Source organism: Xenopus laevis, chromosome 8S, assembly GCF_017654675.1.
Source record: "Xenopus laevis strain J_2021 chromosome 8S, Xenopus_laevis_v10.1, whole genome shotgun sequence".
Lineage (NCBI taxonomy): Eukaryota > Metazoa > Chordata > Amphibia > Anura > Pipidae > Xenopus > Xenopus laevis.
In genome coordinates, this window is record NC_054386.1 from 41,318,231 (window position 1) to 41,379,178 (window position 60,948).

A 60,948-nucleotide genomic window follows, 5' to 3' on the forward strand; every position below is an offset into this window, starting at 1 on the left:
GCTCAGAATTACAGAATGGCCATCTCCCATAGGGGCAGATTCACTAAGCGCCGAATTTGCGCTAGTGTCCGCTTCGCTCACATCGCAGGACTTCGCCAGGCATAGATTCGCCAGGACAACGCTAATTCACTAAAATCCAAAGTTTGTCCAGGGCGCCGAATGCTGGCGAAGTTGCACTAGTGTTACTGAGGCAATCAAATCGAAATTGCGCTAACATTGGCTAATTTGCATACGGCGGGAAGGTTAAATTGAATGGACGTATATGTTGCAGCAAATACATTACACTACACCAGGGAGGAAGGCAGAAATACAGCAAATACATTACACTACCCCAGAAAAAAATTTACGATCTTTTGCAGCCTATCACCCTGAAAAATGAAAAGTCGCCAGCGTTTTTTGGGACTTAGAAAAATTTGCAACTATTTTTTGAAGAACTCCTATCTATTGCACTTCCCCTGGTCTGAGGTGGCGAAGGCAAGTCGGGCGCAAGAGGTAATGTTCAGTAAAATCTGCATCTTAGTGAATTTGCGTAGTTACGTTCCTTCGCCAGAGTGCATGTTCGCCAGGCATAAGGGAGCGAATTACCACTTGAGTCTATCTCCTTTGCTAGCGAAGTTACGCTTGTTTGTAAATTGGCGAAGTAACGGAATTATGTCACGCTGGCGAATTTTCGCTAACGTTAGTCACTTCGCCCTTTAGTAAATCTGCCCCATAGACTCCATTCTAAACAAATAATTAAAATTTTTATACAAAATTTCCTTTTTCTCAGTAGTAATAAAACTGTATCTTGTGTTTGTTCCTAACAAAGATATAATGAATTATTTTTATAGGCAAACTACCGTATTAGGTTTTATTAATGTTTAAATAATTTTTAGAAAATTATGGGGATCCAAATTATGGAAAAATCCCTTACCTGGAAAACCCCAGTTCTTGGCATTTTGGATAACAGATCCCACTGGACAATATTTTCTACTTCATATTCAACCCCAAGAACAGTAAAAGATTGGGGGGGGGTGAGTTTGGGAACATCAATTTGCCATATCATCAACAATGCTTTTGAAGATAGTGAGGCTCATTTAGCAACTCTGGGAAACTTTGTCGCAGAGTAGTAACCTATAGTAGTCAGAGATGTGCTTTCATTGTTTACTCTGCATTAAAATGATCAAATGCTAATGGCTAACTGTTTGCTATGGGTTACTGCACATATGAAAATGTAACAACAATTTCCAATAATACTTAGGGATAATATAGTCCTTAGAGTAACTCTCTCCTGCCGTTCCCCTTCAGTCTCTCAGCTGCGTAGAAGAATATTACATAAAAAAACAACAATGTTTTATGGACCAGCGCCTAAAGCAAACGGAGAGAATAAAAACAAACAAAAAAGGATCATATTGTGTAGTATTTTTGATTTCCTCTGAGACACCTGGGCCCAAATTCACTAAAGGACGAAGCGCCTAACGCTAGCGTGAATTCGCTAGAGTAGCGCATTTTCGTTAATTTGCCAATTGAATTTGCGTAGCGGTGGCGAAAATACGCCTGGCGAAGTGCGGCAAAGCAGACACTGGCACAACTACGAATGATAGTGAATTTGCCCCCGAGAGGAGGATATTGACCATCATACCACCTGGGGCGAAGGGGACGCTGGCGCAACTATGAATGATAGTGAATTTGTCCCCGATGGGCAAATTCACTTTCATTCATAGTTGCGCCAGCGTCCGCTTCGCCGCACTTCGCCAGGCGTATTTTCGCCAGCGCTACACAAATTCACTAAAATCCGAAGTTGCGCTCAGTGGAAGCATAAGGTTGCAAAGTTGCGCTAGCGTTAATTCGCCAAGCAAAGCGAAGTTGCGCTAGCGATGCTTAATTTGCATACGGCGCCAAATTGAAGTTACAATGGAGGTATATGAAGCTTCACTACACAAGCCTGGGAAACCTTCTTTACTTTTTTGGAAGCAATCCCTATCTACTCTATTGCACTTTGCCTGGTCTGAGGTGGCGAAGGAAGTCTGACGTAAAAGGTAGCGTTAATAAAAATGCGCACGTAAGTGAATTTGCGTAGTTACGTCCGTTGCCCAAATTCATCAGGCGTAAGGGTGCGAAGTAACACTAGCGAATTTACGCCAGCGTCCGTCAGTGAATCGGCGAATTGACGAAAATGCGCTACGCTAGCGAATTCACGCTAGCGTTAGGTGCTTCGTCCTTTAGTGAATTTTGGCCCTGATGTTTGGGAAGGTGAAATAGATTTCTATGCGTATTTCCCTCTAAAATACTCTTTTCTCCAGTGTCTTATAAAATTAGCTTCTACGTGCTTCCCCAAAGGGCACCTTCACCAACTTTGGCTAAAATGCCTACTTACAAGAAGTCAGTAGATTTATCACATATACCACCTGGGGAAATTCTTCGCTTTCCCCAGGTGGTATGATGGTCATTATCCTCCCCAAATCGATATTCAGGCTCCAACACAGGGGTATAAACAGATCATAGTGTAATAACGTTTTATTAGAAAGATTAAAAAAATTTAAAATTTGCCCTTACATGTTACATGAGTTAAAAGTCATGTGTAAGCATTAAGTCTTTTTTGCAGGTTCCGCGATGTTTCAGAGGGGAAAAGAAGTTTGCCGGCGTCTCCTTTCCCTCGTGTCGTTTCTGCCTGCCGCTTATGTCACTTCCGCCTTACGCGTTTCACCAATAGGCTTCTTCAGAGGCACTTGTGAAAATGTACCGATTGGAAGTAAATAATTCCCAATTTATGGTAGCATGGTATGGTATGTAGCATTTTGTTCAAATTCTCTAAAAACAAATTACTCCTTGCTCAAGTTACTCTGAAGTTAGACCTTTCAGAACTAACTGAACAGAAAACGAGTTTTGTTAGGAGGAATAAGAAACAGCTTGCATGCCACTTACAATCCATTGTAAGGTTATTTCAGTATCAAATTTGCTTTGTGATAGAGCTCCGTGGCAGCAGGGAGCATATACAAGAGGCTTTTACTGTTATGTTTACTTTAAACACCCTCATGGCTTTCACTAAAACAGCAAAGGTTATATAAAAAAAGACAATATCTTGTCTTTCAACAGATTCCAGTAATGGAAACTCATTATGTATTCTCATATATATATATTTTTTTTTAATTTATGTATTTTTATTTTCAAATGAAAAGTTGACATCATACACGTGTGCAAACCGGGAACACCCCGGGACACAGTTATCATTGGCATAGATAGTACTGATGCATACATAAGGTAAACAAGAAAACATATCCAACAAATTGTCAACCAAAAAGGGGAAGGGAATAAAAATAAAAGGAAAAAAAAAAAACAAAAAAAAACAAGGGGGAACATGAATGCAAGTTAGGCACATTATAGCAAAAGAGCTGTGGGTTAGGATCGTTTAGCTCAACCGCACACCCAGCAATAGTTCGACTAGGTTAACAACCCTTGAGAAATTTGTCGGTAGGAGAGCCAGAGGGACCAGGTTTTGTTAAAGGCCTTGGATTGGCCGGACTCGATGCTTGTAAGCCGTTCCATTATCAGCAAATTGTCGAGCCGCTTTTTTACCTCACGTATGTCCAAGGTGTTGGTTTTCCAGGCTTTCGCTATTGTCTGCTTAGCTGCAGAAAAGATATATGTGATCATGTGCCTGGAGTATTTAGTGCCACCAGGGACATGCTTGTTTAGCAGGGCTTCAGCCGGGTTTTTAGGGAGAGTGAGTCCCGTGACACTAGTAATAAGAGTATAGACCCGAATCCAAAATCGGACTGCCACAGGGCAGTTCCACCACGTGTGAAGGAAAGAGCCGGACTGGTTACAAGCTCTGAAGCAAAGAGTGGAGGAAGCAGGATACCATCTGGCAACCTTCTCTGGAACCAGGTACCATTGGTGCAGCACTTTCTGGGAGGTCTCCTGTATGAGAACGTTGACAGAGCACTTAATGGTATTTGTAAAAATGTCAGACCAAGTATCTTCATCCAGACATTGCCTGAGATCCCTCTCCCAATATTGGACGAACTTCAATGACTTGATAGGGGTGATATGGATCAGATGACCATATATGTATGACCACGCTCCTTTGGTGGAGACGAGATGCAGGCAAAGACTTTCAAAAGCAGTCGGAGGGGGGAAAGTAGTACCCCCTTTGTGAGATTTTATAAAGTGCACGATCTGCTGGTATCTTAACCATTCCCCCTGGGGAGCCTTGTATTGTTCCTGAAGCTGGGAAAACGATAGTATCTTGTTAGAGCGTGTGAGGGAGTAGATAGTCGACAGAAGAGACTGTTCCCACCAGGCGAAAGCCTTAGATGACTTACCGGGGGGGGAAGTCAACATTGTTGAGGAAAGAGGTAGCCGGTTTATGAGGAGAGAATAGGCCAAAGGTGTCTTTTGTGCGGGCCCACACTGTCAGAGAATGCGCCACTATAGGGTTATTCGGGGCTTTAGTAGGAAAATTTGTAATCCACAGTATATTCCGTAGAGAAACGACCTGGAGAGAATGTTGTTCAATGTGAACCCACAACGGGGCATCGTAAGGCTGATGCCAGTAGACTATTTGAGACAATTGAGCAGCAAAAAAGTAACATTTCAAGTTCGGGATACCAAGGCCCCCTTTGTAACGACTGCGGCAAGCTGTAGAGAAGTTCAATCTGGCCCTCCTACCGTTCCAAACAAACCTAGTAAAAGCCTTCTGTAGAGTGTCCAGCAAACCCCTTGGAGGGTAGGTAGGTAGAGTGCGGAAAACATATAACAAAAGTGGAAGAGCAGACATTTTCAAGGCCGTAACCCTCCCCAACCAGGACAAGTTGAGTTTACCCCAGGATGTTATCATGGCTAAGACTTTATGACCAAGTTTAGTATAATTGTCTGAGGCCAGAGTAGAATAATGGGAAGATATCAGTGTCCCTAAATATTTAATGGTTTTCGGCCTCCAGTGGAAGTCAAAGTTTATCTCCAGAAGCTTCCTGTGATGTTCTGGAAGGCTGATGTTCAGTGCCTCCGACTTAGAGGAGTTCACCACTAGGCCGGACAGTTTAGCATATGTGGAAAGCGTGTCATACAGAAAAGGTAGGGAAGTCATGGGCTTGGTCAGGGTCAAAATAATATCATCGGCATATAGGGCACATTTATATTCTGTCTCCCCCACTGACACCCCCGAAATTTTGTTATTAGCTCTAATGGCTTGTGCCAGCGGCTCGATCGCTAAGGCGAACAGCAGGGGAGACAGGGGACATCCCTGTCTAGTACCTCTCAGTATAGGGAACTCCGTGGAACTGAAACCCATGTAATTGACTCTTGCTCTAGGACGGCAGTAAAGCGCCGAGATGACTTGTGAAAAGGACGGAGGGAAATTAAAAGTTTTGAGGACTTCAAAAAGGAAAGGCCACGATATAGTATCGAACGCTTTCTCCAGATCTAGGGAGAGGAGCATAGATGGTATATTTTTCGATTTGGCAATATGAACTAAATTAAGGATCCTACGGATGTTATCCGTAACCTGTCTCCTAGGGATAAATCCGGATTGATCTTTATGAATGAGGCTCTCAATGACGGTGTTCAGTCTAGTGGACATAATTTTAGCTAGTAATTTAACGTCAACATTAAGGACAGAGATCGGGCGGAAATTTTTACAACAAGTGGTATCCCTATCTGGTTTGGGTATAACCGCTATCTGCGCTAGCAAATCCTCCTGGCAAAACCCACTCTTGCCTTGCATAATGTCGTTAAACATTGTAGTTAGCCAAGGGATCAGTTTCAAGGCAAAGGTTTTAAAGTATTTTCCGGAGAACCCGTCAGGGCCAGGGGACTTCCTAGTCTTGATTTGCTTTATAGCTGTCTGCACTTCCTCTGATGTAATTGAGGCAGACAGAACTTCAATCTGTTGTGGGGTAAGGGAAGTTAACTTCAAATTTTGGAGGAAATGTGTCAGAGTAGATGGGTCAGGATCAGGACGGTTGCTATATAGAGTCTGGTAAAAAGAAGCAAACTCTAAAGCAATACGTTCCGGGTTAGCCGTCAACGAGCCATCTTTCAATTTGAGTTGGTTAAGGCGGATTTAAAAGATTTATTAGCAAGTCTTCTAGCTAACATAGTGTCCGCTTTATTGGCCCTGCGAAAGAACTTCTGCTTGGTCCATTGTAATTTAGCAATTTCTGACTCAGTCAGAAGTAAGTTAATTTCCGTCCTCAGCTTGTCTATGTCTTTCCTTAACCTGGAATTATGGGGGTCATGGATATATTGAGTTTCCAACTTTTGCAATGTTACCATAAGTTTTTGTAAGTTCGCATTTTTAGCTTTCCTGACCCGTGACCGGAGCTGTATCAGAATACCCCGCAAATAAGCCTTATGGGCTGTCCACAGTATCGGGCTGCTAACTTCAGGGGAGTTATTGATGGAAAAGTATGAGTCTATCTCCGACTCTATTTGGTCTCTATGTTGGGGAGAGGATAATAAAGTATCATCCAAGCGCCATCTATTACTGGATGGTTTATCCGTAATACTGGCAAGTTCCAGGGTTACAATGGAGTGGTCCGACCAAGAGCAAGAGCGTATGGTAGAGCGAAGGATAGAAGGGGTCAGCTGCCTGCTTAGTAAAATCATATCAATCCTTGAGTGCGAATTGTGGGGGGGGGAGAAAAATGAAAAATCCTTCTTAAAGGGGTAATGTTCCCTCCATGCATCCACAAAGCCATATTGGCCTAGCAGAGAAGCAAAATAGTGGGGGCCTCTCTTAGGGGAAGAGGAGGGAGCACTAAATTGTCTGTCAACATTAGGATTAACCACCTCATTGAAATCCCCTGCGAGAATAATGGGACCTCTACCCTCCTCCTCCAGGATCGAAAAAAAATCTGAATAGTAATTGCGCTGAGAATCATTAGGGCCATACACCGTTGCCAGGGTAACCAGGTTATCTTGGATTTGGCCGACCAATATTAAGTATCTGCCTTCGGGGTCAGATTTGGAGTATGTAAGGTGAAAGTTCAGGTTTTTATGTAAGAAAATGGCAACGCCCCTGTGTTTCTTATCGGTGCTAGCCATGTAGGAACGATTATAGACATGGTGAAAATATTTGGGAGTAGATGTGATGGAGAAATGAGTCTCCTGGAGGAAGAGGATATCAGCTCCCATCTTACAATATTGCCTAAATGCCATTGATCTTTTCATGTGGGAATTGAGGCCCTTAACATTGTGAGTTATACAGTGCAGCCCCATGGTGGGGTAATGATTGAGCTAAAGACATTGTGCCATACACCTAACCAAAAAGCATTCAGTATACATAACCTGCATTCAAAAAACAAAATATTACACATAACAAGACTGGAAAAACAAAAAAAGCAACTCGAAAAAACTGACCCCACAATAGGGGGAACGTTTGTAGAAAACACGTCGGGAGGTCTCAGGGTATGACCTCAGTAAGGGGGGGAAAAAACTCCCCAGGGGACTCATCTGTAACAACAAGGACAAAAATAAGGTGCCCAAACCCGTCACTTTGTTTTACCGTTCTGGTTCCGGTGCCACAGTGGGGAGAGAGCCCTCTCCTTCGGGCTGCCAGAAGGTGTTGGCGTAGGTGAAGCTGAGGCCGAAGGTGAGTGAAGCTTCAAGCGGGTTAGGAGTTCCATGCCGTCTGAAGGGGACACCGTAGAATATTGACGGTGCTGGTGGGTAAAAATCAGCTTAAACGGGTAGCCCCACTTGTAGCGGATCTGATGAGCCGTCAAGATGGATGTGATCGGTTTCATAAGCTTCCGTTTCAGAATCGTGGAGGTTGCGAGATCCGCATAAATGGAAAATTTGAAGGATTTGTATTCCAGCATGGCGGAGGCCCTGGAGGCGCTCATAATAGCCTCTTTGGAAGTGAAGTAATGAAGCCTCGCTATGACGTCCTTCGGTGGAGCTCCTTCCTTTCTCGGACCGAGGGCTCGGTGCACCCTGTCGAGCAGCAATGCAGAGGGCGGAACATCAGGCACAAGGGACTGGAGGAGAAGCGGGATCTCTTCCTGAAGGTTCGTGAGCGAATCTGGTAGGCCGCGGATTCTCACGTTGTTCCGCCGCGAACGATTTTCGCTATCCTCCAGGCGGTCTTGCAGTTCCGAGAGCTGTTGTTGTAAGCGAGTAATCAAGGAGTCATGCGACTTGGCTTTGCTCACCAGATCGTCGACTTTGTCCTCGACCGCGGCAGTGCGCTGGCCTAACTCACGGAGTTCCTGAGTCACGTGGTCCGTGATCTTTGTCGCCACTGCGTCCAGCACAGAGTGTAATAGCTGCTTGAAACGGGCGATTAGCTGTTTATCCCCGGAGTATTGCGTCTGGGTCTCCGGATCGGAGTCCAGTTTATCCGAGTCCGGGTCTCGTCGCGGGGTTGAGGCCGGGGAGGAAGGCGCACTGTCCGCCATATTGGAACGACGACATAGCTCTGGTTTGCGGGCCGGTGTCATCGTTTGCCGCAGCGGCGGCAGATTTTTCTTGGGCTTGCTGCTTTTAGACATGGTCAGGGCTTCAGCCAGCCAAAGGGTAGGTAAAAAGTCCAATAATAATGCTCACTGATAGCTATGAGAGTCCCCTGGGTGCGGAGAGCCGATGGAACACGTCTGGTTAGGTCCGCTGCATGGCCACGCCCCCCATTCTCATATATATTTACTTAGGTCACTCTCTATGGTCTAGGTTATACAAAATATCCCTTGCATTATGTTCCCAGGTCTTTAAAGGTTTTCAGTTTACTATCAAGAGGGTTATATTTTATGAATTAATCCCAGTCAACAACACTGTTGAAAACATGATGGAAAAAGACAAACAATACAGCAAATAGATGCAAACCAATGTCATGCCAATGGGGCTCTGCTTACTAGACCTCAACGCATATCTAATGTTTTTCTATGTCCATTACCGCATTAAATCATTTTGTACTTGGCACTATAAAAACAAAGTTAGAACAGCTCAGAACATGTCTTTGTAGCAATGTTGCATTAAAGGGGTGGTTCACCTTTCTGTTAATGTTTAGTATGTTATAGAATGGCCCATTCTAAGCAACTTTTCAATTGGTTGTCATTACTTCTTTTTTTTTATAATGTTTTAATGATTTGTCTTTTTCTTCTGACTCTTTCCAGCTTTCAAATGGGGGTCACTGACCCCATATAAAAACAAATGCTCTGTAAGGCTACAAATATAATATTATTGCTACTCTTTATTACTGTCTTTCTATTTAAGAAATCTCCTAATATATTCCAGACTATCGGTTGCTAGGACAATTTGTACCCTAGCAACCAGATTGCTGAAAAGGCAAACTGGAGAGCTGCTGGATGAAAAACTAAAAACTACAAATAATAAAATACTAAAACCAAATGTAAATTGTCTCAGAATATTACTCCCTACATCATACGAAAAGTTCCTTTGAAGGTGAACAACCCCATGAAGCAGGGACTCAATGATGATCCCATGTAAATACTTGCAAGTTAGAACCTACTGTATTGTGAAAAGGAGGTGGCATGGCCAATTTGGTAGGAATAGGCTTCATCAGTTTGATTAAAGGGCCTTCGTTTGCTTAGAGCTGTTACAGTCAGATTCTTACCTGGACAAACAAATGGAATGTTCATTTGTAGCAGAGAAGGATCAATGTGAAGCTTGTGTGACTTCCAGCTATATATAATACCCTGTTCTATTACACTGCAAGATCTGACCACTTCTATTTGCTCGTCACTGAGGACTTTCCTCCAAACATTCAAGTCAGTGATCTTGCCACTGAAAGTTCCAACAAATGAATCCTGGTCTTGACCAATAATAAACAATCCTCCCTCAATAATATCCTGAGTGGTGGGGATTGTGCTAGAGGCAGCTTTTTTTTCCCATCTGCATAAAATGCTCAAGTGCCGCTGAGTTTTTGCCATGTGGCACAGACATGATGCCACCGCTCATTACTGAAGAACAAGGTTGAATATGGTGTGTGATGCCCATGCACTATGATAGCAAACTGAACAAATCCTTTCTCATTAGTGATACAGCGCAGCTGGAATTCATTGAAGAAGTCTGGAACAGCATAGGAGAATATGGTGGCAAAATCTTTATACGACTTTTCCCACTGAATAAAAGTACATACTTTGATTTCTGGCAGGGGTGAAAAATCAACCAGCAGCTTTGCATATTTAACATCTGTCCTGTTTTCAAACACCAGGGAGGTAAGTGGTCGGGTCCCTGAAATAAAGGAAATACATATTTAGTTGCCTTTAAGTGCTGAAAATAAGAGTACTCTGCTGATATGTCACTGCTGGATTGTGGAGTGATGAAGCACCATCTCTGAACTGTGCATTGCTCAACTCGGTACACAAAATTACAGGTGGTGTTATGATTAAATGCCCATTTTTAAAAGGACATAATATCTCTTTGTGTGTGAATCTCTCTTGAATAACAGTGTTGCTGTAAATTTGTAGAAAACCAAAAACATTTATCAAACTCACGTGGTTCAGTCAGCCCTTCTTGCTTCAGCCAAATAGGGAAGTTAATCTGTTTTGATTGCAGAAGTTTTGTGAGGATCTTTTGGCTGTCTTTTGACACAGAGGGCAAAGAAGCAAATTTATACTCGCATAACTTCTCAGCCTGCCACAGGTCAAGGGGTTGACGGATGTACTCATACACACCCTGAGAGGTTTCAATAAAAGTAGCAGTGGAGTCTGACCCTGAAACTACATCAAATTATTAAGAATCAGACACTATAGTTCTTAATTATCAACACTAAGATAAAAAAAAGACCTTTCACTTATACAGATATGGGACCCGTTATCCGGAAACCCGTTATCCAGAAAGCTCTGAATTACGGAAAGGTCATCTCCCATAGACTCCATTTTATCCAAATAATGCAGATTTTTAAAAATTATTTCCCTTTTCTGTGTAATAATAAACCAGTACCTTGTACTTTAATCCTTTGGAAGCAGAACCAGCCTATTGGAGTTATTTCATGTTTACATGATTTTCTAGTAGACTTAAGGTATAAAGAGCCCAATTACAGGAAGATCCGTTATCCAGAAAACCCCAGGTCCAGAGTATTCTGGATAAGAGGTCCCAACCTGCATTTTAGATCTGGAAGGTGTGTACTTCATTCATGTTTTTATTTTTGACTTCATCAATCATATCTGTTTTTGTTTTTATTCTGCTTAGCAAAAATACACGTAGGGGCACATTTACTTTGCTCAAGTGAAGGAATAGAATAAAAAAAACTTCGAATTTCGAATGTTTTTTTTGGTACTTCGACCATCGAATTGGCTATTTCAACCTTGGACTGCGACTTCGAATCGAATGATTCGAACTAAAAATCGTTCGAATATTTGACCATTCGATAGTCGAAGTACCTTCTCTTTAAAAAAAACTTCAACCCCCTACTTCGCTACCTAAAACCTACCGATCCTCAATGTTAGCCTATGGGGAAGGTCCCCATAGGCTTTCTAAGGTTTTTGTGGTCGTAGAAAAAATGTTTGATCGATTGATTTAAAATCCTTTGAATCGTTTGAATCGAAGGATTTAATAGTTCGTTCGATAGACCTAATTGCGGTAAATCCTTTTCGACTTCGATATTCGAAGTCGAAGGATTTACATTCGGCAGTCGAATATCGAGGGTTAATTAACCCTCGATATTTGACCATATGTAAATCTGCCCCGTACTGTAACAACATGATTAACCCATTTTTACCTAATAAGATCAGCAAGACCCCAGTCTAGAGGAACATGGCAGAATTAGGGCTTTATATAGCTTGGAAGCAGGATATTTCTCCACCAGCCAGATGGTTTGTCCAACTGGAATTGTGGAAAATTAAGATAATCAGTGAGAATAGCAACTTGTATACATGGTGCTTTTAACAGAGAAGCCTCTCAAAATAAGAAATCAAAGAACTGAGCTGCCAACATAGCCCCTAGCACTCAAATCTTGCACACAGAATTATATGGATCCATTGTGCCTAACAACAATGTGTAGCAGCTTTAGCAGAATTAACTACCTTGATGCATCTGATTTAACCCCAGTGCTGACCAGCAGCTATACCAGCCACACATCTGAGAGGAAGCACAACAATGAATTACTAACATTAACAGTTTGCCATGTGAGAAAAAACAAAATTTCCCTACAATGTTTATGTAGCTGCATCTAAATAATGATTTTATAGCTGGAGGCCCTTGAGCTGAATAAAGCCAAAGAATCCATATACTACATTTGCCATCATTTGAATATGATTGAAAACCTGAACATCAGTAAAATGTAGAATTAGCCAGCAACATAGAAAAGGATGGGCAGAACTGCTCTAAAAGAATTGGGCAGCAACATCTACAGTCTGCACAACTCCATATACATCAGCACATGGAAGGCAAGTGGGTATGTTTTTCATAGGAAATTTATATAAAGGGCCAAGTTCGGTCTGCAGTGTTGCTGTTAATGCCATAAAGATGCAAAGATTTTTATTAAATCAAAGCTATGTGGTGATGTTCCAGTATTTCATGTTTTTATATTAGTGTTGGCAAACGGCAGTTTTGATAGATTTCAGTATATTTAATGGGGAAATTATGCAAATTATCATCATCTTAAGGGCTCTTACACACGGCCGTTCCAACCTGCGCTCCCCTGCGTTCCGTTTTTTGGCGTTCAGCCGCAGGGGAGCGCAGGAATAGACGCAAGTAATGATTTGAAATGGGGCTGTACTCACGAAGGCGCGTGTAGGCGCCGAACGCAGGAAAAATGCAGCATGTTGCGTCTGAACCTGCGTTCGGCGCCTACACGCGCCTTCGTGAGTACAGCCCCATTTCAAATCATTACTTGCGTCTATTCCTGCGCTCCACTGCGGCTGAACGCCAAAAAACGGAACGCAGGGGAGCGCAGGTTGGAACGGCCGTGTGTAAGAGCCCTAATGAAAAAGTTTCAGCACTTTTAGTTATTTGTAAATACAACTGTTATTGAAAGCAGCATTTTCTTAACGCCTGGTTGTTACTCTTTAAACAATGTTGAAAAAATCTGAGTTCCCCCAAGAATAATCTGAGTTCCCCCCAGAATAACTCAAAAACCATGTATATTGCAAAGTTGCTTAGAATTATGTTTTCTGTATTTTTTGGGGTTGACATTCTCTTTAACTAGATTCTATACATTCAGAGTTTGTGATGTCATATCTATGTATATTTTGTAGATTAGTACACTAGACTGGCAGCAACAAAGTGTGTAAAACATACAACTTACCAACGTTATGTAAAATAAGCAGCTTGCTTTGGATGAATAGCAGAATGAGTCCATTTTGTCAAAGTATTTTAAAACAAAATGAAAATATGTCAGAAGTTACTGTCCATAAAAATGTAGAATAGGAGTGAAATGTGGGCTTTGATCATTTTGTTTGAAGCTGTCCGTTTACCAGCAGACCACATCCTTTGAAAAGGATCAGCTGATGGTTTTCTCTATAACAACATATCAACACGCAAAGTGAAACTCTAAAATTATGAATAGTCCAAATTGATCGAAAGCTGTAAAATAAGATCAATGCAGCTCCCATCAACTTCTATAGTACCTCAGAAAATTTTACTTGTGAAGTTTGGTATTATTAAATTAAACTTTTTAGAAATACAGGTATGGGATCTGTAATCCAGAATGTTTGAGACCTGGGGTTTTCCAGTTAATGGATCTTTCTGTTATTTGGATCTTCATACCTTAAGTCTACTAAAAAATCATGTAAACATTAAATAAACCAAATTGGTTGGATTTGCTTTAAATAAGGGTAAGATAATTATTATTATCTTAGTTTGGATCAAGTGCCAGGTACTGTTTTATTATTACAGAGAAACGGCCATTCCGTAATTCAGTAATTCAGAGCTTTCTGGATACTGGGTGGAAAACCACCATTTTTTTGAGATTCATGGAAAAAATAGCAATTGTTAGAAAATGGGATCATTATCCTAGTGTTGTGTGAACCATGTAAACGTAAAAAATAAATAACCTTCAAACAGTAACCCAATCTTGATTTAAAAGTTGTGTTCTAGGTTTATGGGATCAATTATTAGCTATTTAAAGTTTTGCTTCCTATAAATTAAGAGTGGCAAGACTATAGAGATGAAGGGTCAACATTTAGTGAAATTATAAGGCATTGCCACTTCAAACATTTCATTGCCATTAATAATATAAATTAATTGGATTAAACTGAGAGAACACAGGCAATTTTGTACTTAACCAAACAACACTATTAAAGAAAGACATTTCTTTAATAGAATGGATGGAATATAATGTTGTTGTCATTGCTGGGATGCTGGATTTTACTGCTATCAATGAATACTTACTGTATATACAGTTAGGTCCGTACATTTTTGGACAGAGACAACTTTTTTTCTAATTTTGGTTCTGTACATTACCACCATAAATTTTAAAGAAACAACTCAGATGCAGTTGAACTACAGATGTTCAGCTTTAATTCAGTGGGTTGAACAAAAAGATTGCATAAACAATCACCTCATTTCAGGGGCCCAAAAGTAATTGGACAAATTAAAAAACTGAAAATAAAATGTTCATTTCTAATACTTGGTTGAAAACCCTTTGCTGGCAATGACAGCCTGAAGTCTTGAACTCATGGACATCACCAGATTCTGGGTTTCCTCATATTTAATGCTCTGCCAGGACTTTTCTGCTTTCAGTTGCTGTTTGTTTGTGGGCCTTTCTGTCCAAAGTTTAGTCTTCAACAAGTGAACTGCATGCTCAGTTGGGTTCAGGCCATTCAAGAATATTCCATTTCTTTGCTTTAATAAACTCCTGGGTTGCTTTGGCTGTATGTTTTTGGTTATTGTCCATCTGTATTATGAGACTCCTCCCAATCAATTTGACTGCATTTAGCTGGATTTGAGCAGACAGTGTCTCTGAACACCTCAGAATTCATTTGGCTGCTTCAATCCTCTGTCACATCATCGATAAACACTAGTGCCCCAGTGCCACTGGCAGGCATGCACGCCATGCAGTCTTCTTTTTTGTTATGGTAGACGGATATCGATATGCCTACCTCCTGGAGAGTGTTGTTCACTTGTTTGTTGTGATGGGGTCTCTCTTCACCAATTATTATCCAACACTGTTGTCTTCCGTGGACATCCAGGTCTTTTTGCAGTTCAGAGTTCACCAGTGCTTTCTTTCTTTCTCCGGATGTACCAAACTGTAGATTTTGCCACACCCAATATTGTAGCAATAACTCGGATGTTTTTTTTTTTTGCAGCTTAAGGATGGCTTGTTTCACCTGCATGGAGAGCTCCTTTGACTGCATCTTCCACATACAAGCACCCCCCCCCCCTCAAATCAAGTCCAGGGCTTTTATCTGCTTCATAATAGCCTTTGAGTCAATTGTCCAATTGCTTTTGAGCCCCTGAAATGAAGTTATTGTGTTAAAAAAAGGCTTTAGTTCCTCACATTTTTATGCAATCTTTTTGTTCAACCCACTAAATTAAAACTGACAGTCTGCAGTTCAACTGCATCTACGTTGTTTCATTTAAAATTCATTGTGGTAATGTACAGAACCAAAATTTGAAAAAAGTTGTTTCTGTCCAAAGATTTATGGACCTAACTGTACAGCTCTGGATAAAATATTCAAGTTGAGTGTCATGTATACATCTCCTTAAGATGGCCATACACTAATAGCTTCTCCTTTTGGCCAGGTTGCCAGATGAATAGGTCTTTGCCCAATTTGGACACCCATGCGGTAGGCCAAATTAAGCCGATACTATGGATTGGGCCCTGAGCAAGAGTCAGATTATTAAAGGGGGCCTGTGGCAGCTGGTTTGCTCAATTTTACTCGTCTTTAAATGATGTACTGTTTAGTTGGCACAAAACAATTTGGGTACAGGCATGAAGGTTGTTTAAATATGTTTAGAAAAACTGCTCTTTTGTGGGAGTCTTGTATATTAATTTCCATCTCCTTAATGAGGAGTCGAGTCTACAAGGAAAATGTTTTCTTTTTTTATTTTGTTTTTCTGGAATGAAATGGATTATTCTGAAATGGTTTGACAAAAAGCAAAACCACATTTATAGAATATGGGGAGATCTTTCTGAGCCCATGTGTAAGCAAATAAAAAAGTTTTTTGCCTGGCTGCTGGACTGAACAGCCTTATCTCCCAGCAACCAGTCTTCTCTTTTTCAGAGCAAAAAAAGATGTGGGAAAGGGATGATACACGCATGTTTTTTCCAATGTAATGGAGAAATATATCAAGTCCAGCTCTATGTTTACCTTTAAAACAGTGGCTTATTGTCTGTGTATTTTGCACAGAAAATAAGTTGCTGAATCCCTTTATTTTTAGATAGGTCTGAATATACATCTGTACTTGGGCTTAGCATCTTGTAACTAAAGGGATGTTACAATGACAGTTATGGATGTAGGAAAGAACACATGCTTTGGCTGCTCTCAATTAAATTGAGACAACTATGTAGAAAAGATAGTTATAGCGCTTTTATTACTGGGCTTAATGTCCCATTATGCATTTTGAACAAGAGATACGGCAAACCCCTTGAGATGTAAGCATAATTCAAGAAACTGAGAGTGCAGAATTATGTATGTTTGCACAGCACAAAATTGATTAGGTGTCAAAGCATTACAATATTGACCAGTTACAGATTATAAAGCTTAAGCAATTGATGTTGTGTGTGTATAGTGTATGAAATATAGATTCAACTACCCTATATTAATAAACAGGGAAAACAAAGCCACTTCTTAAATGTATTTTACATTGTAATGGATATAGCTTGAAAAAGCAATTTGCCTATAATTTGTCCACTGACAGACGAGTATATGGTGGGGTAGTTTCCTCTTATAAAAAGTACATTTAGTAAATAATTAAAAGTTTCACTTAGTAGTAAAGTGCCCACATATGCAAGACTACTGGGAACAAATTTGTACAATTTTTGCATAACGTCACACATCATTCCTATACCCTAAAAAATGCTTTTTAGACCTAACGGAAGATGTTTTTTGCATATGGTGGAGTTGTCTTGATAGTCCATTAAATGTGATGTAATAAGCACAGGGCAAGATGCAAGTCCCCCCTGTCCCTCCAGGAGATATATGGCTGGAGAGGGGAAAAAAACTCAGATTAGAACGGCACAATCATTTTGGGATTATTCCGTTTTGTTTTCATTTTACTGTTTATTATTAACTGGTTAAATGCATTGTTACCTTATTGAGCATCTGGAAAATGTATGTATTTATATAATCGAGAAACTGCCATTTACACGTGTGGTACCTAGCACCTAGTCAAATGTGCCAAAACCCTAAGCACAGGTGGTTGCAACACAGCAATATTATATATATATATGGGAACCTGTTATGTCACTGTCACAGGCTGAGCTCTTCTCCTGCACAAACCTACTAAACTCCCATTAATCAAGCTTCCTTGTACTGTTAAACAATAGCAAAGACGCACACTATGAATTACCATATAACAAGCTACATAAACAGCAAAAGCAGTTGTTTTATAAATTCAAGAGGATTATGTCATTTTCTGATACATGGTAGGCTGATTTTATGAAGGTTTATGTCAGGTATTGTTTCAAGTGCACCATTCCTTGTCTAGACAGATGTTTTTACCAGAGCCTTGGCATCTCATTATTTCTATTATTAATGATAAAACGTTTTAATACCATCAAATTCCAGGTGGTAACTAAAGTCCTCATGTAGTGAACCTTTTCTAGGTCTGTGATATTAGCCTACAGGCACAACAGTCCTGGTGATTGGCACAACTACTGAACAATCTGCTCCAAAGCACACACAGTAACAAGAGGATAATTAATCTGTCGATAAAATGATAAAACATATCTTATTTATAAGTAAGGTTCACAATTTATATTTTACATCCTGCCATAACATATTCATCAAAAGCCATACTTAGAGGTATAGTTTTGCTTTATTCATTTATTAACTATTAAACTAATTGTCCTGAGATTCAACAATAATTAAGCACTTAAAAAACAAACTAAGCATTATTTATTTTTTTGCCAGTAAAGAAATTTGCTGGGGATTTGTGAAATGTTCACAAGTGTGTTTCAAAAGGTGCCAAAGCAGATTGCAAGTATTCATGACAGTCTCACTTGTCCCCCCTGTGCCATTTTCTATTATGTCCATGATGCTCTGTCTTTTTGAGTCTGTAGGGTTTGGGGGAGTAACTTTTGGAAGGTAGGAGCATTGGTAGGAGCATTGGACGGATATAAGGGTAATGTGATATAAAAGATATTCTGTCTTCTTTCCTTTTATTTCTCCTATAGATAAAAATAGCAACTACTCAAAACCGTAGGATATGCTTAATGTGTGATCTTTCAGTTAGGATGTCACATTTATCTGATGCCAACTGACATTGTTTTGGTTCAACAAACAAAAAAAAAAAGTTTTCCTGCCAACCCAATTCTTAGGCATGAAGTTCCCTTCTTTTACTTACAAAGAGAAGCTATGTGATACATGTAACTGTCAGTCTAATGAGCCATTCATTAATGACGATATATCCATGTAATTTAATTAAAAAGCACACAAAGATAACTTTGACAGTTGCAAGGAATAAAAAAAGGATTAGACTTATTTACTAAATTGATTAATGAAATAGACATATTTTGCAATTGTTCTGTGCAAAAACTGGTCTTGGAAACAGAACAAATATAAAAACAGGTTGTGCACTGGGCACTGAACTGATGCAGATCTGAATTAGTAGGTTTCTTGCTGAAGGACAATGATCTATATAATGGAATGGGATTCTTCATCAAATTCAAGAAAAAGTCAACTTACCCTGAGGGTGTTCAGGAGGGCTGTGTGTTTTGCTTTCTCTTAGTATATCCAAAGAGAAATGAAAGTCCTGCTCATGTGGTTCCAAGCAGCATACTGCCTTTTCTCTGCCTTTTCACTTATACGCTGTTCATTTGTCATGCAAATGGCATTCTTTCTAGGCAGCTGATTGCATGATCAAAAGGAACGGCATGGGGAACAAGTGAGTGGCCTCTGTCCCCATGCAGGCTTCATTCTATAGGGTTATGCCCCTTCTTAAACCCTCCCTGCATGGGTGAGAATACATGAGCCCAATAATAACTTACCCCAACTGCACTAATTGAACCAAAGTTATATACCTAACAACACATACACACAAAGGCTCAGACAAAGTAGACAAGCTGTAATGCTCGAGAACAACAAGTTCCATAACCATCCTTCTAGCAGGTGAATTATGAAAAAAACACTGTCCTAAATGAGTGAAAGGAGAGTGATTTGTGAGTATACACATATTATTGTTTGACTTACTATACCTGTAGCAAACTTTACACATTGCCTCAAATGCCTATGCTCACAACTTGTGTGCTGACATTGCACTGAAATTAAATTGCTTGCCAGTGTAAGGATGGCTATACATGCTGGATATGGTCAGACACTCTGGAGCATACAGTATTTATGATAAGGTGAAAAGACAGAACACCTCAGTTTGCCAGGGAAGAACTTCACTTTCTTATTCACGTGAATATGATTATAAAGTGCATACATTCTCGTTAAAAACAGTTAACCACTGTATACATTCCACTCTACCTACAGTTATATGTTAAAGAAGGAAGGCAGCTGGTTAAGAAGGAAGTGCATGCTGGTTATAGTCCATTTCTCTCTGAAAATCAGTAAAATGGGTTGTTCCAGACAAATGTACTTTGATTCAAAAGTTGATTGGAGAGGGGAAACATAAAGAAGTGCAGAAAATGAAAGGCTGCTCAGCTAAAATTACCTCAAATGGCAACCAAAACCTGAAAGACGTGGAAGAAAACGGAAAACTACCATTTGAATGCTTAGAATAGCCAAAATGTCAAAGAAGGTGTAAAGTTACCTGTGAGTACTGTAACAATTAAAATACACCTATGTGAAGCCAAGGTATCTGCAAGAAGCCCCAGCAAAGTCCCATTGTTAAAAAAAGACATGTGCTGAAGAGCTTACAATTTGCCAAAGAACACATTGACAGGCCTAAAAAGAAAATGGAGCAACATTTTGAGGACTAATAAAAGCAAGATTGTTCTTTTTCAGTCTTGGGGGCCGCAGACAGTTTGCCAGACGACACTGAATTCAAGGCACAGTACACTATTAAGCCAGTGAAGCATGGTGACACAAGCATCATGATGTGGGGATGTTTCTCATACTATGGTGTTGGGCTTATTTATCTCATACCAGGGAACATGGATCAGTTTCAATATATCAAATGTGCAGCAGTTCTCAGAAACACTGCTTATACAACTAAATATTAGTTCAGTTATTCAAAGGAAAGCAACATTTCGAAACATTTTCAGTTTATACAGTGAATGTTTGAGTTTGTAAGGAAGAATGCAGACGCTGCTATTTTTTTGGAACAGCCTAATATTCCCCTTTCTTAACTTTCTGCAAAGGAATAACACAAATTTGATAACATTTTCTTCATGTTTTGCATGAATAGAATGTTCAGTGTTTACAATGCATTTGTGTGTATGGAAATAAAAGGTATTATAATGATTTTGAGCTTTATTCATTTTTTTTAAACATATTTAAAAACATTTATTTTTAAGCACACTGCTATTATTATGAACACTGTATATGTGCTAAAAAAATCTATATGACTCTTCCTGTACCTTTGACAGTTCCTCATCCATCAATCTCCTAGGGATAGAGAGAAAAGGGCTCATTTTCATCTGCAAGTGTAGTGAGCAAAGTGCATTTGTATGTACAATAGCCATATGTTTTACCCCATATTGCATTTTTTACCCAGAATTACAGCATTGCTTCAGCATATCTAGTGCAACAAATCGTCTGCAATTGTGCCGACTACAGTTATGGTATCTGTTATTCGGAAACCTGTTATCCTGAAAGCTCTGAATTATGGAAAGGTCATCTCCCACTGACTCCATTTTATCTAAATAATACACATTTTTTAAAATGATTTGCTTTTTCTCTGTAATAATGAAACAGTTCCTTGTACTAAGATATAATTAATCCTTATTGGAAGCAAAACCATCTTATTGAGATTATTTAATGTTTACATGGTTTTATAATAGACTGAATGTGTGAAGATCCAAATTACGGAAAGATCCATTATCTGGAAAAATCCAAAACATCCCGAGCATTTTGGATAACAGGTCCCATACATGTACTTTTAAAGTCTGTTTGGCATGACACGAGTGTGCTGCACCTATTGAAGGACAACGCTAATTCACGAAAATCCAAAATTGCATTTAAGTTCTGAACGCTTGCAAAGTTGCGCTAGCGATAATACGATAAACAGCTCGATGCCTAATTAGCATACGGCGTGAAGTTAAAGTACAATGGACGTATATGTTGCAGTAACTACATTACACTACACAAGGCCAGGGAACTTTAATAAAATAATATAGAGGTGTTACATATTATATATATATATATATATATATATATATATATATATATATATATATATATATATATATATATATATATATATATATATATATATATATATATATATATATATACACACACACACACACACACACACACACACAAGGAGGCCTTGGCAGACAGCAATTAGTTGCCCCACGATTTATCTCCTTTAGCTTGGATGACTAATCTCTGTCTTTCTATCTGCAATAATGTGAATTGCCTGTGGCAAAACATACAAGTCACTTTGGCTTTCTGAAGTTGCCCATATTGACTCATGTTTTTCCACCTGGGATTCACATAACTGCCAGTGGGAAATAATTTGGAGTTGCCCACATTAGAGGAGATTAATCATGGGGCAACTGATCTCCTCGTCTGTTAATGGCCTAAGGGCTTATTTATCGAAAGGTGAAAACAGAGCTTGCCATAGTTCAAAGGAAAAGTTCACTTGTAAATCTTTGTGCAAATAGAGCACTTTTTGGTGAAACCTACTAAATAACCACAGTGATATGATACATTTTCATGCATGTGGCTGCTCCCTTTTAATTTCACACCTAAATTCATGTTGATTCGTGAGGTAGTCCTGAATACAAAACATTTTATTCTATTTTATATGTGAGAGTAACTTGTTTTAATTCCAATAAGTGTCCATCTTTCCCTGCTATTACTTGCAACATTTTACCTGTTATAAATTGTAGCCCCTTGTGAGAAAGCTCCTTCCATGCCTCAGTAAGGCTAGTAAGATGATATGCAATAGTTGAATAAAAACAGTAGAGCTCATGGATTGCAGGATCTTGGACATCTTTGGCCTTTTGAGCCTTAAGAGGCTGGAATTGGGCCTGAAAATAAACAAGTGAAGGAGCAAGTGAAAACAAAACCTGCCTAGAATACCAAATAAAAGAACTTGCCAGTCAGGTGAGTTGTCTTGGTGACATTAGCATTGCAGGGAGCACCCTGCTGGTTTATTGTGCGGAAATGCAACATTTAGGGGACACGCCCCTTTGCCAAGCATGGAGTCCACCAATGGGAGCTTATCTCCCCAAGTATGGAGCCCACCAACAGGCTTGATAAAAATCAGGCAGGTTGATATGGTCCTCATCTAATGTGTCTTGCTATATGACCTGATGAATGATCTGATCATTGGTCCTAGGACCAACTTTTAGATTAGATTGTCTGATCTCAATCTGCTCAATCATGAAGTCCACCAATGCAAGCATATCTTCCCAAGTATGGAGCCCACCAAAAGGCTTGATAAAAATCAGGCAGTCAAACACGTGTCTCTATAGGACCTGGTTAATGATTTGATCATTGGTCCTAGGGCCAACTATTGAATTAGACCAATATGGTCCAGCATGTGGGGGACATATCTACTCATTTGGTACTTTGTCAAGAAAGCAGTGCTAGCGGTGTGTGTGGCCACCTTAAAGTCAATATTTAAAGGTCTAAATCTGGCAAGCACAGCCCTGCAAATTTGCCATCTGTAGTGGGAAAGTTATCTGAAGGTTGGTTGAGAAACCATATTTAGGAATATGTTTTAGAGAATGACAGGATAAGTGGAAGTTGCTTTAGTTTTATGAAAGACAAAGCATGCAAACAAGTAAATTCTCTAACGACACTAGGATTTCAAGAGGTACATAGTACATTATTGATACAGGGAGTGATGTAACTGCCCTTTTGACTTTAAAAAGGTACTTCTCAGTCAATTTAAAGACAACTTCAGGTTAATGCACAAGGCAACCAATTACAGGAAAGAGGCCAGACATGGATGTTTAAAGGATGTCACAGGCTAGAGGAGTTTTAGAGATGTGTTGGTGGGGTTGATACAACCTTGGGAGCAGATTGATCAAAATGTGAGATTAAAGCTCATCACAGAAATATTCACCCACTTTCCATTCATTCCTATGGGATTTTGGAAGCATATTTATCAAACAGTGAACTCAAACTTTCACCCATTGTTTATGCCATAAAAATAATATATCTGCAGATTGGTATCAGAAGTTCATGTTAACAAATAACACAAATAACTAAGAAGCTATTTACTGAAAGAGCTAATGTGCGTTTTATCGTAACAGCCAACAATACATTGCTAGAAATATCATTTTCTAATTAAATTGGACCTACTATATAAGTGTAATAATTATTAAATTCAGTTTTTTTCCTATGATTTGGGGATTTACATTATAGGGTAAGGTATTAAAATTTTTACAATTAATACAAGAATGGGACCTGTTATTCAGAATTCTTGAGTTTTCAGCATAATGGATCTTTCCAAAATTTGGATCTTCATACCTTAAGTCTACTAAAAAGTATGTAAACATTAAATAAACCCAATAGGCTGGTTTTGGCTCAAATAAGGATTAATTATATCTTAGTTCAATCAAGTACAAGGTACGGTTTTATTATTACAGAGAAAAGGGTAATCATTTTTAAAAATCTGGATTAATTGGTAAAATGGAGTCTATGGGAGATAGCCTTTCTGTAAGCTAATGGATCCCATACCTATACCGGTTTATGTACTGTGTCGAGTAAATGCAATTTTGTAATTTTCAACAAACAACAAGGATGTGTTGCCAGCACTAAAAGACGCAGAAGTATTGCCCTCTTGAGTCTATACACATTATACACAGAGCTCTAACAACTAGCCTGGTGGAATCTGTAACCAGCAGACCACAAAAAGCATAAAAAGGCACTTCCTTTTTGTAGTAAATATGTTTTTTTCAAGAGTTTGCAAGACAGGGCCTGACGAAACTGAAAAATAGACCCAAGACCCAGCAAGACGCAGGCTAATGCCAAACCATAAAAAAAATTTCATAGAGCTTCAACAGTTTATTCCACGTGGTATAGAATATATATGACTGTTTTAAGGCAGCACACTATGAGAAGCAAAAGAGAACAGCCTAAAGATGGAAACATTATTGTACAATACCTTGTGACTCTTGGCAGATACCTTCTGGCACTGTTCTTCAAGAGCTAGAATCTCTCTGAGATGAAAAAATTGAGCCCGACTGGATTTTTCTACTGCATCAATAAACATTTCTTTGATCTTTGGAGAAATGAACTTGGTGATAAAAAGAACAAACATATTCAAATACTAAAACAACACTGGGAACAGTGTGTACCCATAAACACACACACAAAACAATATACATAAACACCAAAAGCTTTAGTAGAGAATCAATACTGTTTTGAAAAGCAAATATAAACTATCACTGAGGTAATGCAATAAAAGTTGCAATATTTGCTACTAGTCTTGTAACCATAGCAGCCAATAAGAAGGTAGCATTTACTACTCTGCAGTTTGAAAATAAAAATACGATTGGCTGCTATGGCTTACACAGCCCAATGGTATGCCTTTTACTATATTATCCTGACGATTCTTCTTTAATCATCTCAAATTAGCATTCTCTAACTTGGTATCTTGTTCCTCTTAGCCTATTTACCCATGGTGTCTTGATATCTTGAGCAGGTTATGACAGCTGGAGCAGAGCTACATGCTTGAACAAAAGATTAAGTATCCAATGCTGGCCTAGGGATGGTCAATGATAGTTTTTCTGATAAGTTGATATTCTACAAACCTTTGTAAGGGAGCTACTGTAAATGTTTTTGTCTGAGATATGGACCTTCAGCTTAGTCTGTAACCTAATCTTTCTATGTCAGGATAGAAACATAAGTGAGACACATTTACCTCTGCCTGCCCCGTAGGCAGAGGTTGCCTGGAGACAGAAAGCTGTCCAAGCCTTGCAGCAATGGCAGTGACAGATTGGTTAATCTGCATCTTGGATGACTTTATCATTGACATAATGTCACATTCACATCCCTGTGTAAATAAAAGAACAGTTGGCATAGAAGAAGCATCATTCAAGCTCAGGCATAGAGGCGGCCATGGGTAGCAGCTTGTGATAAAAAAATAATTTTAATTTTGTATTCTACATATCAGAAGTCTACACCCACAGGTGATTCATCTTGTAGCGAGATAAGGAGCCCAGTATAAACCCAAATAGTGTATCCATTGTTATTTGCAGCACTGAGCAAGTACTGCTCAATCACAGAACAGTTTTTGTATATGTAAATGTTATGTTAAAAACAGTAATCAGCACTCAATATCTGAGAGATGCATTATTCTAAAGTTATAGAATGGGAAACCCAAACCTTTATACATTTTGGCACAATTGTAATGAACAATGTTTTATTGCACATTAATATTTATGCAGTTTAGAAGTTCTCACTTGTTATCACTTAAAAATATGCAGATCATGTTTTAACATGTTTGCCATAATGTATTTTGATACAAATTTGAAATGGAATTGTGTTTTATCAGCTTGAAAAAGAAATTGTCTAAAGTATATGGTTATCTGGAAAACATTCACAAATCATTCTTGCTTGATTTTCAGCCTGCATCTCACAAATTTTAAGGGGTAGTCCAATTTTAAATTAACTTTGAATAACCTGAGATATGTGCACATGGTCTTCATTTTCTATGGTTATTCAAGTTATTTAGTGTTTTGTTTAGCAGAGTTTTATTTACTTTAGAAACCAGAAAATGGGTTTAAAGTTACAATAACTAATATTGCAGCCCCACTGAGCAATAGTTCCTTGGCTGCCTGGGTCAGTGACCCCATTTGAAAGCTGGGAAGTGGCAGAAAAGGAAAGCAAACAATAAAAATAATAAAAACAAAACGATAATGAAAACCAATTGCAAAGTTGCTAGGAATAGGATATTCTGTAACATGCTATAAGTTAACTTTAAGGTGAACTCCCCCTTTAATGTTACAGTTGTGATATCATAACAGTAATATACGTGACAGCATAACAGTAATATACAAGAACAGTTAAAACCAGGTTGACTTTTGTGACCTGCCAATTAACCTATGGTCTGAAAAATATTTACAGAAACTCCATGAGGGCACAGCAGCCAAAACCCACTGCCAGCCATTTACCACTGACATGAATTGCATATGCCAAAGATCTTCCCAAGCTGACCACTTAATTAATCAACCATCAGGAATGGTCCATAGTGCTCCTTATTCTTATTGACAGGATGTAGTCTGGCACATGGGGCATATTGATTGTCCTTTTGCATAAAGGTTTGGTAACAACTTCTTTGTGGCTTGCTTGGTATAATTTAATAATGCTAGATATATTACCAGAAAGATAATTTGCTCCCCCTTTATCCTTTAAGTAGCCTATTAGTCAATCAGTCTACTGTCAATATGACATCTTTACCCAGTCTATAACTATTCAAGGTGCTCAACTGTGCCTCATGTTGTGGTTGCCAATATATTTTGCATTGATTGATTGAATTTTTTTTTTTGGCTGCAACTTTTTCACCGAAAATTCAATTTTTTTTTGCATTATTTCTATACAAAATAAATTTTTCAAATCAAATTTCTTACTACGAAATATATTTGCCAAAAGGGAAATGCAGAGTTTCAAAAATAAATGGAAAGCCAATACCTTGTCTGCTACAAACGAGTGAATCCCAAACTTTATTCCATGGTGCTCACAACACTTCAATGTTCATAACATTGAAGTGTTGTGAGCACCATGGAATAAAGTTTGGGATTCACCCGTTTGTAGCAGACAAGGTATTGGCTTTCCATTTATTTTTGACTATTTCACTGGCGAGTGGCTAGGCCAAAGCCTCTACCCAATTCCCTTATCTGGACTTTAATGAGTATTAAATGTAGAGTTTCACCTGCAGAAAATTCAACTCTATGAAATGAAAAGCATTTCATAGACTAATCTGATAGGGTGGGAGTTCTGGGTGCAAAAATAGCCAGACTTCGTAGTTAAGAGATCCTTGGTCTTTTGATTTTAAATAATAAACTGAATAATAAATTAGTAAACCACATTTGTACCTTAGAGGAGTTAAAATTATATGTGAATGTCCCCCTTAAAGAAGCACTGTAATAAGAATATTTTGTGTTTGTAGTAAGCTGGATCATTACACTATATTGCCTATTTCAGAGAAAACTATTTAAAAACACTAAGGAGAAAACATCCACTATTTACAAGAAATGTGCTAGGCATAATATTAAGATCAGTCACAGGAACCTGAAGTCTTGGTAAAAAAAAGAAAACATTAATTTTTGAGGTGTAACAAGGACATTTAATCAAGCAGTGATGTGCAAATGTTACAGTTTTAGGAAGAAAATGTGCTAAAGGAAGGAAAACAACAGAGCTCATTAGATAAATTCCCCAAGTCTCTATGTTCCCATCTTCATTCAGATTCACAGCATGTAAAATATTTATGAGCAGTGCCCTTAAAAGCCCATTCACTCTTTTTATTGCTGACTATTACCACAAACTCTTTCACAGCCATGGAAAACAACATGACTTTTCTCAGAGCTGTGAGGCAAGTCTCTTGTAAGACAAAAATGCAAAGAAACTAGGGGGGACATACGTGCAGGAGAAGGGCAACACGGTTTCCAAGCTTCTTCAATTCATTTAGGAGATGACTACGAGGACAGGGGACCAGGTGTTCTGGACAGACATCAAGGAACGTGGCTGATGTTGTCATGTGGCTGAAAGCAGTGGACACTTTTATTAAGTGAGGTTGAACAACCAAATCTCCAAGATATGCTAACATTACCCCTATCCCAGAACGCAAACTATGAAACATGTTACCCCCTGAAACGGTCTCTAGGAAATAAAGGCTACATTTAATATATATTTAAAATGCTCCTGTGATGTTACCAGCCATAATACATGATGGCAATAGTCCCTGCATCTCAGTACCAGTTTTGTGTAAACCAAGTGACGCTAGCCTTTCTGTATGTATGTCTAGCGACCACTAAAGCACATAGAAAACACTGTAACATTTAATTTTCTCCAGGGCAATACAGATAAATCTGTTTTGCTTGAGTATAAAAAAAAAAAAAACATTCTAGTAGGTGACTAATGTTTTGTCAGGGGTAGTTCAAGAAATTTGCTTCAGAATGTTCTTAGGTTCCATATGAGAAGGTATGTGGATAATGTAGTAAAAGTCCTAGCCCATAGCAATGAATAGGATTCTCACTTTTGAACAGGTGACCAGTAGTGATGGGTGAATCTGTCCTGATTCTCCGAAACCTTTGAATTTTTGAAGCAGTTTTGCGAAAACATTTGCGGGTGCTGAAATGCGGAAATTCTTTATATCATATTATTTTGGTCCTCTGCAAACTATGTTGTGTTGGTGGAGACTGGCATGAAATATCACTAATCTCTAACCTTATTTTTTCATATTGAGAGCTAGTCTTACTTACCCTGTTGCTCATATGCCATTAAGACATCATTGCTGGAGGCCCAGACTTCATGAAGGTGTATTAGAAGCTGAAGGATGAGCCCCGGGAAATCTTCCTCCTTGACTAGTAACTCTGATCCAGAAATTACCAGCTGCTTGTCCGATTTTTTATGATTGTACTTTTAAAGGGGAAAAAACACCAACTCAGACCTGCCGAGTTCATGTAGAAGTCAATGGCAGATGTTCCGAAGATATCCTGATATGTGCTGGGTTTCTGAAAAACTCTGTGTGTTCGGGCATCAAAAGCTGCGGTATTCAGACATCAAATCTGAAAAAGTCCCAGTATTCGGATTTTTCCACGTTTTTTTCCCTGCACAGGAAATTTTCGGGAAAATTATAAATGGGGGGGATACGTGCAGATTTGGTCAGAGAACTTTTTGGATATTGATAAATAACCCCCTGTCACATCAAAAGTAGAACAGTGGTGTGTTAGTTGTACCAAGTCATGTGGATATATTATACCTTTTCCAAGTAGTAAGCCAGATGTTTGTCCGATAGACTATAACTATTCAATGGGCACAGATGTGTTAATAAATATAATAATTTGGGTTTCACGTTTAATTAGAAAATTAATTATTTTACATATTTTTATGTCTGGGTGATAGATCCCCTTTACACCAGCTCAACAATCTCTGTATATTCCAGGTTTTTCAGTAAAAAGTAGCATTTGTGCACTTAAACATATCAACCAGGGCCACAGAGCATTTCTTGGCGCAGAGTTTTCCTGAACATTTTGATGTCTAGGGACACCTATTTAACACCATGATTATGGGCCAGATTACATTTAAGGACATCTCTTCATACTAAACAGAAGATTTTGGAGGTCATAAATACTTAAAATTGCACCAAACCCATTCTTTTCAGATTTGGTTCTACCAAACCCCAATTTCCATATTCAAATCAAAGCCAAAAGTCTTTTGCTTCCAGATCTCCAGTGTCATACAAATATAAACAGGCATCATTAAATGTCTTACGCATTTTAGGTAACATAGTAAAATAGTAAGTTAGGTTGAAAAAAGACACACGTCCATCAAGTTCAACCTTTTAACTTTTTTTTAACCTGCCTAACTGCTAGTTGATTCAGTAGATCCCATCTGAAGCCTCTCCAATTTGCCTCAGAGGGGGAAAATAATTCTTCCAGACTCCAAAATGGACTAGTCCCTGGATCAACTTGTACTATGAGCTAACTTTCATAACCCTGTATTCCCTCACTTGCTAAAAAGACATCTAACCACTTGCTAAAAAAAACCATCAGAATATTTAGGCTGAACCTCTTTTTTTATAATCGGAAAGGGTGACCTTGTGTCAGCTGGAAAGACCTACTGGTAAATAAAGCATTAGAGAGATATGATCCCCTTAAATGTTTATACATAGTTATATCACCCCTATCACCCCTTCTCTGGTCGAACTGGGGGGGCCAGGGCCCACCGGAAGACCAAAACTGTGCGGCATATTCTAGAGGGGGCCTTCCCAGTGCTCTTTACATTGGAAGAATGACCCCTTTCTGCTGTGAATCAATGCCCCTTTTAATACAGCTCAATACCTTATTTGCCCTTGCTGCTGACTGGCATTGCATGCTACAGCCAAGTTTATCATCTACAAGCAGGCCTGGACTGGCAATCTGTGGGTTCTGGCTTATGCCAGAGGGGCTGCTGTATGGTTCCATAGAAAGTTACCATATAGTGGGTTGGTAGGAGGCTGTTTTGGGCTGGTAGGGGGCTGTTTGAGTCTCTGTGTACTTGGAATGGCAGGGCCTATTTTGACTCCCAGTCCAGGCCTGTCTACAAGGACTCCAAGGTCCTTTTCCATAGATGCATCTGCCCTATCATAGATTGCCTCCAGGGTGGAAGAGCCCAAAACTTGTTAGGTGTTGAATGGGGAGTGTTTCTACTTGTATGAAATAAAGATGAGAGCTTTTAGCAAAATTCCAGTGTTGCGGTACATCATCATTATCTTCTCTGTAAGTCTCTGCTACAGTTTGAGATGCCAAGGGATAACTGCACCTGGTGGGATCTTCGTACACCTACCAGTTGGAGCATGACGAAATGCAGTGAGTTGGTGTGATATTTTTCTGTTTTACACAGAAGATTATAAAAGCAGATGGTACATAGGGATCCCTAACCTTTTTTACTCATGCGCCACATTCAAGAAGAAAAAAAATTGGAGCAACACAAGCATGCAAAAAGTTCCTGGGGATGCCAAATATGGGCTGTGATTTCCTATTGGTAGCACCTATGTGGACTGGCAGTCTACAGGAGGCTCTGTGTGGCAGCGTAAATGCAAATATAATTATATTTAAATATTATATTGCAATTTTTATGCAAATAAAGCTTTAATTAAAAAAAAGCTTCTGCCTTGAGACCACTGGGAGCAACATCCAATGGGTTGGTGAGCATCATGTTACTCACAAGCCACTGGTTGGGGATCACTATGCTACACGCTACCTTTTGAGTGACGGTTGCTTGGATTCAGCTTCCCATGTGTCAGTTGGGTCATAAAACTAATATACATTGCCTACAACTGATCCCTGCAATACATGTATAAAATACATGACTGATTTCATGTCATGATTTACCAGACTATTAGAAATACAGGGACATTCTTTGCACTGATGCTTTATTTACTTGGGTGATGCAAATGATATTCTAACCAGTAGGATTGCTTACTTGGTACAGTTCTCTCATGCACACCAATTTCTCTTCAAATTTCCCCTGACTTCACATAGTAGCTATGCCAAGTTTTGTGTTTGTGACTTGAACATACACAGCCTGTTCTTCTCCGCTCAGCACAGGTAAGTCATACCTGTAAAAACAGCCAATATAAAAATATGAAGGCATATATGACAGGTTATAAATGGACAAAAAAAAAATATAAAACATATAAATAAATCTCCTACACTATAGTGTGCTATGGCAGGAGAAAGGCTTGTATAACCAAATTATGTCATATTATATCCACATGGTGTAAGTTACATTTTATACACAGTAGAGGAAATAATGCTTTACATTCCCTATAGATCTATAATGGATTGCAGCTATCCACTGCACACAATACAAACAAGAAAAAACAAGGATTATTTTTCTGGGTGAACTTGAGTGTGTTTGAAAGGGCTAAACTACAGCAAGTTTAATAATATGTTAATATTTAATGTAAACAAATGAATTAACATGACACTTTGAAAAATGGGTAATGAATTGCTGAACATCTGCATTTTTGTGCATGCAATATTGAGATTACAGTTGAAATATCAGGTTAATTTGTCTTTTCAAAGTAGAGGATATACAGCAAGACCATTTTACACCATTTCTAATGTATTCCAGAATCTTGGGAACCAAATCACAAAGTCTCAGTGCTTGTGGCTGCATAAATAAATATTTTTAAAGAAATGATATATATTTATTGATATGAACAATTTTAAAAATTAAAACAACAGTACAGGTCTGTTATCCAGAATTCTCAGGGCCTGGGGTTTTTCTGATAATGGATCCTTCCATAATTTAGATCTTCATTCCTTAACTAGAAAATCGTGTAAACATTAAATAAACTCAACAGGCTGGTTTTGCTTCTAATAAGCCTTAAATCAGCGCTGCTGATAGTTTGGATCAAGTACAAGATACTGTTTTAAAAAAAGGAAATAATTTAGAAAAAATTGGATGATTTGGATAAAATGGAGTCTGTAGGAGATGACCTTTCCGTAATTTGGAGCTTTCTGGATAATGTGTTTTTCAAACAAAATGACTGAATGCAAAACCTTTATAGCTCTGGCACACTCTAGTGGGGTTTTATAAAATGGCATTGCAAACCATAAGCATTGAAAAATGTTCATTTCAACATACACAAATATTCTAGTATTTTGGCTAAATGCTCTGTTGATTTCGGTGTTAATGCAAAAGCCAAAGCGACATGGAACAGTTCACCAATTTGAACTCACGTAGTTTAGGTAGCGATCTAATACAGCAAATGGAAATAATTTCTGAATTGTAAAATCTCAATTAATATTTTCATTAAAATATCTCTGGTCTTTGGAACTTGTACAGACTGGTAGGCTGAAGTCTTTCGATTGTGCTAAACTCCCAGCATAAGTTGTATAAATTAATATTTCCTCATTATATGGCTATACAAAATGTAAGGACAACAAAATAAGAGGTATATAATTATCTAGATTACTGGAGAGATGAGGTTTTCTGCATAATGGAGTTTTTCATCATTTGTACTACTATGACTTAACTAACAGTTAAACATGGTATGGGATCCATTATCCCGAAGCCAGTTATCCAGAAAGATCTGAATAACAGAAAGCTGTCTCCCATAGACTCCCAAATAATCCAAATTTTTAAAAACTATTTCCTTTTTGTCTGTAATAATAATACAGTACCTTGTACATGATCCCAAATAAGATATAATTAATTTTGGGGGTAAAACCAGCCTATTAAGTTTCTTTAATATTTACATGGTTTTCTAGTAGACTTGGTAGACTTAAGGTATGAAGTTCCAAATTACTGAAAGATCCATTGTGCAGAAAGCCCCAGGTCCTGAGCATTCTGGATAACAGGTTCCATACCTGTAGGATATTTTAACGCCAATAAGAAATTATGCAGCTTAGTTAGGATCAAGTACAAGGAATAATTACAGAGAGGAAGGAAATAACTGAACAAAAATATGAATTATTTGCTTAACATGGACTCTATAGAAGATGGATTTCCTAAAATGTGAAGTTTACTGAATATTGGGTTCCCAGATAAGAGATCATATACCTGCACTGAAATTCACATACTTTTATAATTTATTTGGAGCACTGAACTGCTGATCACAAATAGATACAAAATAAATAAATTTGAGCCATTCAATCATATAAAAGAATTAGGAGTTGATTTCAGAAAGCTAGGTGGTTAAAATAATCCACAAAGTATCCATTGAAAATAATACTCTGTCAACTGCAGTCCATTATGAACCTACAGATTGTAATACAATATTGTTACCATCAAGTTGTCATCCACCAGGTGTATTTAAAGGACTTCCTCGTAGCCAGTCGCATTAGACGTATTACCTCCAAGGAAAATGTGTTTGAACAGGAAGCGGAGGCTATGATAAAACAAAAAAAGAGAGCAAATAATTAATTGCCAATTTTCCTCCCCAAGATAGAAATAATGAGCAATGTGTCTTTAACTGTGTGACTTGTCTCACCTTTCAGTCATGTCTAGAAATCTACTGATGTAGGGTCAAGAAGTAAACTTCTTCATCCGTACATGGAAAGCCAAGAAGTATTCTTATGAACGGAAGAATCAAATTGATATTCTTTCAATTCCAGTTTTGGTAAAAGAAGGAAAGGCAGCACAGAAAGCTGCTCCATCCCACTGGGAAGCTACAGCTTCACCAACTACCTGAAATTCAAGGAGAGCAAACTAAATTAAGAAGTGGCTGGGGTATCCACAAACAATTGAGTGTAATGAAGCCAAAATTGGGACTTGACCCCCAAAGACTCCTGCTGCTGGGTAATGCAATATGACAAAAGGTATTTCAATATAGTATTAAAAGGCAATATTTATTCACAACCATGCCATGAAAATATATATAAAATCATTTTAAAAACAAGCAGTACTGCATCTGAAAGGAGGGACCCCCCCTTTTTTGAGGTTCCTAGACTACACCACCTAATAAATGAAACCAGATGTAAGAAAAAATGAATGATGTGGACTTGAACTTAACACTATGTTGGTAGCTCGATAAAGTTCATGCTACAGTGTGTTAGTGAGCATAATAGCCACTTTTTTATGAGCATAACAAAGTTAGTAAACCAACTTGAATCTAGTTAGTCCGATGTTTGTGTGCAGGGGTTAGTTCCCAAGTTGTAAATTCCTTGTGGTGCACAATGATTAATGTAGCATGTTAAGTAAGATATATTCAACAGATGAGGCCAACCGGCCCGTCAGGTTAAATGTCATCCAAAGTAATCTTACTGGTGCTGGTGTTGTCTAGTGTGGTATTTGAAGCATAATTCATGGAGTTGAAGTCTATTGGCCCATGATCAAACATGTGTATAAGACGGAAACAAACTGTTCAGTCCCGTTAGATGTTTGGCGGGATAGCAATCGGTATAGTGCAATTATGCAGTTCTGCTCTACGTATTATTCAATGATGTATTGGCCAAACATGCTCCCGGTGCTGGTTGAATACAAATCAAGTAAAGATAAGGCTTATACAGACCGTATATCTAAGCTTCCTGCCAGCGAGCCGACTCCAATTTGTGAAGTTCCAGCGGAATGTGTTTAAAGGAAACCTGTCACCATTGTGTTAACACTAGGAAGGTAATAAGACTATTAAAAAGAACCACATAACTCATTTATAACACATTTATTTCAATCAAATCTCAGTAAAAACCAGTTTAGAACTACTTTTGAAAATGTCCTCACTGAAGCCCGACTTTACTGAAAGTCGTGAGAGCAAGGCATCATGGGTAGAATCAGCCCTGCAGACTTCTCTTGCGATATCCCCAGTTTCTGCAGTTGTCAGGGGCTGCAGGACTCAATGTGTGAATTTTATCGTAGTTTAGGAGTCAGCCATAGGAAGAACAACAGCAAACAGCAGGGAAGCACGGACACCGGTATGTTTATCAGCACCGAGGAGGGAGGGGGTGGGGGTGTCAGGTTTCACATAAGGAGCTACGTATTTTTGCCACATTACAGAGCAGGAGTAGCAGCTAAAATTTAACCACAGAGCTGCTGCTTTTTGCTCTTTATGTAAAATTACTAATTATGTTAAATTAATGTAATCTTGACAATAGGTTAATTTACAATTCACACACTCCCTCCTGGTGGCTGTATTTTTGTATTTAACCCTAAATCCCAGCAGTTTTTTTATCTGTTTGTGTTATATTACACAAAGATTCACACAGATTCATTCATATTGTATGCCACTCTTCCCCACAAGAGCCACACACCTACAGCAGCTACGACTGATAGCACACAGGGCTGGGGATATCACTGACCCCATCTAAAAATCAAATGCTCTGTATGGCTACACATTTATTGTTATTGCTGCTGTTTTATTCATCTTTATATTCAGATGCTCTCCAAGCCATGTTCCAGTCTCTAGTTTAAATCAGTGCATAGTTGCTAGGGTAAATTGCACCTTAGCAACCAGATTGCTGAAATTGCAAACTGGAAAGCTGCTAAATAAAAAGCTAAAAAAAAAACACAATAATAAATAATGAAAACTAATAGCAAATTGTCTCAGAATATTAATATCTACTTAATACAAAAAAAAAAAAAAAAAAAAAAAAAAAAAATTAACCCTTTGTCTGCTGGGAAAATGCTCTGATGTTCTGTACGTTCTTCAGCAGTCGAGCTGTTCTCTCTGCGTCGGTGGCTTCTGCCGCCTCTGCAGAGAGTGGGGAAATGAGGCTGGGGGGCTGTCATGTTGAAGGGCCAAGTTCCTGCTCCAAGAAACAGAAAGTGCAAGTTTTTAGACACTTACATTTATACTTTTACACAAACATTTTAAAGATTGCTATTTTTTATTTTGTACACTTTGTTTATAGTTGAGCCCCAAAGGACTGCACATTCTTAGTAGTTTTTAGCGTTTCGGAAATTTCCTAGTTTATTTCGATTTTTAATAGTAGCCCACACACACAATGTACTAATACAGAAGGTGTTTCAAACAATCCAAACAGAATATCAAGTCCTGGTGTGACATGAGTGGTGCAGAGCCTGTCTTATCACCGAGCATACTCTATGGCTAAGCATTGGCCGTTTGGCACAGCCCACACTAAGAAAACAGAGGGGTCCTGTTTCAAGATGGCAGCGCCTATGAAACCCTTTATATATGTAGGATATTTTCTAATACAGTTCAGATATAGACAAAAACAGCTGACTAAAGAGTTAACCTAAGGAGGGAAAAGATTTATATTACTGATGTCTAAAGGTGACAGGTCCTCTTTAACAGCACCTTATGCTTGCATTAACCAACCTCAGGGTGGGGGCCCCCTTCCTCCATACACAGCACCGCACCTCCTCGACAGTTGTTTCGCTACTACAGTAGCTTTGTCAAGAGGTCAGATGACGGAAGTGACTTAAAGGGATCGTCACATGCTTGTGACCTTTGTTACCATAGTGATCTGTTTAACTCAGAATGTATTGCTTGGAAACGTGGGTCCACTGTATCACTTTTAATATCAGAAATTCGAGTCTTGTGTGAATATGTCTGTGGACTCCACCTTGTCAATCAAGTAAATGTTGTATTATAAAAGTATACAAAAATCTTTGAACAAAGAGCTACATTCTCATTATCACGTGGCTAAACTAGTACACGTAGATGTAATTGCAACAATAATATCACTAAGGCTACCCAGACCCATGGCATGGTGGTGATAAGTGAAATGTTGCATAATTATATAAATGTCCTCAAAGTAACTACAATTTTTTGATTTGAAAAGACAGTAGTGACACGATTGACTGATAACTCATATATATATATATATATATGAGTATATATTATGACAATAAAAAACTAAACCAAAACGAAACACTAAACAAATCAAAAAGAAGCCCGACAGGCCAAAATGAAATGAAAAATAAATAAATATAACAAAATGAGAAAGTCAGAGTACTACAAGACTCTATGTAAATCAATCAAAATATGCAGAAACAATATCACTATGGACATTCAGGTATGATAAAACAAGGGAAATAAAGTACCTAAGTATCAAGTAGAGCACCTTCATTATCATAAGCTACAGCTTCCTGTTTTGTCTTTGCACAGGTGCACATGTGCAGTTGAGTGTAAAGCTGAACACGAACAACAACAAAAAATCTCGCTTTTTTTTACTGTGCATGCATCGGCCTTGGGATTTTGTGGAAAGAAGCAGCAGCAGAAGAGGATCACACCATGGTGCTTGTAAGAGAAACCCTGGGCTGGAGCAGTTTTCTGCTATCAGGAGCACCAGCTCGGTATATTAGGTAAGTGATTACAATCACTTAGGGGTGCCTAACTTTTGGAATCTCAAAGTGATTGTGACTTACATTCTACTTTAAAATTTTTACTTCATACTATATTTTACATAACTGTTCTTTCACCAGAAATTAACATTTTGGTTGAGATGGGTAAAACCTTGGTGTTAAGCATCCTGTACCTTAGGGGGGAAAAGAGTTCAGAACCCCTGCACTATGTGTTGCCGCTAAAAATAATCTTTACACCCATCTGACTTGAGGTAAAAAGGTCCGTAATCCGCAAGACTCAATCAGGAACTACTTTCTTATGATACCACAGCCTCCCTAGCAGCAGCCGCTTTGTCCTTTCATATGATTGACATTGTTTGATTGATTCTTAAATTCTTAGACCAAGATATGGAGCAAGTTCTCCAATGGAATAACATATAAAACTTTATTACAATGGACAGAAAGCATTTAAAATGTGGAGGCTGTGGAGGGGGCTCACTTCCCTGCCACAGGTACAGTAAATGGGAGTTCAATACTGCAGGAGAAGGCGAGAGGAGAAGAGAAAAGTTTTAAATAAGGAGAGCATTCAAGAACAGAGTATTAGAATAGCAAAAGGTGCAGAATTACTAGAAAAGAGGAGGATGTTGGAGAAAGTATAGGAATGAGGAAGAAAGAAGAGAGACAAGAGTAGGAAAAGAATGAAAAGAGAAAGAAGGGCAAATAATTAAAAGGGAACTTAAGGAAAAACAGAAGAGTTTAGGGACAATAAAAAAAAGAAAGATGTGGAGAACGTAAAAGGAGATTGAAAAGAATAACGTGAAGAATAGAGAGCAGGAGAGAAGGTACAGGAACAGCACTGAAGGACAGGAGGATATAGATGGTTGAGTAAAATAATGATTCTTATATATACCTGTATAGTTTATTATGCTAAATGAGTGTAGCCTCTGTGCCTTAGATACCTTGCAATGCCCCTGAATAAAAGAGAGCTTTAGTGTTCCTTCTTTTATGACAGTATATTCAATTCTATACCACTTATATTGCTGCCAGTTGCTTTAGACTTATCTGCACTAGATCACTAGATTCTCTATGTATGGATGAAGAGTATAAAAGAAGGCATGGGTATTATTTGTTACACTGTCCATTTTCTTTTCCCCACAACTCAGCTCAGCATATTGGCTTATCTGTTTTTACTTTCCCCGGGCTTTTCAAAATTGTTAATATCTCAAATATACAGAAAAAAATGCAGACTTCATAAAACTTTATAAAGCAGACGAACCATGCAAAGTCTAGTAAAGTGCATCGTACTTTCTGCAGATATGCTTTTCTTTCCTTGCTGCTGTATCTTTTCTATTTGGCTCACAAGTTTTTCCTTTTCCGGTTCCAGAACTTGCATATATTTGCTGTGCTTTATTCCCATTTCACAATGCTGCAGGACATTAACCACAATGGTCCAGGTCAGGTAAGAAAAAATTGTTACTAAAATTTTTCGGGAGCTTAAAAGGGTGTTTTGCCTTGACAGTTGTGTTCAGAACACTGCACATGTTATGGTAAATAAGACCATAGTAAACAGATAGCTGATGAAAAACCACAATGAAAAGTTGCTTACCAAAAAGAAACTGAACTGAAAAACTACAATAAAAAATGAAGATCAATTGCAAATTGTCTTAGAATGACACTGCCTATGTCATGCTAAAAGAAAATTTTTACACATTTAAAAATACATAGTTAGACAGCCACATAAGCCCTGATGGGGATAAGGCTTCCTTTGATATCTCCTTGTATGGCAATATTTAAAATGTTAGATATGTGGTTTTGTAGCAATCCACCCTGTGACACATTAGATTGGGTTCTTAACCATCTCAGTAATACTTTGGGGCAGATTTATCAAGGGTTGAATTTCAAAGTTAAAAATACTTCAAATATCGAAGTCGAAGTTTTCTTCATCAAATTTGGGTATCCTGTGGTCGAAGTAAAATCGAAGGATTTCAGCGATCGATCGAACGATTTTACTTCGACTTCCAAAAACTGAAAAAACTGAAGGCTAACATAGCACTTCGGCAGGTTTAATTTGGCGAAGTATTGAAGTCTAAGTTTTTTTAAAGAGACAGTACTTCGATTATCGAATGCTCGAATATTCGAACGATTTTACTTCGAATCGAATTCGAAGTAGTAGTATCCTATTCAATGGTCGTAGTATCCAAAAAAATTACTTTGAATTTCGAATTTTTTTACTTTGAAAATTCCCTCGAATTCACTTCGACCCTTGATAAATCTGCCCCTTTATGTATTACTATAGTCGAGAGAAAAAAGTGGGAAGAAAAATGGGAATTCCTTTTTACGCACTGCATTGGTTCACACATAGTAGCAGTTCTGTGAAATATGTTGGGATTTCAGAAATATGGTTAATAATAATAATAATAATAATAATACCTGACTGGATAGGCCAGATGGGGGTAGGTGATCCCTACCAGTGCTTGTCCCTCTTTCCAGCTCCTGTAATTTATACAGTTTTACAAAATGTCTAGTAGCATAAACATGTAATGGATAGACTGTTTTAGCCAGTATTGCTTCATATAGATTTATATGTAGCATACATATAGATTTATAACTCATTTGTGCAGAAATCCCAAGCAATTATCCATGAAAAGTCTGCTGCAGACTAACTGGTTGTTATGGGTTATAGCACTGGTGTAATAATCTTGGCTTTAATTCTCCAGGAACGGCAATAGATAAATAGAAATTCAAGTGCCCAAGGCGAAAGCCATTTAAAGAAATATTTCCTAATTTCTGTTCTTAGGTATTGCATTGTCTATCTGTTACAGATCAATTCTGATTGGCTCCCTGCAAGGGTGAGCACAACAGCTTTTAAATTATTAAATAATATTCCCCCCCCCACATAAACACATGCCACTGAGCCCTGACAAACCATTTCTCTTTCAAGCTGCCAGATTAGGTTTTCATACAAATTTTTCTGCTGTGTGAGCTCTATCTGGGCCATTTCCTTAGCAGCTTGGAGCTCGTCAGTCTGTGCTTGCAGTAGAGCATCCTATATTTCACTTTCAATCCTGAAAAACAAGATATAAAGATGAGAATGGCTTCTAATCTTGCCACTTCGTATTTAAAATAGGGGTCTGCCACAGTCAAAGATATAGAGGTGGGACTTTCTGCTCCATCCATTATCCAAAAAGCTCTGAATTATGGAAAGGCCTTCTCCCATAGGGGCAAATTTACTAAAGGGCGAAGTGACTAACGCAGGCAAAAATTCGCCAGCGTGATGTAATTTCGGTACTTCGCCAATTTACTAACGGTCGCCGGCGTAACTGCGCTAGCGGTACTTCGCTCCCTAACACCTGTCGGATTTGCACTCTGGTGAATGGATGTAACTACGCAAATTCACTAAGATGCGGATTTTACTGAACGTTACCTCTTGCGCCAGACTTGCCTTCGCCACCTCAGACCAGGCAAAGTGCAATAGAGTAAATAGGAGTTCCTCAAAAAATTGCATTTTAAGTCCCAAAAAAAATGCTAGCGTCTTTTCCTTTTTCAGGGTGATAGGCTAAAAAATAGCGTAAATGTTTTTGGGGGTAACTGGCTTCCCCCCTACATTTCCTAACATATGGCACATAAACTATACACTGGGTTCATGTGTAGGGCAATATAACAACTTTATTTTATTGTATTAAGGTTTCCCGGGCTTGTGTAGTGTAATGTATTTGCTGCAACATATATGTCCATTGCGTTCAGGGCCCTGGATGCAAGTTCGGATTTTAGTGAATTAGCATTGTCCTGCCGAATCTACGCCTGGTGAAGTGCTATGCTGTGAGCAAAGGTTAGTGAATTTGACCACTAATGCGCGCATTGTTCTGAACGCTACCTTTTACGCTAGACTTCCTTCGCCACCTCAGACCAGGCGAAGCGCAATAGAGTAGATAGGGATTGCTTCAAAAAAAGTTTTTCTGGCGTATTTTCTATATTATGGGTGATAGGCTGAAAAAGATAAAAAAAATTTTTGGGGCTCCCCCCTACATTTCCTAACTCATGGCAACTTAACTATACAGTGGGCACATGTGTAGGGCAAAAAAAAAAAATTATTTGATGTTTTGAAGGTTTCCCAGGCATTTGTAGTGATTGTACGTATTCCTCCATTGAAATTTGAATTTGGCGCCATATGCAAATTTACCATCGCTAGCGTAACTTCACTTCGCTTAGCGAATCAATGCTAGTGCAACTTCGCAACCTTACGCTACCCCTGAGCGCAACTTCGGATTTTAGTGAATTTGCGGAGCGCTGGCGAAACTACGCCTGGCGAAGTGTGGCGAAGTGCGGCGAAGTTACGCCTGGCGCAACTACGAATCTTAATGAATTTGCCCCCTAGACTCCAGTTTATCCAAATAATCCAAATTTAAAAAAATGATTCCCCGTTTCTCTGTAACAATTAACATATATATATATATATATATATATATATATATATATATATATACACACACATACATATATACATATACATATACATATACATATACATATACATATACATATACATATACATATACATATATATATATATATATTTCAATCAGTAATTTACACACCTGTAAGCGTAGTGTAGCTAGTCCGACTGCCTCTCAGGTGCTCCATCCATGCACCTACATATACCAATGTAAATTCAAATAGGAGGACAGAAGGACAATATGCAGGATGACTGCTAATGTGCAATTTATTGCTTATCCACACGACATGTTTCGGGCGTCACAGGCCCTTTTTCAAGTATATATACTATATAGGCAAAATTTCAAGTCACTAGTTCAGGCATAACAATACACTCCATGAAAAACTTACCAGGATCTTACTTACTGGGGATCCTAATTTACATTGACTACATTTGGAAGCATGTTGTCAACTTTAAAACAAAAAAATATAAGTTTGAATCCTGGAGCTATGGTGTCCCCAAGAGTGAAGAGTGAAACTCCAGTTTCTGAAGTGGAGAGAGTAAGTTTTAGAAAACAGTAAGTATATGTTGCAAGGAAGTTATAGTTTTAGATATCAGGTCTGTAGAGATCACCTATACCTGCAGTTCCTTAGCATCTTCTATTTTTTGTTGTTTGGCTAGTTCAAGTTTCTCTTCCCAAGACCTGCCAAAAAAAAAAAAGTTTTGAAATAAAGCAGCTCATTGACCTTATTGCTTATATTTACATATATACCATTTCCTTAATCCTATGAAAATATATTGGAACACTTATATCAAACAAAATTAGTTCAGTATTACAGCCCAGTGTACTTTTCGGTTGAAGACCCTCTTTGTAATGTTTCTATAGTTGGTATACAAAAACAAATTATTATTATATATTTATATCAATAAAGAATTGATCCATTTTACTTCTGGATCTCAGTCAACTTCTTCTCCTGGATGAAAAGTCTCTCTCTCAAAGACTGTATCTCCTACAAATTGCTATCATACATTTCCTGATCCACCTCCTGTACACACTGCTGTGCTGCTGTAAGCTTATCAATCTCTGCATTGAGTTCTGAAATTAGATATGAAAAAGAAAAACAGTTTTTCTAAATGACAACATACATGGAGGTGACATGAGAAGACAATGGCAAAGCTTTACATTAGTTTCCTCTAATAAATATAGCAGTGGAATTGTTGTTTACCCTGGCCGTGTTAATGGTATTCCTTGCCTGGCTAGCATACAGTAGGGTGCTAAGACTTTCTTCCAGGTTCACAGCTGCTGGGCTGACTGTGGCAATCATGGCCGTTTTTGATTTTCCACCAAGGTTTTTTTCTCAACATTAGAATTAGAGAGAGGGAACAAGAGAAAGAAAGGGAACAAAAGAGAGAATAAGAGAGAAGGGGAACGAGAGAATGAGAGAGAGAGAGAGAGAGAGAGAGAGAGAGAGAGAGAGAGAACAAGAGAAAAGAAATAAAGCTTATCTATTATTATATTAGAGGGGAATTGTGGAAGCACTCAAGGCTAAATCAAAATATATTCAAATATAATGGAAGTGCTACTTACAATGCACTTCCCTGGGCCCCTGTCTCATAAATAATTCAGTATAAATGCAAGTGCATATGTTTACAAAACAGGGGTTTTTAGTTACCAAAGTTATGATCATAAAATTGAAAAGCCACCATACCACGTCAAGGTAAACCCCATATGGCGGTCCCTAACTTGCTTACTTTAAAAAGAGATACTTCTCTGCATAATAGCATTACCTGTGTTCAGTGTGTGTTGAGCATTGGTTTCAATTTGAAGGCTGAATCCTCCCCCGCCAGTAAAGGCTTTTAAGAGAGAGAGATTGCCCAAACCAACGCCCATATTTAAAAGCGTAGGACCACCATTAATTTTAAGGGGGGGGGGGTATGGGGTGCTATTGAAAAACCACATAAAGCTATGCCACAGCTTCAGGCCAATATACAATATTAGAGGGGAATTGTGGAAGCACTCAAGGCTAAATCAAAATATATTCAAATATAATGGAAGTGCTACTTACAATGCACTTCCCTGGGCCCCTGTCTCATAAATAATTCAGTATAAATGCAAGTGCATATGTTTACAAAACAGGGGTTTTTAGTTACCAAAGTTATGATCATAAAATTGAAAAGCCACCATACCACGTCAAGGTAAACCCCATATGGCGGTCCCTAACTTGCTTACTTTAAAAAGAGATACTTCTCTGCATAATAGCATTACCTGTGTTCAGTGTGTGTTGAGCATTGGTTTCAATTTGAAGGCTGAATCCTCCCCCGCCAGTAAAGGCTTTTAAGAGAGAGAGATTGCCCAAACCAACGCCCATATTTAAAAGCGTAGGACCACCATTAATTTTAAGGGGGGGGGTATGGGGTGCTATTGAAAAACCACATAAAGCTATGCCACAGCTTCAGGCCAATATACAATATTAGAGGGGAATTGTGGAAGCACTCAAGGCTAAATCAAAATATATTCAAATATAATGGAAGTGCTACTTACAATGCACTTCCCTGGGCCCCTGTCTCATAAATAATTCAGTATAAATGCAAGTGCATATGTTTACAAAACAGGGGTTTTTAGTTACCAAAGTTATGATCATAAAATTGAAAAGCCACCATACCACGTCAAGGTAAACCCCATATGGCGGTCCCTAACTTGCTTACTTTAAAAAGAGATACTTCTCTGCATAATAGCATTACCTGTGTTCAGTGTGTGTTGAGCATTGGTTTCAATTTGAAGGCTGAATCCTCCCCCGCCAGGATTGCATTTATATTGAATTACTTATGAGACAGGGGCCCAGGGAAGTGCATTGTAAGTAGCACTTCCATTATACTTAAATATACTTTGATTTAGCCTTAGGAGTGCTTCCACAACCCCCCAATTTTGTACATTGTATTAGCCTGAAGCTGTGGCTTAGCTTCATGTGGTTTTTAATAGCACCCCATACCCACCCCTATATACTAATGGTGGTCCTATGCTTTTAAATATGGGCGTTGGTTTGGGCAATCTCTCTCTCTTAAAAGCCTTAACTGGCGGGGGAGGATCTAGGCTCCAGAGTGAAACCAATGTTCCACAAACACTGAATACAGGTAATGCTATTATGCAGAGAATTGTCTTTTTATATTATGACCTGAGAATAAACAAGTTAGGGACCGCCATATGGGGTTTACCTTGACGTGGTATGGTGGCTTTTCAACTTTATGATCATAACTTTGTAACTAAAAACCCCTGTTTTGTAAACACATGCACTTGCATTTATATTGAATTACTTATGAGACAGGGGCCCAGGGAAGTGCATTGTAAGTAGCACTTCCATTATACTTAAATATACTTTGATTTAGCCTTAGGAGTGCTTCCACAACCCCCCAATTTTGTACATTGTATTAGCCTGAAGCTGTGGCTTAGCTTCATGTGGTTTTTAATAGCACCCCATACCCACCCCTATATACTAATGGTGGTCCTATGCTTTTAAATATGGGCGTTGGTTTGGGCAATCTCTCTCTCTTAAAAGCCTTAACTGGCGGGGGAGGATCTAGGCTCCAGAGTGAAACCAATGTTCCACAAACACTGAATACAGGTAATGCTATTATGCAGAGAATTGTCTTTTTATATTATGACCTGAGAATAAACAAGTTAGGGACCGCCATATGGGGTTACCTTGACGTGGTATGGTGGCTTTTCAACTTTATGATCATAACTTTGTAACTAAAACCCCTGTTTTGTAAACACATGCACTTGCATTTATATTGAATTACTTATGAGACAGGGGCCCAGGGAAGTGCATTGTAAGTAGCACTTCCATTATACTTAAATATACTTTGATTTAGCCTTAGGAGTGCTTCCACAACCCCCCAATTTTATCTATTATTATCCCATGGGTGGATTTGTGCTCAACACAATAATGTCAGATACATTAAAAATTTGTGAAGTAAAATACATTTATTTTTGATAGATATTTATTCACATTTCAAAGTATGTTACTCTTCCAGTACATTTGAAAGAATATTCATGTATTCATGTACTTTGGTATTATAAAAGGAAAGTAGAAGTAATCTCATCAGGACCACCATCGGTAATCATAGGGACCCAAACTATGAAATTAACAGGGCCTTTCAATGAGCCCCAGTTATTAGCCTGTTGGTCACCTGGGCCCCCTGAAAATATGGAGAATGGGCCCCAAAAGGGAAAAAAACAAAAGTGTGGCTATACTCCAGTCAAGCCCCCATTATGTCCAAACCATGGGGTAAATTTATCAAAGAGTGAAGTTCCGCCACTAGAGTGAAATTCCGCAGTTCTCAATTCATTTCTATGGGATTTAGAAAGGCGTATTTATCAATGGGTGAAGTGAAAGTTCACCCTTTGATAAATACACCTATAAAAATCCAAAAGAAATGAAAGGAGAGTGGCGGAACTTCACTATTAACTTCACTCTTTTATAAATATACCCTCATAATTTGCCCATAACCAGCTCCGCCTCATGTGTGACCCCCAACTTACACCTTTGTGTGTCTTTGCCCTCCCCCTCAAAAGACCCCTGATTGGATTTCCCTTTTAAATGAGAAGCCCTGCATCTCTGCATCCATGAATATTATATACATCTCATGCCAATGGCTTTGTAGCATTGTATGATTCATAGTTTTGTTTTGTTTTTTCTAAATATATTTTTGCTTACAAATTATTCATACACTTAATATACACAACACATACACACATTTGTTTGGTGACATAGGAAACAAAAATACACAAATTACTTGTGGGGGCAATGAAGAATGTTATAGAGGGCACAAGCGAGATGGAGTAATAAACTGGAGGCAGAAATGAGTAGAAAATGGATAATAAATGTGAACAAGATAAATAAATTGGCCACAAACATCACTTCTGTCTTGCACCATTATCTAGTTTCATGCAAGACTAACCTTAAGCTAAACGCCACTAGTTTGTGCAGAATTACATCGGACACTTCCAGACAGATCTACAAGGTTGACACAGCTTGTCCTTTTGTGATTATTAACTTCCCTTTCCAGCAGCTCTCTCGGCAGCCCAAGCATATTCATCAGTTACATTTCAGGAAGTTTACATCATTACATTGATAATGCATTTCCACTGTTGTGAAAAGCTAATAGCGCTGGTTTATTCATACACATTTTTCATTGCTTATCCGAGGGAGAACGGATCTTTTAAACGGCAGAGGGGAGTGAACTACAGAACCTGGACATTGTTTTTTGTTTTAGTTTTACTGATTTCCACTGTTGTGCCTATTATGTGCTAAACATCAAATAACACAATTTAAGAAAAAAACATTGTATGGTCAAAATAAATAGGGTCTTTACCATGGTCTGGGTTACAGACACAGAGAGGGAACGTGAGCTCTTCTCATTCATTCCTGTAGCGTCCGTTTCTCTATGCTTATTGCCTAGCTCTAGCCATGTCTGATTGGGAAAATATAAGAACAAATCAATGATTGCAGAAGAATATGTATAGCTCTTTTGTTTCAGTTGAGCTAGAACACTCAACTATTGGTTCAACCAATAGTTTGCATTAGCTGTTTCTTGTTTACACTCCCAAGACCTCCCACATAAAACAACTCAAGTGTCGTGCATTTAAAGATGTCCTGCTGCTCTTTTGGTTTGATGACAGAAAATGATGTAATTTTGTAATTTTGGTTCTAGTCTGAGTTTAATGGCAGTACAGGGTTCTAGAAACTACCAAAACTGCTCTACCCATCAGAGCAGCAATCTAAACTAATTCGACCATTGATTAGGCTAGTACGACATTCGAAGTTGGTGTTGAAGGATTTTTAAGATCGTACGATCTTACTATGATCGTCCTACAACAGTACGATCGTACTTCGAATCGAACGATTTGAATGATTTAATCGTATGATCGGCAGGTTTAAGGTGGCGAAGTGTCGAAGTCAAAGTTTTTTTTAAAGAGACAGTACTTCGATTTTTAAATAGTCTAAGCATTTTCACTTCGAATCGAAGTCGAATTTGGCCTATTCGATGGTCGAAGTACCCAAAAATTACTTCAAAATTCTAAGTTTTTGAATTCGAAAATTCACTTTGAATTCACTTCGACCCTTAGTAAATGTGCCCCTGCCAGTCTGTGTTTTATTAAGATTTGCTATACATTGGTGCCTGAAGAGTTAACACATTGAAGGCATCTGTGACATATGTAATTTTATTTTTTCTGGCTCTTAAAAGTTTTAAGAGTTCAACCCATCCCTTGATTCCTTCAAGCAATGTGTGACGGCCAGTCCAGTGCATTATGGGGTGCTGCTGGAAGGATGCCCGTGGCTACGTTTTTACTAACATAGGAAGCAACCTTCACAGCTGTCATTCAGTACAAAACGAGGAGAGTGGAGATCAACTGGTGAGCCGGGGAATTCCAGTTTCTTAGCACAGGGCAAGCAGGACACATTAATCCAGCCTCTGTGGGTTACTATGTCTATAGCAACTCCCAGAACTACATTGCTTTAGAACAATTTGACAACAGATGAGAAGCAATTGTCCCATGGCTCTGGTTCTTTTGCTGCTTCCTGTAAAATCTCAGACTATTAGATCTATCAAGGTTTCAGCTTGATGAATATATAGACAAGTATACAATTCAATATCTATTATTTATAGAGCTTGGGCATTTTGTAGTGCTGAACATTTGAGCAGCAGTAATTAAAGTAAAAAGTAAAGCCAGACAAACAAACTTATAGTAGTTCAAGGTCCATAACAGCTTAGTTTTAAGAAGCTGAGCCCTGAATCTAGGAAGAGGACAACAGTGTGGCTGTTCTGTTTTACAAGATGGCAGGGAAGGAAAGCAGCTGTCAGAACAAGAAACTGCTAATCAAGGATATTTCTCTGGCAAAAAGGTGGATAAATAAGAGAATATTAATAGTTGTCTTGGCAAAAAGATTCTAGAGCAGGTGGCCCAACATGCAGCCTTTGTGAATATCAGTGCTGAATATCCCACTGATATTCGGAATGATGTACAACACTTTCATAGCATTTCTTACAGAACAAAATAGCTCTACTAGGCTAGAATTAGTGTAAAAAAAGTAGGGCTTTAATGACTTCATATGATTGACAACCCCTGGATGGGCTACAAAGTTACCCTGGCATTACTATTTTTTAATTTCATGTTAAATATGTAATATAAGGGGAGCTATGAACAAATATGACTTGATTAGAGGAGAAGACATGGACTGGAAAATGAGTATACAGATTAAGGCACCCATTACAAACAGTAGAGTAACTAGATGTGATGCCCCACAGCAAATTAAACTGAGAGCCACAAAACCTTGCTCATTATTTAATAAGTTACTGCCTGCCACAGTATATTGATTTTAGGGCCCCGGGCCCCCCTGCAGACTCAGGGTTTGCCTTTTCAACAGTTACACCCTCTTTAGAGGCCTTACTTGGCCCTCTATACTCCTGGGTCACCGCTGGGTCTGCTTCCTCTGTAGTTACTCCCTTGATTACAACCCAATTCTATAGAAACGACTAGAAGAGATGTATCAGTAATGGAACTATGGAACGTTGGGCCTGGGTGCAAACCATGCAGCCGGGTCCCCTCACCCCCCCCCCCCCCCCCCCGGAAGTGTTTTTTAGCACCTATGAGCCATTGCTGACCGTAGGCAAAAATCCACACCTATTAAAATAATAATTAATAAGGTCAAATGGTGGATTTTAATTTGGTCAGATTTATTTTTTTTTAAAAATCTGAGAAATTTGGATTTTGATAAATAACCCCCTAAGTGTTGCCAAGACTTTTTGTTTTTTTTGACGGATTTAAGTAGAGACATTTGTAAATTTTAGTATTCGTATGAAGAGTTGTATATTCTTTTTAATGCCAGTAAAGCATTACACCATTCTAGACCGTGAGTTACGTCAATACAAGCAATTCAGAAAGGAACGATTAGTTTTGCTTTTCACTCCAGACTTAGAACTGGCACATTCACATAACGTCATGGCACAGCTCTGTAAAGAAAACATGGCTTTTGTGTTTAGATAATGTTTTTTTAAAAAGTAAAACAGCCCTGAAATATACATTTGAATTGTATGAGATTAACATGTATTTGCACAGCTGTGTGATGATCTTAGGCAAATGTGTATAACAATAAAAATAAAAGTAAAGATGCATAACTACCATATACAGTAGTAATATTACTGCAAAGCTGCATGGAAGAACAGTGTACCAATCATTACCAAACTTGTAAGGGGAGTTTAGAAGAGAGCAGTGCTACATGGTCTGAAGAAACCAATATGAAAAATATACTGTATCTCTGAAGAGAGTTCTAATGTGCGTGTATGCTTAAATGTTACCTTATGCTTTACCTGTATAAGCTAATTGTTTTTCAATTGTATGTCCCTTGAAAAAGGAATTCTACAGATATTACAAGTCCCCAGCAGATGGTGCTAGCAACTCAGGATCCATGCAACGTACCTGCACATCTGCGCAGGAGGCAATCACATACCTGCGAGGATAAAGAGACAAAATTACTAGAAGGAAAAATAATAATTCTAGGACATCTGCTTAGTTGTTGAAGACCAAGAGGGAAATAACGCAGTTGTCCCCTCCAGCAAAAACCTGCTGTTTGCTGTCCCCTGACGCAGTTGCACCAACTGCTTTATGTTTTAGATGCCAATCCAGTTGCAATGCCTGTAATTCACCCCGGGACCTGTTTATTTTAAACTTTATCAAGTATAGAGAAACAACTGTGTTAGTAATAAAAAAAAATAGAAAAAGGAGAGAGAGAAGCATCTGCTAGTAGGAGATTGCTTTACTCTACAGAGGGGGGCTGGGAGGAAGAGCATGAACATATCCACGACAGTTAACAATAGTTTAAATGGGCACTAATTTTACACTAGAAGTTGCCATTTCATGAGACAAGTGACGATTTGTGAATACCCCTCAAGCCCAAAAAAGGGCTACAAATATAGGTTATTTTAACTCCTCTTATGCCATAGGGCTGCTTTCCTTAATTTTTGGGATGCAGCACACTCAGGGGGTGAGTTAATAATTTTTATTAAAATCCAAAAATCCCCCTTATTTATAAATATATTTTCCAGAAAATTTCTTGTGCAGGAAAAACTCAATAAAATCTTGAAAAAATCTGAATACCGGATTTGATTCCCGAATACCGCGACATTTTAAAAAACCCATCGCAGATCAGGATATCTTTGGGACATCTCCCATTGACTTCTACACGAACTTGGCAGGTCTGATTTGGAGTATTTTTTTATTCAGACTTTTAACACCCATGGGTTTAATAGATAAATATTTTTTCCGCTAAAAAATGGTGTTTTCCCCTTTAAAAGGCCTATGTGAAAAAAAAACAGACTTTAATAAATAACCCCCTCAATGTGCAGAATCCAACTGCAGGAAACTGGTGCAAATTCATACTGACAGGTTATTCTTAGTGATGGGTGAATTTGCTTCGCCGAAAAATTTGCAAATTTCCCGCGAAATTTGTGAAACGGCAGACAAAACGCGATATGGCGCTGTCCGGACGCCAACGAAATTTTTTTTTGACGCCAGCAAATTTTCGCGCCGTTTTGCAAATTTATTCGCAAATTCGTGCCTGGTGAATCAATTCGCCCATGATTAGTTATTCTGCTTAGGGACCCTTCCATATCTAAATATCTTTATATGAATAAGAGCACCCGTGGATTGTCACATCCAGTGTCCGACTATCAGTCCTAGGATACTCACATGTAATGAATCAGAATATGAAGAATATGAACTCTTTCACAATTCATCTGAGTATATTATATTAGCTTTCAGAAATGAAAGGGACCCATATGGCTGCACAGATATGTTCTGGTCATGCCCTGTTATACCTAAACACGACCCAGATATTCCCCATACTAGTATGCATTTATTGTCATACCCCCACCCCTTTGCAGGCAATAACTTAAACATAATTTTACAATAAATTTTAATGACTTTCACACAGATCCAAATAAGGCTTCTTGGATCATTTACCACTAATTTGTTCAACAAATTAGACTTATTGTTGCCAGAAAGCTATCCAACAAAGCCCTCATCATAAAAGAATTCTTATTTGCTTTACAGTAAAGCAACCTTTCTTATTCGGTTAGTGAACTCTCCTTTCTTACAGTTTTAGGAGTAACAGACATGCACAGATTAGTGGTTTATAGCACAATGGCAAATTACAGAAGACAGGAGCAGTGGAAGGTGCTAGCTTTATTTACAGCAATAGCAAGAGGCAAGACAAGGCCAAGCAGCTGTTAACAAAAAGTTTCCTCCACATTCATTCCCTTGCCGTTCTGCTTCTAAACCTTATTTCACAAGTCAATGCCCTTTGCTCAGTTTAGATATGAGGGAAGGAGGAGTTGCAATAAAAGATGTATGCAGCTTTTATACTGTACAATTATCACACATCTGGTACTGTGATCTCACCCATTATCAGCTAAAGCTACAGTGACATGTTGGGAGGGGGAGAATTCCAAGTACAAGAGAAAGCTCAACGACACTGCATGAGCCAGCCATGTAACTTCATATACTAGTCACTTACAGGTAACTTTGCCAATGGAAATAGTTGGCATCAGTGTAGTTGAAAATAATGAAATTCAGAGTTTTTATCTGGTTGCTATTGATTATATCCTGAATATGTGCTGATCATTAGAATTGGGGGGGTCAGATGGTTAATGGATCCTAGCACATACCTAGACAGGCCCTTTAATGTAGGCTTTATAACCCCAGAATGGATAAAAAACGTGTACAGCATTCAGGACAGGCCCGGACTGGCAATCTGTGGGTTCTGGCAAATGCCAGAGGGGCTGCTATAAGGTGCCATAGAAAGTCAGTATTTAGTGGGCTGGTGGGGGCTGTTTGGGCCTCTGTGTGGGCTGATTGGGCCTCTGTGTACCTGAAATGCCAGGGCCTATTTTAATTCTCAGTCTGGACCTGATTCAGGATGTAGCTTTGATCTAATCTCCACCCATTCCACAATATAAATAAGAATATTAAAAGTGTAGCAGCACCCTCCACAAAGCCACCACACATTGGACACAACACCATAAATAGAGAGAGCCTTAAAATCAGAGGACCAAAAAAAAACTGTCCTCTTCCCAAATGTTTTTCCCTGCCATGTGTTAAGAAAAGCAATGCAGCTAGTCCGGCCTTTCTTGCATTTCCCTAGGATGGCTGTCCTAAACAACATTCTTAATATTCACTGTTCCACATAAAAGCCACCTCTCCAAAAATATATCTGCAGATTATATAAATATTAGACTTTTCAGACCAGTAACGTGTTTTTGAAAATTAATAATCCCTCTGGATTTTTTAATTCTACCTCTTCTTTAAAAGTGCATAGAATTGATACTCATGACTTGATATGATTTGCATGCAACATGTTCACAAGGTGGCAGGTAGGAAGAAGCAATTCCTAATTTAAGTGCACCCAGTATTTTAAGTGGGAGGTGTCCATCATGGCAGTGCTAAAAATAAAGAAAGAAGTGTCCTGGAGCAATGACAGCAGTATAAAAGCTAGGTCTCTGGGTGAAGTTATTTTACCTAAAAAGATAATTACAATGTGATGTGTTCCATCTATGGCAGTGATGTTACTATATCAAGCATGGCTATTGACAGACCTCTTCTTGACTAGTGCTGTTTACATTTTTAAATAGCTCTTCACAAAATCTTGAAATTATTCCAGCCGCTTCATTAAACCCCATCATTCTATTTAAAAGACAAGAGACAATGTAGGGAACTCACATAATACACTGTTACTTTATGCAATAAGATTACCAGCTTCCAAAATATCTACTTACAATAGGAGTATATTCATTGGGGGCTGATTTATGACTCCAAAAGCCTTTCGGTTCCAGCAATCATTAAGAACATCATGTGTGATTTAAGGAACTCATGCAGGGTTTTGGGGGGAAAAACCTAGTTGGTAGAGATATCTTTTTCCTGAGTAGGCTTTCTCTAAATTAGAAAATTTTTGGGACATAAAAGACTGCTACTTAAGAAAGCCCACTCGGGGGAAAAATAGCTCAACTAAGGAGGTATTTAAACCAAAACCCAGAGTTCCTTAATTCATGCAGGCCAGATGGTTGGTTAGTGAGGAGGTAATGGATCAGTAGAATATGATGCAAGAGGCTGATGTATTACCAGAATTGATGGCTTGTGTATGGTTGTTCATAGAAGAGGTGGGTTTGAGGGAACAACTAGTACTTTGTATGTTCAGAAAGTATAGCAGTGTAGGGTAATATATTCTATTGGTAGGTAGGGAGCTGTTCTGCTAATGTGCTGTAGGATGGCATATGAAGAGGTTGCTGAGGAGAATGAAAGTCTAAGTTTAAAGTCAATTGAGGAATAACGCGCCCACTGGTCATGGAGTGTATCTGAAGATAAGGCTTGAAAAGTAAGATGGGGACTTGATGGAGCATATTTATTAAGGGTTAGCAATTAAAATGTGATGTAAGAATGTATTGGTAACCAGTGAACTTGTTGGCAGAGAGATGCAACAGAGGAGGTTTAATGGGTAAAGTAGATGAGTCTTGCAGTGGCATTATGGATGATTGTAGAGTGTATAACAGTGACTGGCAGGCAAATGGAGAAGGTTGCAATACTCTAGTCTAGATGGAAGATTAGTGAGCATACTAAGGTGTAGTTTTGTTGCTCATTGGATGTGAGGAATGAAGATAGTGAACCTGTGTGTACTGGAATAAATTATAGTGTTGGTTACAGTTACAGACAAGGTAGAGCATAAATTGTCAGAATATGATCAGTTCCATTTTGTTGAAGTCTAGTTTTAGAAAATTAGAGAAAGTCCAATAGGATTCAGCAGAGAGGAATCAAGATACTTGAGAAATGAGAGGGGAATATCAGGAAAACAGAGGAGTATTCTCAAACTAAAAAGATAGTATGGTAAAGATGTAAGCACCAAGTTGGCAAGATCATTGCCCACCAGACTTATTTAAGGGAAATCGGGTAAAATAATTTTTGTACCTACGTATAGGACTTCCCTAATCCAGTTCGGCCATATGCAAACAAGCACATATTGTACCCCTGGAAGACTCCTTGCAAAAGGGGCTGAGCAAGGTGATTGTACACTGCTTCTTGTGAGGAGTAAGAGGAGTCATCAGGTTGAACGGACCAAAAACAGCAGTCATACTGGAAGGAGAGATGCTGGTTGGTCTGTGGGTGTTGAATCTGTATGGTCTGCCCCAAGACAAACACAACACATTTGCAGCCACTGGAAATTAAGAAAATATTAAAAAAATATAGTTTAAAAGGAGAGACAAAGATTATAAAAATAGTGAAGAAAATGGTGAAAGCCAAGAGCTGGGTTCACTGGGCAATGCCATGTTTATGCAAAAAGGTATATACGGCATAGAGCAGGCTTGCACTGTACATGGTACCTTTTAACAAACCCCATTTGTATGGACAAGGAAGTCATATTGAGCACAGCAGCAAACCTTTAATATCAATCCCTCAGTTACGGATCAGCAAGTCAAACTCACAGTAGACAAGACCTTGTTTCGAAAAAAGGTTATTTCAAGGGACAAGAAATGCCAAATTCACTGGGGGTACCAATATGTTATTAGGAAACCTCAGTGAATAAGCGTTGATTTTTTTCCTCCAAGCTGTTTTCCTTTTAGGATAAAGAATGCAAAAGCCGAAGGAAAAATTTTAAAATGAAACTGTTCCATTTTCTTACCTTTTATTGACTAAAATGAATTTTTCTACTGCAGAAGTCGGGGGAATGTAATAAAAGTCGGTAACGGAAACACTATTCTCAATGTGAAAAATTATGCCTATACAAGAACAAATTTTGCTTTGCGCGTATTTAATATAGCTTTTGCGAACCTGGAAACTGTTTAGCGACCACTTCCGACAGTGGAAGACAGTTTGCGGATTTTATAGTTTGCGCCAATGTGCAGTAAATGTAATAAAAAGTCGTTATGTTTGCTCCAAAAGATTAAAACACCTTAAGATGCGCAATTAAAATTCGCAATGCGCAATTAAAATTCGCAACAGTTTATAACAATATTACATTGCGAGATGTGGATTTTAAGTCTTATTGGTGCGAATTGTTTTTCTCTTTGTGACTTTAATGACATTCCCCCCTTGTTTTTGATTTGTCTTCTCAACCTTGGTCAAGACAGGACAAGTAACATCAATATCTGAACTTGTATTCCTTTTTTTGTCCAGAACATTTCCCCCATTACAGAAGTACTCTAAGTTCGGTTGTTTCTTTTGACAAGTGTCATCTACCCCTTTCTATATGCTAGGAAAAAATGCCTTTGAAACCATAGTTCCAAAAACATGGAGCTTTTTGAAACATTTTCTTCATTAGGAACCTTCACTAGATTTTGTTCTGAGCTTGGATCCATTAATTCTACATCTCTTTCAGAGGTACTGTCAAAAGGGAACTGTGCAGAGGTCATCGAACACAAGGACAAAGTTTTGCTGACCTTATAGGTGAAAGGGAGGGTATTTTCACCTTCTGCATCTCCATAAATAGGGCACAGAAAGTAGCACTCTGTATCATCAGCTTTGTGAGTAACAGTAGAAGGAATTTCACACATTTTCCGTGTTGAAGAAATCCTGAGGAAACAAAATAGAAGAAAATTTCAAATCAGAAATATTACCATAGATTTAAAGCAGAAAAAACAGTTTTTTATGGAAAGAACAATGGAAGAACAAATCAGATGATATTCTGCCAGTGACAGCCAGGGCCGGATTTACATATCGGGAGCCCCTAGGCCTGCTGTCATTTGTTGCCCTCTTCCCCGTTATTCGCACAAATTTTTGGAGCAATGGGGATTAGTGCACTGGAAGTTTAAAAAACGATTGTATCTCCTGAGCATCCCCAGTGTTTCTGAACCAATGTGAGTGTGGTTGGGAAGCATGCCACCCCTAAAATCCTGCCACCCTAGGCCCAGGCCTTTCCACAAATCCAGTCCTGGTGACAGCAAGGGCATGAAAGTTATGTCCAACAAATTCTAGTGACCCATTGATATTGTCAGATAGACAATGCATGCAGAGAATTTATTGTTCGCCAACAGAAATGTAGATGTCCATCTTAAGACATTCCTTTTAACCATTAGGGGAAGATTTACAATGTGGTACAAAAAAAAAACGACAAAATTTGCCACACATCGCCAGGCTTCAATGCCTAAAAAAACAGCATCATTTTTTAATGTGTTGTTTCTTAGAGCAACTTTACGCCAGAACTTACTGGACTGAAGCATTGTAAAATAACAGTTGCAAATCTGGTGTTTGCACAGCATAAAATAAAACACACCTTGATAAATTCCTACTTTTTTTATACTTTTTTTCCGACAAATTTCATTTTACACAGCATAATAAATTGGCCACTAATAAGGAACCTCCTATCTTTTAATCTCAGTGGATGCTCTGTCTACTGGTAAATAAAACATCAGCGTTTACGATATGGTCCCTTTAATAAAGACCTTTCCTACAGCTTACCAGCTTAGTTGCTGTTCTTTAGTGCTTTATAATGCAATAATATCCTGTTTGAGCACTGAAACTGCACAGCATATTCCTCCCATGTTTCTAAGCCCCTTGTATCTGCCCCCCTTTTAATACAACTCAAACCCTTTTTTGCCCATGCAGCTTGCTACAGCTAAGTTGTTCCAAAACATGGAGGAGACAATAAACATACAGTAATTAAACATAAGGGAAGCATGCCAGATACACACTTTGAATAAGTCCTAAAGGTATGTTTTTTTTCCCTTTAATAATTCAGCACAATCCTAGGTATTAAGAAATAATGCAAACATTTTCTATGAATTGTATTTATTTATAGATTTTCCTATTGGGTATGTTTGCCACAAGGCATGTTTATATATATATATATATATATATATATATATATATATATATATATATATATATATATATATATATATATATATATATATATATATATATATATATATATATATATATATATATATATACAATGGTAGATTATGCCCCAGCACTCTCCTCAGCGCTTCAGTGAAAATCTCGGTGCAAGCTCCCTAGGGGACGCCGTCTCGTCTCCTCGTATAATAACAACAAAATAAATGAAGCAGCACTCGAATGATGCAAAAAAGTGTATTAAAACATCACAAAGCGACGTTTCGGACAAGCCAAGTGCCCTTTCTCAAGCTTAATGAACAACAGTATTACACAGGTGAAACATATTTAAGGCAGTGAACAGGAAATGACCTCATAGCCTATATCTCACTAAATTAGCATATATACATTTATAAATACAAAAAAAGGTCATAGTCTTTATTTAGACCTGTTGGATGTAGCGACTTAAGTTTATTGATCCACCACACCTCCCTCTTTTTCAATCTCAGCTCTCTGTCTCCTCCTCTTTTCAACGGAGGTATCGTTTCCAATATCATAAATTTCAATTGATCTGCAGTGTGTCCCTTTTCTATGAAATGTTTAGAAACAGGTAACATGGTATTGCCTAGATTAATGCTTGAGCGATGCTGTGAAATACGCGACTTTACCATCTGAGTGGTTTCACCTATATAGATGAAACCACATGGACATATCAGTACGTAAATCGCAAATTTGGAGATACATGTAAAGTGTCCCCGTAGATGTACAACTTGTCCAGTAAGAGGATGAGTGAATTCTTTACCCTTAAGGACATATGGGCATTGTGCACATCCTAAACAGGGAAACATACCCTTTGACCTGCCACCCCAAAATACATTTGTCTCCTTGGGTTTGGCTTTCAACACAGATGAAGTGACCTGCGACCCAATGGTCTGACCCCTACGATATGAAATCAAAGGGGGTGCTCTGAATTCTTGTATCAATGGATATGCATTCTGCAAGATATACCAATGTTTTTGTACAATCTTCTTGACAGCATCACTTTCTGTGTGAAATTGGGTGACAAACGGTATACGGTCAGATCTCCCCACTCTTTTATGAGGGTGTCTCACCCTATACTGTGCCTGTTGTATAACTTTCTCTGGATAACCCCTAGTTCTGAATTTGTGACACATAATTTGTTCTTGTCTATCTTTCTCATTGTCGTCACTTACTAGTCTCTGTACTCTTGAGAGTTGACTGACTGGTATAGATTTTTTAATGTGGGAGGGGTGTTTACTGGTATAGTGTAAAATTTGGTTCCTGTCTGTCGGTTTAGTATATAATGAGGTACATATCTGGCTGTCAGAGCCTTTGTAGACAAGGACATCTAAAAAATTTATTTTGTGGAGATCAAAGGAAAGTGTAAAAGCAATAGAGGGATGTATCCTATCAATCCTGGCATGGAACCGCCGAAGGGAGTCAACGTCACCCCGCCACACTAAAAAAATATCATCGATGTATCTCCACCAAGCCAAACAATGGCTGGTGAAATCAACATCGAGATATATATAAAGTTGTTCAAGCCTAGCCATAAAGGCATTGGCGTATGACGGGGCGACGTTGGATCCCATCGCGGTCCCACGCAATTGTAGATAGTAACGTTCCCGAAAAGTAAAGTAGTTACAACCTAATATAATCTCCAAAGCCTGTAGGAAAAAAACCAGCTGTTGTGTCGAATACTGTGCTGATTCCCTAAGAATCCATTCACAGGCTTGTAAACCATCTCTGTGTGGGATAGATGTGTACAGACTGGTCACATCTAGTGTGGCCAGAATCACATCACTATCTCCCACACAGCCAAGTGATTGAAGTTTTTGGAGAAAATGTCCTGTATCTTTTTGGAGAAAATGCCCTGTATCTTTTACATAAGACGGAACCTTCTGTATCAATGGACCCAATATCTTGTCCAACATTGTTGCAAGCGGACAAAAGACCGAGCCTATTCCAGCCACTATCGGCCTCCCTGGGGGATGTACTGGATCTTTGTGGATCTTAGGTAAAACATAGATAGTCAGTGTAATCGTACTCGACACCACCAAGAATTTCCTAAGTTTATCCGTAATGACCCCACTATCTACCATATCATCTAATAGTGTTCTAATCTTTCTAATGATTCCCAAAAGGGGATCACCAGATAGAAGTTGATACACATCCTCATCAGCCAATTGTCTCTCAATTTCAGATATATAGTATGCAGTATCCATTATTACTATCGCACCCCCTTTATCAGAGGGTTTGATGGTAATATCGGTTCTTTGAGATAAATCCCTCAGTGCATCACGTTGTGCTTTAGAAAAATTATGTGTCACCCCTAGAGGACTTGCCCCTACCTGACACATCTGTTTCACTTCTGACTGGATGTTTTTAATATATGTTTCCACAGCAGCATATGTAGTAGGTGGAACATACATACTTTTGCTATGTAAACCAAATGTGTCCATATCCAAAGTGTGTCTATCAACATTTGTGATTAATGGTTCCACAGGTTTCTGATGAAAATGAACCTTTAATCTCAGTGAGCGAAAAAATCTATATAAGTCAATGTCCAATTGAAACGGATCTAAGGGTTTATCTGGACAAAAGTTCAAACCCAACGTTAACACTGATTCCTCTATGTGAGTAAGCTGTTTCGAAGAAATATTATATATCACTTGCTTATGGTCCTCTTGCTGCATACCCGCTGTGGGCGTCTGGCCATGCCTTCTATGTCTGGCACCTCCCCGCCGCCACGGTCTCCTTGTCCTCTCTTGGGGGACTTTGGTAAAAAATCAGGCCTGTATGTCTTATCATGTTTGGTAAACTGGGCACCTTCCCCCCTACTCATAGGCGTGTATCGTTTACTCTCAGAGCGTTGTTGATAATATTTATCTTTAGCATCAGACATCCAAGCATATACATAGCCTTTCTGGTAGTCAAGTGCATCTCTGTCAAATTTAGAGCGTTTCTGTCGCTCTCCCTCTTTGCGATATTTCTCCAATTTGGCAGTTAATTGTGTGTGCACTTGTGTCAGTTCATCAACAGAGCTACAT

General features: G+C 38.5%; 1 protein-coding gene across 1 annotated transcript; it reads right to left on the reverse strand.

Annotated features, from left to right (window-relative positions):
- Positions 1 to 24,858: 24,858 nt before the first annotated feature.
- Positions 24,859 to 60,123, reverse strand: LOC108700522. The gene is made up of 10 exons (XM_041574673.1): positions 59,946 to 60,123; positions 56,485 to 56,617; positions 55,074 to 55,262; positions 53,653 to 53,740; positions 50,480 to 50,510; positions 43,030 to 43,096; positions 42,640 to 42,703; positions 28,598 to 28,754; positions 27,757 to 27,935; positions 24,859 to 25,170 (listed from the first exon to the last, which is right to left on the reverse strand). The coding sequence occupies exons 1-10, from the start codon at positions 60,121 to 60,123 to the stop codon at positions 24,976 to 24,978; spliced, it is 1,281 nt and encodes a 426-aa protein (XP_041430607.1). The 3' UTR covers positions 24,859 to 24,975.
- Between the last annotated feature and the right edge of the window lie 825 nt (positions 60,124 to 60,948).

Excerpts from the sequence above, each read along its gene's own strand:
- LOC108700522 (XM_041574673.1), bottom strand. The coding sequence starts at position 60,123 with ATGGATACTGCATACTATATATCTGAAATTGAGAGACAATTGGCTGAT. Across the intron at positions 56,618-59,945 it reads GAAATTCTTGGTGGTGTCGA|GATTTCTTCAACACGGAAAA; the intron begins GTACGATTACAC and ends TTGTTTCCTCAG. Across the intron at positions 50,511-53,652 it reads ACAGCACTAGTCAAGAAGAG|GTATGTGATTGCCTCCTGCG; the intron begins GTCTGTCAATAG and ends TTATCCTCGCAG.